This window comes from Aythya marila, assembly GCF_965140915.1.
Source record: "Aythya marila genome assembly, chromosome: 2".
NCBI lineage: Eukaryota > Metazoa > Chordata > Aves > Anseriformes > Anatidae > Aythya > Aythya marila.
In genome coordinates, this window is record NC_139043.1 from 108,885,697 (window position 1) to 108,957,785 (window position 72,089).

A 72,089-nucleotide genomic window follows, 5' to 3' on the forward strand; every position below is an offset into this window, starting at 1 on the left:
AAACAGAAACAAATCTGTACGCGCTCATCTGTACGGCTTCTTTGTTCAGTAAGAGGGGGGAAAAAAATAGTTCTCCTGCTGTATTCCTAAGGGAATCCCCCTAAGTTAAAGCACATTTTAATCTTTTGAGCCGGCAGCTTTATTAGTAAGCGTTTCCCAGTCTTCGGGGAAATCTAATTTCTCAAATAGATCAGAGCCTCTTCAAACGCAGCTTTCAGTTGCCATCCACCGGGGGACAAACGGGGAGGAGGAAGTTTGTCAGAAAAGACCTTCTCTGAGCCCAAGAGTGATTACCAGAGGTGTCTCCATCGACTGCCACCCACCTAAAGTCGATAGTACTCGAATGAGTACGCCGGTGCGGACTATATAAGAGAAGCGCATGGCCCTGGAGGGCGCATCCCCCCTCCCCGGGCTCAGCACCGACCGCCCCGCTCCGCGCCCGGCGGAGCCTCGGCGGGGACACGGGCTCTCGGGCAACGGCAGAGGACGTCTGTCCCCGGCCCGCGGCCGCTCGCCGGGGTTTGCCCGTGCTTGAAGGAAGGTAAGCTGCCGCCTCTTCGGAGGGGGCGTCCCGGCCCTTCTGGAGCCGGGGGTCCCCGCGCCCCTGCCCCTCGAGCGCCGGCTCTTCGCGCGGCTCTGCCGGGCGGCGGACGGACGGATGGATGGACGGACAGAGGGCCCCTGGCCGTCGGGGAGAGCCGTCTTCCCAGCGGCTCCGATTAACTCTTTCGCCCAAAGGGGATTTGCGAGCGAGGCCAAGTATAAAGCAGTTCGTGGAGAACCCAATTCTCCTGCCTCCCCCTTAATCCGAACCGTGGGCTATAATTAGGCTAGCTTACTTAGGGGCATTACGGAGCCTCAGCCTCTTGCAACTGGGTTTGCCCTTTGCGCCCTGCTTCGCGGCGGTTTCCGATGCGACTGGCCACAAACTCAGCTCCGTGCGGCTGTCCTTCCGTCCGTTCCCTCCCGGGAGCCGCCGTGCGGAGCCGAGCCGTGCCGGGCCGCCCCGCTTCGAGGGCGGAGGACGGAGGCAGCCCCCATCGCGGGACCCCCGGGGGGCAACGGCGGCCGAGCAAATCCATCGCAAAGCCCCGCAGCGCGCTCCGTGCGGGAGGGCTAATGCCCTTCCCCTAATCCTCCTCCATCACCGGGGAGCCGGCGGAGCGCGGCGGGGGCTGCCCGGGAGCTGCTGGGGCCGGCCCTGGGGGTCCCGTCGGGGCCCCGCATCCCGCCGCCATCCCGCGGGGCAGGCGTGCGGGAATCTGGGCGGCCGCGGCATGGGGGGCGGGCGGGGGGGCTGCGGGCCGGGCCCGGAGCTGACCGCCTTCGCTCTCTGCCTCCTCCCAGCGCCGCAGAGATGCGAGGGGCGAAGAAACGCCAGGCGCTGCCCGCCATCGTGCTCCTGCTGCTGGCCTCGGCCCCGCCGCCGCCGGGCGCCGAGGGCAGGGACGTGCCCGCCGCCGGAGCCGAGCGGGGGGCGCTCCTCGACCTGCTCCTGCAAGCCCTGGGCGACGACGGCCGCCCGCTGCCCCCCCGGCCCCCACGGCGGGACCGGGTCATCTCCCGGCGGTACAGTGGCGGCGCCCCGCCGCCCGACCCCCGACCCATCACCGCCGCCGCCGCCGCCCCCCGGCAGCCCCCTGCGGTACGAGGTAAGGAAGAGCCGCCGCGCTGCCAGCCCCGGCCCCCGAGGAGGTTTCTGCCTTTGGTGGGGTCGAGCACTGCAGAGGGCTGCCCGGCTCCGCGCCCGCGGGGGGAGCCCCTGTGCCACAAGGGAGGTTGAGGCTGGGGGTCCCGAGGGAGGAGAGGGTCGCTCGGGCTTCCCCGCCTTCAGCTGGGAGCCAGTCGCAGCCAGAGCTGACCTCCAGCCTCCTCTGAGCGTGGCTCCGCGGCAGCCCCGTTCCAGATTTAGCACCGCTGCTCTGATGCGAACAAAGGGGAAAAATGACTGATTTGTCTGACTGAGGCAGATGTCCCGACATACTCCTGTAAACTTCCTCTTCAACTCGACCGGTTCATCGCGTGATGCCGTTTTCTAGGCTCGCTTGGATGGGCGCGTAGGATGAGGTGTGTGCTGGGCACGGGGCTTGCTGCACCTCCCCGGAGGATGCTCCTGCAGGGCCGGGAGCCGTCCCTGCCACCGGCCCCGGACAGGTCTGGTCGTGACAAGTGGGGATGGTTCAGATCCAAGCACAGCTACGTGGTGGTGGGCACAGATTGCTTGGCCAGGAGGCCCGGCAGCAGGTCACTTCTGCCACGACTAGTTTTCATGCAAAGCCATCCAAAACATTTCCTGCTAGAGTGGCACTGCTTGAGGGATTCGCGGGCGTTAGGGTGGTGCAGCTCAGCAAGAGGGAGATTAAACAATGACTTTCTCTTGGGCTGTAGACCACTGACTTCTTTTTTTTTTTTTTTTTTTTTTTTTTTTTAACTTGGTGCCTGCCAGAGATCAGAGATCCTAGTGGAGAGAAACCAAGAGGAGGGAAACTAGGAAAGTTTGGTTTCTTAGGGATTCGCCTCTCTGGAGAGTGCCCCTGTTTATAATAGCTAGTAATAAGTGAAGTTGAGATGCAGGCACCCAGAAGTCACACTGGTAGGTTGCTCATCTCTGATCAGTGCTTTATTTTGAAGAAAATTAAACATCTAATTTCAGAAAGTCTTGAAATGGTGGGGTGACATGTTCAGAAGTTAGTAGGTGAGTAACTGAGTGGCACAGACACTTGCACACTGTAATCATTGTACAGTCTGAGGAAACTGGACCAAAAAAAGAAAAAGAGACAAATTAATTAAAAAATAATTCAGTTCTGGCCTTAGAAGCTTCTGCTGAGTGTGATCTACCCCAAGTTATTGGTTGTTCTTGGAAAGTTATTGGAAAGGGGTAGTAGTGTTCCTGTGAACTTCTAGATTTTCTTGCCTTTTCAGAACAGGTGGTTACAGGCAAACCAACCCAAACCAGATTGCCACAGAATTGTATCCTGCGTGAAAAAGGTGCTGCTGTTTCTCATTGTGACTGGCCATGGGTGATTGCTTACTTTTGCTTAATTCTTTATGTTCTGTGGGCAAACCCTCAATGTACACTTTTCAATGAAAAAAAAATCCAAATGGCCTTTTCAAGGCAGAATAAAAAATGCCTTATACAGGTCTTCTTTGCAAGATAACGAAAGAAAGAAAAGTACAAACTTGAGAGCAATTATTGCTAGAATAATGTGGCTTAGAGAAAAAAGCCTGTTGTGGACAAGAGTTATCTCTCTTTTGAGATGTTTATTCCTAATTTAGTAGTTACATCAAGCTCCCAAATATTTATGCAGTTTTGAAGATGCATTTTCTTGATCAATATTACATGTAATAAGGCTTTATTTTCTGTTAAACTTTAGTTTTGATAAATATATTGTACACTACAGAGGTGAAATTTCTGAATGTCCTTAAAGGGAGGATTTCTCCAGTAGTCATTGGCACAGGTGCAGTGTCCTGTGGGCAGCCACAAAGTTAGTTTTCTCCAGCCCAGACAGGGCAGATCTACAGCTTAAAAAATAGTCAAGTTTTGATATTAATTCCTTTTTTTTTTTTTTTTTTGAATAAAAAACAGTAAAGATACAAACTAGTATCTGTTGTGATATGTTTGTTTGGGGGCCAGAAAACTGTTAGGCTTTATATGCAAGTCATCAACTCTTTTCTTATAACTCCCGTCACCAGCACATTAACAGCAGCTTTGTACTCCAGCTGGTAGTACCTGAGCATCAGCTGAAAAGAACAGCTAATCTTCCCGTCAGTCAGAAAACGTGTTGCATTCAGCTACATACTGAGTCAAGCATTTAGAATCAGTTATATATTTGGATTGGCTGCTCTTATTGCAGAAAATCAAACCCAAGTGTCTGACTTAGAAGAGAATTGCTTCTTTTGCTCAATTGCTTCTTGCATTTGAAACGCAAAGCATCCAGAGCAGTACCTTATATAGAAGAAAGAATCCAAGGAAACCCCATTTTTGTGCATTTTCCTTTTTTTTTTCTTTTCCAAGGAAAACAAACAAACAAACAAACAACAACTCCTTAGTCTCAATGAGCTGAATAGCAGGAGGGTTGAAATACACTTTCCCTCCTGGTCTCTGAGAACTGGTTCCAGCTTTAATCTTTCAGCACGATGAGCTAATTCAGGTCACAGCCCTGCATCTCCCCACATGTTTTGTATTTGTTTTGGGGCTTAGTTAAATTTTTGCATAGTGAGGAGAGCTAGCCTGGTGTGCCAGCAGGTGAATTCTAGGAGGCAAGTGGCTGGAGCACAGGATGAGGGATGAGGAGTTGAGAGGGGATGGGTCTTCATCCTTACCGCTGTGGGGAATGTACTCCTCAGGCCATAATGGAAAGTCAAAGCATCATTGTGTGTACTAAATGAGGTGCTGCTCATTTGTAGATACAGAAAAGAGAGTGTAAGACAAAACTGGTTGGTCTGCGATGCCCAGTCTGAAAGTGGCTTGCAGCCAATTCACGGACAGGCCCTGGTGTTGAGCTGTGTCAGAGAAATACCTGAGGTGTGGGAGACAGAGGGATTTGGCCAACCTCTTTTCAGTGGTTTGCGGGGACAGGACAAGGGGTAATGGCCACAAGATAGAGCACAGGAAGTTCCACACGAACATGCGAAAGAACTTCTTCATGGTGAGGGTGACAGAGCACTGGAACAGGCTGCCCACCAGGGAGGTTGTGGAGTCTCCTTCTCTGGAGATATTCAAGGCCTGTCTGGACGCCTACCTGGGCAGCCTGCTCTAAGGAACCTGCTTTGGCAGGGGGGTTGGACCTGATGATCTTTCGAGGTCCCTTCCAACTCTTTCAATTCTGTGATTCTGTGAAATAACAGCTGTGCTGTACGTCTTCTGGGTTCATTGGGGGGCAATGGTACATGACCACGTGGGCAGCCACTGAAATGGGATGGACACTCAAACCTGCACTGGGCTGTTGTGCTCCTGCCTGGAAATGACTCTTTAGGTCTTTTTCCCCTTAGGTGTCAGGGATATAACATGTGTTGTGTATTTCTCACCCAGATGAAGAGTTGTGTCATGTGTCTTACAGGATTAAGAAAGGCACCCACATCTGCTGTAAAGACACTCATTTGCCCATCACTTCAGCTGACTTTACTTCTCTCTTTTATCTACCCATGTTCAAAAGCCTTCTCAGACAGATCTGTCCATTATTTATTTATTTATTTATTTTTCTTGGTGACTTGATTGGTGAGTGTGAGCACTTACTCTGAAGACTATATTCAGAAGAAATTTATATTCCAACTAATCAAAAAGCAGTCTTCATCTTCTGCTAGAATTTCTAGTAGAATGTCACTGAAAATACAATTTTTTTTCTTTGACTTATTATATCTAGTGGTATTAAATTTTCTGTCATAATATACTTTGCCTAATTTCTATGAAATCTGTGTTTAAGTTTTATTATTATTATTACTATTTATTTTTTTTAATTAAGTGCCTTGTGAAGTTTTCAAGTATAGTTATGAAAGCTCCTCACGGGCAGTCTTTTTCATAACTCTCCCACAGTTTCTGATGTGTAACCATGGTTGTCTTTTCATGAAGAACCCAAATATGTATTTTCACAAAGACAAGATTCAACATCAGGTTATTTTTGAATATCACGTTGGGGGAACTAGAATAGTTCGTCATTCTCCTGAGATTTTCTTTGTTACCTTTATCCAAACACTTTGCACAGGACCAAAATAGCTTCCATGCACTTAGATTGAAAGAAGTCTTGTGAAATAAAAAAGTTTGCATTAACTGTTCTTTCCATGCATATTCCCCAAGACAGTGGAGAAATGAGCTATCTAAGCTTACAAGTAGGGGGGCTGAAATTTGTCTTTGTACTGGGAGACCAGCAAGACATTTTAAAACATTTTGATAAGTTATATTTCAGGCATGAAGGAATGAAGATAAATATTGCTCTCGATTTACCAGTGTGTTCAAATTAGCCTCCTGAGCATACCTACTTCAGATTTAGAATAACATATCAGAGAAGAGAATTTGGCCCCCAAACTATTTAAAGTCTAAGGTTAAACTTAGGAGTTCAGTTTTATGCCAAATATCTTACACATCAGCAGAAAAAACTATACACTGTCCCATGACATGGTGCTAATTTAAGTGTTATTCAAAATGAGTTAGATTTGAAAGATAAGTTTGGGTTTATTTTCTTTTACTGTTGAATCAAAACCATGCAACTGTACATAAGGCATAAGAAAACTTTTGTTCTTTTTACTCACTTAAAAAAATCTTGTGAATGTCCAGTGATAGTTCCAGCTGGAAATCCCTAATTCTACAAGATCCGCTGTGCCTAATACTAAAGTACTTCAGTGAATGTAATTACAGGTCTGGAATAAAAAAGAATACCACTAAGGAATGTAAACCTCGTCCCAAGAAAATTAAAATGTATGGTACAGTGTAATACAGAATTCTTTGCAATATCTATGTCTTGTCTAACTATTATTCCTATTAGATTTTTTAAAGTATCAATATACTTTATCAATATGTTGGTAGGAATTTCTGGACATTTAGAAGGGATAAAGAAAATGAGAGTTAATAAGAATGCCATCCTCTAAAATCATGTTTACCAAAACAGACATTACCTCAGAAATTAGCAGAATACTAGGTGAAATTTTATTAAAAGATTAATAATTACATTAAAAATCAAAATATTTTTTGTTTGGTTATAGAAATTATTCCTGATTCTACATTTGAAGTTTCAAATTATTTTCACTGTGAAGTTGATGGGTAGGTTTAATATAATCAATATTCCAAATGCTTATGGTGCTCACTTTATTTTTATTGGGATAGGCATGATAGGTGTGTAAATTATAACTGCATATATAAAATACAGTACTTAGGAGAAAAGTTGTTCTCACAGAATTAACAAGCTGAATGAATCACTGGATCCATCATCTTCCTCTCAGAAGAACACCTGTATATACCCACTAACTTGGGCATTGAAAGTGGTGTAGATGCCATAATACACTATGTTGCCCAGGCTAATTGTTACTGAGACAAGGTCAGAGGAGATGTATCTCTTCACACCATGATGCAGAAATCATAACGGTCCCAATAAGCTCAGTGGAAATAACCACCATCTCAGTTGCTACCAAGATTAGGTGTCAATCCTACCCAAAAGAATGCAAGTAGGCAGGGTAGATTTTTGTTACATAATATTTTATTTGGATGAGAAGAGAGAATTACTGTTCATTAATTACATTGATAGTATTTTTATCTCAAAGTCATACTCAAATTTTCTATGATAAATTCTACTAGCAAGTTGATATTGTCCACTTTTTGGCTCATTACTTATTGTTTTGTGTAATAAATGTACAGTTCCACACCCCCAAGTTACAATTTTGATAAGCGCGTATTTGTAATATATGCCTTTCCCAGCATTTTTGCTATTTTTAATGGAATGATCGTTGACTTTACTGACTTTCATTCAGGTTAGCTGTTACTTATCACCATCGTTTCCTTCCAGTAAGTATTACATTTGTATTAGTTCTCCAAACTTTAAGATGTCAATGATTTTGGTGCATCTAGTTTGCATGCCAGCTTTCTTAGTTTCTTGTTTAAATTAAGCACCAAATGCTGCAGACCACCTATATATGCTTATATGCATATATACTTACATATGCAGACCACCTGCAGACCACCTCAACCTTCAGTTCCATTTAAGGACTGGTATCCATCTTGAAGGAGGTGGCTCCTTCATGGATATGACAACTTTATAACCTGTAGCTCTCCTGCTGCATTTCTTGCCTCAAATACTTAAGTTGTTAGGTGTATTGTACAACATGACTTCTAATAGTGATTCTGTGTGTTTGGCAAGCATGATTACCAGGCAATAGAACTAGGCTGCTGAACAGAAGATATCTGAAATCTAGGATGAGCCTCCAGCATCTTCTTTATCATGGTAGAGAGTTTTGAGCCCATGAATGAATTCTGATAGCTAATGAGTAAACAAGAACAAAACTACTTATTGTCAATTTGTAATTGCTATGTACACTGGGATTTAAAATACAATGAAGGCCATCAGAATAGTTTTCCAAATGAAGTGATTCTACTGGCTTTCCAAGGGGCTCTGCTCTTACTTCCATTATGCACAGTGCAAACCAAGGCTGCTCAATACCTTCAGAATCTATGTGACATTGCATGCTGCTCTGTCACCTGAAGGATGAAACCTTGTGGAATTGCAGTACACTGAGCAGAAAGTATTTCAGATGATAGTATTTTAGATAATAGTACACTGTAATGAAGGGCAAAATACGATTGCATATGGAAAAACTCTTTTTGTTGATCTGCCATTGGCAAAAACAACAATAACAAAAAACAACAACAACAAAAAAAAAAAACAGTGACTGCTTTATTCAATATGGAGAGATTTTCTGGTTTTCATTTTAGTCCATTTTAGTATTAAAAAAATCCGTTTTGTATTTAGCATGACAATATACACAATTAATAATATGTACCTTTCTAGCCCCAGAAAAATGAATATCAGAATTCTTACTGAATTATGCCAGGTTTATACCTGAAGTACACCAGGACTCCTCCAATATGCAGCAAAGTGAACAACAAATAAAACAGAGATTTCACTTCAAAGTAGATCCAAGTGCATAACTGTCTGCAATCCAGTAACTATGGCATGCATTTTGAATTAGTCTAGCTTGGCACTGTGCCTGTGAGCAAACTGAAGAGTTGAGATATTTCTTTTTTTTTCCTTCTTTTTTCTTTTTTTTCTTTTTTTTTTTTCTTTCTTTCTTTCTTGTAGACATGAAGTTCTGATTATCATAAAATAACATCAGGTCTCAGTGTTTTCTAGGTTGTTATTTCAGGTGTTAATCTGATAGGGAAAGAGTGGTAGTATGGAAATGTAAGGCTTTGTAGGATATTTATTGTTTAGCAAATAAGTATGGGCCTTGAAAATACACTGCTTCATGTCTAGAGATTATTTTAAGCTTTTAAAATATATATGTATACATGGAGAAAGATTTAAGAAAATGAGCAGTGTAAATATATATATGTCCAATGTATAGGCACACACCCTCACACATACACTTTCTGTGTAGGACAATAACCACTGGAAGGCTGCAGAAAGAAAAGGGAGGCTGACTTGATTTCCACTGCATAGTGCCACTGCCAGCCTTGGGATCATGAAGTCATTAATTGCTCTCTCCAAGTGGCCAGAAATTAGGTTTTGGGGAAAGTGGGAATATCCCTATATTAATTGTGCTACACCTGTTTTCTCAAGAATCAAAAATTTTGGTGGTATATTATGCATAAATAAGCAGTTACATAGAACAAGATTTATTATATTTTATTTTATTTTTAAATCAGAAAAAAAAAACATATTCTCTGGGGCAGTTGTTTTTTTATTGTTGAAACTTCAGCAGCTGCATACACTTGTCCCATGAGATCACAAGTGAAACTTAACTCTAGTGGGGAAAATATGTCAAAAATGGAATTTGAAAATGATAAGAAGAAGATATATAATGGAAAACATTTTGCTTGAAAGAGTCTTTGTTCTGCTAGCATCAATTCGTGGTTAGGCATTTCTATTCAGTTTAAGGATTCATTTTGTTACTTGTGACTTAGAGGTTACTACTTCAGTGGAAGACCTACAGGCTATTGTCGTTTGTGTTTTGGGCATTATTTAATGTCGGTCAAATGGAAAATGTTTGCTCCAGTGAGAGAATTGATTGAATATTGATTATATACTGAGGGTGCAATTTTTTATCTGTAGGGTATAAACAGAATTTAACACATGAAGGATCTAAGCATTTCATTGGTTAGTGGCCATGCTTATATTATTCTATGTTTTATTATGTTTACTGAGCAAAAAATTATTGATGTGCCACTAATGTTTTTGCAGAAATGGTGCCTAAAAATGTGTTTGTTTAACACCAGTGGAACAAAGAATATCTAAATATTTATTTATTTATATTTAAGTCTATTAGGTCTTTGTCAATTGAAATAAATTGGTTAGATTACATTTTAGTATGTTCTCTTACTATAGGTATCTTTGGGTTGAAAATAAACATTTAGTTTTGCATCATTAAAACAATTATTGTAATGTTCCTTGCAGATCTTATGCAACTTTAAGAGGAATATGGCACTAATTTAATCAAGACTTTGTTTAAATTATGTTCCCCTTTTGGCTTGAATCTGCAATATAAAGGAAAGAAATAAAAGCAAAACCCTACTAGAAAACATTAAACTCTTTTTTCCTTAACCCTTACTGTTTATGATGTCAAACTATATGTGTTACAGTAGAAGAAACATTTGAAATGAAGTGTTAGGAAATGTATCCTTATCAGTATATAGGGCAGTACTGGATATATGCCCTAGATTAATAAAACTCTTGAATCCCATTGAATTAAAATAGCTGAGGAGATAGCTGTGATTTTACTACTTTAACTGTGATAATTACTTCTTCCTCGTCTTTTATTGGTATAGCTTGCCTAACATGAGATGCTTCTCATTTGTTTTTGAAATTTTAATACCTGATAATATTTCTGTTTGTTTGTTTTTAAATCATAAACGGTAATGCTTACATACACATATATTTCCATGAACTTCATCATAATGTTATAACTGTACAAGGAAATAAACTTTATTCTTGTATGCTATGCTTGTAAAAGATCTCAGAAACATACCTTTAAGAATTATATTTTAATTTTGTCTTCATCCAACACTATTAAAGCTAGTTATTGACTTCTACCTTGGTGAAGGATCAATAGCAACAGCTTTGTCCGTGTGTGATGGAGCCAGTCCCTTGGAATACAAGCAACCCTTTCAGTAAATAAGTTCTTCCTAATATCCAACCTAAACCTCCCCTCATGCAACTTTAGCCCATTCCCCCTCATCCTGTCACCAGGCACGTGGGAGAACAGACCAATTCCCACCTCACTATAGCCTCCTTTAAGATACCTATAGAGAGTGGTAAGGTCACCCCTGAGCCTCCTGTTCTCCAGGCTGAACAACCCCAGCTCCCTCAGCCGCTCCTCATAAGACTTGTTCTCCAGACCCCTCACCAGCTTTGTTGCCCTTCTCTGGACTTGTTCAAACAAACTGAACACAGTACTTGAGCTGTGGCCTCACCAGAGTCAAGTACAGGGGGACAATCACTTCCCTAGTCCTGACATAGGAAAACTGGGATATTTGGCTAAGGAAATTTAGGAAAAATATTTTCAGAACTCATCTTTTACCTCATGGACAAAAGCTCATTACCAAAACATATCAATTTCTTCTGTTGTCCTTTGAAACATTCTGGTTTGGAATACAATCTGAAGCAGGCTAATAACAGTCATTTTATACCACAGGCCTAAAGTTTGGATGGACCAATTAGTCAGTACCTATTTAGCAAGACATATCTTACAATTTGTGCTTCCCCTTATTATGTGACCAAATCCCAAGTTTGCCTGTGAAGTTAATATACAAAGGTTTTCCCCCTTTATTTGGTAATGAGCTATTTTTCCAAATGCTAGGGCAATTGATGATCATCTGGAAAAGGGATTACTACAAAATAAATCATTTGTGTGGAAATGACCTGTGCAGGTGCAACAAATTCAATACCCAGATGTACTACTCATGAACTGGGTAATTCAACATTACCTGTGTGGTGGCATCACTCCATGTGTACATATGTGATTCAGCTGCACAGAACTAGAGATGATCTCTTATCTAAGCTTCAGTCAGGGCTTTCAGAATCCTTAGAACAGATCCAAACTGCATATTTATCCTGAAGTCTACCTATCCAGAACTGATCAGCCCCTTCAGAAAAGCCTTGCTTCTCCTTCTTTACTTCTGTCTAGAGCAGCAATTCTTTGCTTGTTAGAGTAAGGAGTAGAGCAAGGAATCTTATAATAGATAGGAGACTTCTTGAATGTTGAGCGTAACATGTTTGTGCTGACCCAGTTCCTTTTCTTTGCAGTTACTCTCACTGTCTCTGAGTACCAGAATTTTATAACAGTGAAAGCAGTATTAAGAACCAGAGAAGCATAAAACTATCTCAGTTTCAGGATGTGGAAAGTGTTCTCTCCCTCTCCCTCTCCCTCTCCCTCTCCCTCTCCCTCTCCCTCTCCCTCTCCCTCTCCCTCTCCCTCTCCCTCTCCCTCTCCCTCTCCCTCTCCCTCTCCCTCTCCCTCTCCCTCTCCCTCTCCCTCTCCCTTTCTTCTTTCTTCTTTCCCTTTCCCTTTCCCTTTCCCTTTCCCTTTCCCTTTCCCTTTCCCTTTCCCTTTCCCTTAAGTAAGGCCAAAGCTTTCTGCCCAGAAGATTTTGGCCAAGTGAAATGTATGGTTTACATGTGTATTACTCCTGATTTTGTTTCTTAAAGAGACCTTGAATATCAGTGTCTAAGTAGCTTACCATGCTTGATGCATTTATATCTCATACTCAAAATATTTTGATTTCAGTTATCATTTATAAGACATCTCCTCCTGTATGTGATAGAGTAAGATGACCTTAGCCTGGGTATAAGTCTAGCATATGTTCACAAGGAACACCTTTAAGATAGCAGTTTGGAATAAGTGAGAATCTATGGGTTATTAATCTACTTTGATAGTTCTGAATCTGTTTTAATTCAGAAAGAAATAGAAACATTTCTAAAATTAGCATAGGAATTGTAAAGTACAGTTAAACATTGCCATTTGCACAGCAATCAACCTGGAGCCTATTCATCTTTCAAAAAGACCAGGGCCTAATTCATCTTTGGCAAACTCAATTCCATTTCCTTTCACTCCAACAGAGTTTGCCTATGTTTGTCAGTGCTGAGTTTGGCTTGTATGCAGTTGAGCACATGTCATCAGCTTTCATTCAGATGATTTAACTAGTTCATATATTTCTTTTGATGTATTGCAGCTGTTCATGTATTTAATTCATGTAAATATTCTAGAATCTACATTTATTAGCAGCCACAATAGCTAAAACAGAATACTTGCATAGAGTGTTGCAGAATTGCAAAAAGTGAACTTCCTCTTCATATTTATCAATATCTAGTCTCTATATCTCATTCTAAGAGTAGTACTGCCTTCAGTCCAGTAGCTTTCCAAACATAGTTTGGAGTCTGTGGATTCAGCTGAAATATCTGCCTTAATAGTTAAGTGATTCCAAGTAGCTGGTAATTGAATAGAAGTTGTAATTTGTTATAGAAAAGATATGAATAGGAAAAATACAGCTTCAGTAAATTAATGCCTTGAATACTTTGACCAATCCTACCTATATGTCTCATTATTATTTTTTTTTTATGGTATTTTTATATTTTAATGAACAATTACTATTATAATACATCTTTCCTCTTGGAGATGGTGAAGTACATATTCACAATTTAGTATTCAAAATAGCCATGGATTCACGTTTGACATTTGAATTCCCTGAGGGATATCTTAATCTCTTTATTGGACTCTGTTAGGGAAAAACAAACAAACAAACAAACAAAACCCACCTGCATAAACTCAAACATCATGTCTGTAATTATTTTGAGACTATTATTTTGCTTTTCAAAATAGACATCTATTTCAGAGTTTTACATGTCTACATCTGACAGGAGATAAAAAATTGGGGGGGGGGGTGCTTTTGAATTATTTGTACTTATCTGTATATATGTGTTGCTAGTCAAGGGGCTTGCAATACAAACAATGGTTGCTATTTTTTTTACTTTTTTTTTTCAGATGTAAAAGTTGCCAGATTATATTAGGCTAGGTCTATATCTCTATACATTCCAGTTTTGTTTTCTAGGGTGACCACTAATTGTAATAGAAGAAAAGTAATAGTATACAGATTTGGTTTATTTCTTGATCCACATTATTTTCTGATAGAAATGGGGATTTACAGAGAAGAGAAAAAGCAAATCCTTGCTTCTTAATGTTCTTCTGCAAAACAAATATAAAGGTCTCCATGGGCAAGGATTAACTAATACAAATATGCTTTCTTAGCAGCTATTGAAGAATTACTAATAAACATCATTATAACTGAGTTCAAGATATTCAACCTTGTAAATATATCCTGTTATAATTTCATTATGGTTGTCTGAAGCCCTAGGAGAACCCAACATTTCAACCTCATTGTTCAAGTCTTAATGAATTATTGGAAAGGGGCTGATTAGAAAGCATTGGATCAGAAGGGACCACTGCATTCTGAATATTTCTCTCTTTGATGTTGTTTACCTCCCAGGTTGACTCATTTCCTTGGCCAGAAATCTTAGTACATGAAGCTGTGTGCCTACTCTACTGGGCCATTATATGCCAGTGCAAGTCCAGAAGCCAGATGTGATAGGTTTATGTAGATTTTATTTATTTATTTATTTATTTATTTATTTTGTGGATTTAATGTACGTTGTAAATATTCGTGTAAGCTTACACTTTAGAATATGATTCTGACCAGAAATGGGGCACAGCTTCAATGCAGCTAAAGAGAATACAACAAAAGAAATTGTGTACCCAAACAGAAACTTAGAGTCTCCTTAGGTTAGACACACTATATTTACTCCTGTCTGCTGTTGGGGTTTGAGGTCTGCTTGCTTCCTGCTTCCAGTTACTTCTGAATGAAATAACTCTTCATCTGTTCAAGGCAGAGTGCGCACTGTAATATCTGTTTGTGACACTCCAACCACTGCACACTGCTGGGTAAGAGCTTGGGCCTGTGCTATGCATCAGCATCGACTTGATCTTTATCTTCCAGAGAACTCCAGAGTTTAAGTGACAAAGCACAAGCACAGACAAAAGGAATTGGAATGTTGACAGTGAGTGCATCTCGAGACTGGAGTCAGAGCCTTGATGAATTCCTAGACATTGTAAGCATAGTGAAGGAGATGTAAGTTTCAGTACTTGGTTCCATCTTCACAGTGGCTCAGTGTTGTTCCACTGCTTTCCACATCACATATACAGGGCAGTCCCTCTGTAAAGATTAACATTCCCCATCAGATCAGTCACACAGTGGGATGTTACTTCAGGTAAATTCAAAAAAGAGCAGCAGTAAACTGCATCCTAATTTTTTAAATCTACTTTAAAACTATACTTGTTTGAAGATATTTCCATTGCGTATGTCTCCTAAAATAACGTAAAAGGAACACCCATTTAACCACAAGATTCCACACTCAGGCTGTGGTTGACAGTCACTCAATTTGATGAAGCTGTGTGTTTTTTTCAGTTGAATATTTCTTCAGGTTACCTCTCAGTACAGTCTCTGCCATCTTGGGGTAGGGAAGGGGTTTGAGCATTTGGCTTGCTTGGATTGAGGGTCTTTTCTTTAAAGATCACCTTACAACATGCTCGTATATAATATGCCTCCACAGTTAGGAGGAACCTATATTTTAAAGGTCCAGAGCTTTCTGGGTGTCTTGTTGATAACACACCTCAGACAAATCTTCAAGTTTATGTCTTCTGAAATACTGCAAAAGGAGCATCATACTATACTATGTTTTCACATTATATACAATAGCCTCTGTATTATTTTAAATTATGCAGATAGCTTTAATTTGAAGAGTATGCAGGCTAAAAGTATTTGAAGCATGGTAACCAACACTGTAGCCAGGCCTCTTATTCTTTCACATAAGACGGCTAAGGATCAGAGGGTGCAAAGGAGGAGGAAATAACATGAAAGCTGGTTTTGCCAGACAGGTAAAGACTTATTCATGCTGGGAGAATCTCCAGCTGGGAAAATCCATGGTTGTTACAGCCTTTGTGTCACCAGAATAGAAAAAAGGGTTAGCTCAGTGAAGAGAATCTGGCTCAAAGAACTTAAAATAAATATCAGATGTCAGAGCTGTGACTTAATTGTTTAGCTAAGTAGATCATGTGAATTACACACAGATTGAGGACCTGTTTTTGCTTCTATTGAAATCGAGGAGAACAGAATCAGGCCACGCTTTTCTTCCAGTATCTTTCAAACACCAAAACTGTTACTGGAGTGTATGACAGCTCCTAGAACCATTTTTGTACCAGTCAGAAATCCTAGAGAGCCGCTAGTACGCAATTTATGTTTTATTATTATGATCGTAGGCTAGGACTTTAAACAGAATGTATTTCCTTAGGTTCTTTTAGGTTTTATTTCAAAATTTGACATGCAGACAATGACTCCTAACACTCTAACTGTGGAAACTGGAACTCCAGATTCAGATGTCGGTTTTTGACAGTAGCCAGTTTCAAAGAGAAACATTGAGACATATATGTATTTTCCTCATTTTAATACATTCTCAGATTAAAGCTCTGACAATATCAAAACTAGACCTATGTACCAATTCAGAGATACTATCTTCAATTGTCCCATTGAGAAACTCTACTGATCTGAAAGCTCAACAACTTTATAGTGAAAATTTGGATTTTTCTTCTTCCTTAATGAACATATGTGTTTGTTACGTTTTATGAATAACAGGAAATAAGACTTTTTTTCTTCCATAGTTACGGTATTTTTATGCTTTCTTTGACATTTTTAAATTTTCTATTAAATAAAACTAAACAAACAAAAATACCCACCCTTGTTTGATCATGAAGGCTTCGCAGGATCAGAAGAAAAATGGTAGAAGCTGAAAACTTGAAAAGATCATTCGGAAAGAACTGAAATATTTTATGAGAAGGCTTCACACATGCAACTGATTTTGGGAGAAGGCAACGTGTGCAGTGATTACCTGGCTAAGAGCCTTCATGTAGTTCTACCAAAAGAAGGAAATATTGGTAGACAGGTGACTGAAAAGTGTCTGAAAAGATCTGCTATTTGCAGACTGACATGTATTTCTGTAAATTCCATGTGGATGATGAATGTGTGTTGTTACAGCATGTAACTGATGACATTATAAATTAAGTATAAAGAAATTACTTAGTATCATATTTTTGGACATACATATAAGATACTGGCAGAAATATTCTGATTTAGAACATTTTGTAGGTGCTGATTTCTGCATTCACACCACAGAGGGCATCAGAGGGTGGTGGTTGGGAGGGGCTGACAAGAACTTCTGTCCCCTGGCCAGCCACAATTAAGCATGTACAAGTTCATGATGATAATATCAATAAAAGAGCAGTCTTTTAACCAGCATCAGGGTGTGATTTCTTTTTCTGAAATTTTTTCTGAGGACATAATTAGCAACTACTTTCCTTTCACTAATGAGTTAAGCAAAGAAAAATCAAAGTGGGGGTTGGGGGAGAGGAAGAACATAGTATTACCAGCGTTGAAAACCCAGTTCACAACAGGCAAAACTATCCTGCCCATCCCCTGTTTGCCTATCCTAGCCCTTCAGATGTGATTAAATGCTGCTTCTGCAGCTCAAGTGAGTTAGCTTCCTCCAGTCTCAGGTTATGTCCTTCCCACAGCTCAGTGCCCAGGCTTGCAGGAGCCAACTCTAGGGATAATCCATTGCCCTTAAGAGGGTGTTGAACTGGAGGCTGGCAACCTCTTTTAGGCTGTAAATAGTCGTCGCTCTGCTGAGATAGGAAGGCCTCACTGGAATTACTGTTCGTGCCAATAGTTGTCTTCATAGCAACGATTGCTGCTAACTATTCCTGTCACTCCCTGCTCCCACTCACAGCTTGGCGGAGACCAGCCAAGGCAAGGAGGCCAAAGGGAGAGTGGAGAGGGAAGAAGACAAACAAGTTGCAACAGTTGGGCAAGAGTAGGGCATGGACACAGAAGACTGGAGACAGCAGCTGGTTGGATCTCTCCTGTGAATGTGAGCTAGTCTTTATCATCTTCCCATGACTGCAAGTTTTTCCAATGTTCAGACTGCTGGAGGAACTTACTGAAAAATAGTTTTCCACTGCAACTTCTGAAGAAGTAACTTAGATATGAGTGAGGACAGGAATCCTAAGCAGATGATCATCTCCTGTGACTTGTATACTGTGTAGGTGCTATAGTGACAGAAGATGAACACCAAATATTTCTATTCCTATTTCTCCTACTTTTGTTCTCTTATTTTTGGATGCGTGTTCTTGCTGCTGTCTTCTACTGTCACAGGTGCTTTCATTTTTATATGCTATGATAATGCTGGTCACAGGGAGTGAGAAACTGATAAAATAAGAGCAGTTGTGGTGTCTGAAAGATTGTCCTGTAGATTTAAGTCAGGAAATTGGATTATAAAAGAAAGTACATTTGTATCTTTCCCAAGTAATGTTACCATAAAAAGAAAAAGAGCAAACTCGGGTAAAATTTATATGTATTTACTTTGTTTGTTCCTCTTTTGATTTTGTGAAAGTTTCTGTTGAAGGACTGATTTCCCTTGAAGCATAAAAAAAAAAAAAGACACACACATTTGTCTCTGAGGACTTTGTATCACCTTCATCTCCTTTCACCTTTATGAATGAAGGCAGCTCTCACACAAATTGTGTTTGGGAGGGTCTACATTGGCAAGAGGACCATAATGATAGCTATAATAACACAGGAGTGTGGACAGGACACTGCTTTCATTATGGCCTCTAAGATCCAGCAGGAGTATACAATGATTATGGGACTAAAGGCCTCACTTCAAAAAGGAGACAATCTTTACTTTCATTTTCTTTCTATCTCAGGTGAATGGAGAAGAATCTGCAGCAGTGTAGAAAATATAAAATTTTGATTTTCCTTTGTAGAAGGGAGAATGAGTTTTGGTTTCTCATACAAATAAGCACACATGCCTTCTAAGACTGCAGAATACAGTAGAATTATGCTTTTTGTATTTTGGAAATAGCAACCTGAAAATACACACTTTTTTAAAGCCATCTATTTAATTATGTGCACCAAAATTATTATTATTTTTTTTTTTTCATGAAGCCGTTAGTTTTTTACAATCTGAAACATTGAAAAAGAAGCTGGAAAACAGACATTCTTTGTAGATTTACCCTGTCCTAGAAGTGTGGCAAAGAGCCACATTCTGAATTAATTCAGAAATTAACCCTGTTTACTGATTTGGAAATAAACAAATAATGAGGGAGTTAGCAATAAAACACTATAGGAAACATTTTTTTATTATTATTTTCAAGGTAAAAAAAGACATGTTTGTGTGGCTTATCATCATATATTTACAAGTTATATTTTACATAATATATATATTATGTAAATATATCATCATATATTTACATAGAAACTATTGCATAGTTTCTATGTAATACTTAGCATTTCATAAATGGAATTCTAAAGGGGAGGTAAGAGAAATTCCTCTTAGACACTGTGGGCTGTGACCTAATGGGGATAATAGCACACAGAACATATGTGAGGTAGTTACCTGTTGACTTCAAGATAGTGTTGCACACTTAGAATCATTGCTGGAACCTATTGGATTTATTAAATTCAGCCTTCTGTTATTTCAGGCAACACGTTCTAGAATTTTGTTCATAAACTTTTAAAAGAACTGGACATGTCCTAGCTAATGTAAGACTTCTCTTGCCTGTTTTATCAGTTAGCAGACATAAATATCCTTTTGCTTCCTGAAGAAAATTCCAAATTGCATTTGCCTTGTGTTTTGTTGCTGCTGTTGTTTTGTTGTTACTGTTGTTTTGGTTTTGTGTGTGTGTGCTACTGTTTATATTTTTAAAATGTAAAGAATCTTCCATGCTCTTTAAAACAGAGCTTACTACCCCATCATTCAAATAAAGTGTATACATCCAACTTTATGAAATCAAGTGCCTAAAGTTCGTCATCTCTTTTCTTGGTATCCACCTGTATGTCTCAATAATAACACATATTAAGAATATTTGAGTCTAAAACCTCTTCTATAGTTCCCTTGCAATTACACTAATGGGGCATTGATGCATGAGGGGGACTGTGCAGCTATGAGTTAGAGTGGAATTTGACCCTGGCCAACATAAAAAGCCAGTACTTCAAACTATTTCAAGACTACTTTTAGGAAAAAAAAAAAATAGAAAAAATAAATAAATTATTCCATTCCAAAGAAAAGATGAACTAGAAATTGGTTATTTCAAATCTGAAGTACCCAAACTATAATGGTATTCCAAACTGTGCATGGATGTCAATCTCTCGAACAAATGTTCTGAGGACATATAAACATATAGTTTTACAGAAACAAACAAAAAAGATGCATGCTGAATTAGGAGACATTTATTTATTTGCTCTTTATATGTTTTTCTTTTCTCACATTACTGTGCTTTGTAGAAATTGTTGTCTGTTTTTATCATCTGTTTTTAGGAATCCCTTTGTACAGTAACTTTGTGTATTTTTGAAAATGTTCAGTATTTGCAATATACCCTTGCAAATTGTCTATGAATATTAATCACCCTGGATTTAAGGGAATGACTGCTATACCAAGACTTACCAGTGTGAGCAAGAAATAGATAATGTAGACAAGTAGATTCTCTGGGATAAGAACAGGTGACTGGCACTGCATGTGGTGGGTTGAAAAAGGGAAGAAAGGAAAAAAAAAACATATAGAAATCATGACTAAATGACAGGCTGAGACTTCAGAAGCTGGTGCTTCTTTTTACCTTTAGCACATTTAAGAATTGCACTTGTTTTGTTTTGTTTTGTTTTGTTTTGTTTTTGTTTTAAATCTAGTGCTCTTGCCACTGGCTACTGACATGGCAGCTGGATCAATCACAGTGAATGCAAGCCCTGTTCAGTTTTCACTTTACAGTCATGCCATTGTACATCTAAACTGACTGATGCCTCAACCCACTTCATCATTCAAGTGCAATGAGTGTCACAGAATAAAAACTTTATTTAGTATATGTACCACCAGATATTTTATTCATAACTAGAGTGGGGAGAATTTGAAAATATACTTCAATACTCCAGTTACTCAGCATGTAAATGGAGTAGTTTTTGCCATCCTCACATCAGAAAAATATTACTGGAATGAATATCAGGGAAAGTGAACCTCCAGTCACTGGTTTAAGTATCCTTAGAAGCACAGGTTCAAACCTGGAAAAATAAATAAGTGTGGAAGCATTTATTTGACATGGGAGCAGAACTAGCATTTTAGGACTTGACTAATGAGGTACAGTCAAATATCACAGTGTGCATTCCAAATATTTGCTATAAATAAAGTCAATGTACTGAACAAAGGTTTTGTGGACGGCATATAAATCCAGAGAGATTACAATGCTGTTTATGTCTACCCTTGGAGAAGTAAAAGATAAATTGACCAAGTCATTCATTATGAATTGTTAATTGTGCTCTATTTGCAACCCTTAAGCTCTAGAGTAAACTTTGTATTGCAAGAACGGAAAGAGCTCCCTTTACATAGAGTAAGTGGGAAGCCTAGTAAACTCAGAGCAGAAAGGTATGTATGAGTACATTCAGCATATTCTACATTCAGTAGATGGCAGTGGTATGCAGTTGTAGATTAACTCAGGATTTTCTCTTGAACAGATGCTGTCATCTCTGCGAAACCAAGTAACGTTGTTTGGGGGTTTATTTGAGGCCTTTTTTTTTTTTTTTTTTTTTTTTCTTTCAGAAAATACTAAGATACCAGGTATTTATTATTATTTTTATTTTTTTTTTACCTGGTGGAGCAAACAGGGATAGAAAATGTTAAAAATCTTTTCTAATTTATTGTAATCTTCATTACACAACGCTTGGTAAGGCATCTGGTAAGTTTTGAATTTCAAACAATGGTATTACATAGGGAAAGGAATGCATCTGTCTGGAGCATTGACTCATTTTCCATCTATGCCCTGTGGAACTTAGTGTGTACACATCAAAGTCTCAAAATAAAAGTATTCAGTAAGTGGGAACTGTGTGTGTTACTTAACAGAAGTAGTAACACAGTGACGTCTTGGAACTGCACACAGAAATAGATATTTTCCCTTGTCTACAGGAATGAATTGCAAATCTATTGGGGGAAAGCAGTCTGTGTGTGTATGTGTGTGTGTAAACAAACAAATTGCTAAGACAATTAGAAATTATTACGAAGATTTATTTATGAAAAAATTGGGGGGAAAATGCAAAACAAAAGCAGAAATAGAGCTTATGTGATTGATAGAAACCGTGAATGAGGAGACTGAGAAGAATTAAATTGCTTTGTTTAAGTAGATATTTTCTCATAAAGCAGCTATTTCAAATACAAAAAAAAAAAAAAAAAAAAAAAAAAAGATGGAAAGATTTGCTCTCTGTTGAACAAAGCAATATTTTTCTTGCCTCCCAATGGGAAAGAGCAGTAGAAAATGCATTAGAAATATCAGTCTGTGAAGTGAGATGTAACGTAACCACAAATTTGTCCTAAGGATATGGAGCACTCCTGGAGAGACCCCAGAATCAATTAGTAGTCCCTAAGCAGGGACTACAAATGTCACCCATTTTCAATGAAGAGCTGTGTTCCTCTAATGTGTCAGACACCATGAATATCCACAGAAACTTTTAAATCTGTATTAATATGGCTATTGTTTGCAGAACAAAAAGTAATACCATTCTGCTTGCATTGGAATAGCAGCATATAAAACCAGCATTTACAACATAGCCAAAGCTACTGAATATCTCAGTTTTGCAAATTGAACTTTGTCCAGCCATGAAACCTGGAGTAAGGGATTTAAGCAGTGAGTTCACTGCCAAAGTGTAAGAATGAAAGTAGGAAACTGATGCTTTTTAATTGGTCAGGGAGCTGAAGAAAGCAGTATATGTTAATTAATTCAATTCTCCTTAACATTTGCTGCAGTTAGGAGCCATTCTTTCAAGCACCATGAAGCTGTCATGTGGCAAATGCCTTAGCCAGGGAATGGGACTGACAACCTGTGACAGCAGCCCACTGTCGTGGATCACTGTCTTCATCTAGGAGAAGTACCTGGATCAGATCTCTAGGTGCATGCTTCACACTCTATTTATTCACAGGACATTTTGCCATGTGATTCCCACGTGTGACACTGACTGTAGTCAAATGTCTATAGTTTACTCAACAACACAACATAATCTTATTAAAATGAATGTAAACTTTTTTTTTTTTTTAACTTTACACTGAGGATGTGCATTGCTTCTTACCATTTGTAGAAATCATTGCATAGTTAAGGCATACAGAGGAGAGATTATTTGGATCATTGAGGTTTTTGAATATCTTATGTGGTTTTTTTCTTTTTTTTTAATGATTTTTTGTAAAGATTTAATTTATTTTTAAGAGAAAATGCTACCATGCCGAGGATACGTTCATCCTGTCATTGCAATGTTTTTCCATTCATTCATCTTTTAGGTATATCTCTTTACTTGGGTATTTTCTTATTTTTTTCTATTTTCATCTCTATTATTTAAGTTCTTCTGACACCTTACTAGTTATTTTATGAATTTACATTTGAAAGATTTTACTAAGACTTTTTATCACTTTCTTCTCTCTCTCTCTCTCTCTTTTTTTTTTTTTTTTTTAACATGAATTAAATCCATATTGGCATTGCTGCAAGTATGCAAACTGTTACACCTTGTAGTACTGTCACAGTACACAAGACCTGCTATCTTTAGGCACTAACAGAAGTCTCTAGTGAAGAAAAGCTCCATTTAATTAAATGGGACTTGTCTATTTTAACTAAAGACAGTTTTGCTGACAATAATATTTCAGCCACTGCACATTTCCTGTGAACAAATACAGCCTGTGTTAAGCTGAACCTTTGGAGAGTCTTGTCCTTCAAAATGTCACTTTTAATTAAAGGTTTGCTAAAACATATTGTTTTGTAACCATTTTATTGATCTGAAATTATATTATGAAGAACAAAAAGAATTATATGCTATTTTCATGTCAAAACAACATTTTCAGAAGCTTGAGTTTATAATAAAAGTCAGATGCATCTCACTGCTGGCAGTTATTTTTTTGTTTGTTTTGATATTTTTTTCCTGTTGTTTTATAGACAAAAAAGAAAATACACAATAAAACATTTTTTAATTATAAATTCTATGGTTATAAAATTGCTTTAAACAAAATATAAATAATATAAATCATTGTAAGATATATTAAGATACATTATTGTTCCTATTGACCTTACATTGGACTATGTGTATTTGCCAAGTTTTTTGTGCATTTATAGTCTTTTAACTGTCTAGCTAACTGTCTTAGGTAACTCCTTGAAGTGCAGAACATAAGAACCAGAAAAGCCTGTTGTTCCATCATTTGACATGTAATTTTGAGGAATGCTGTAGAAAATAAAAGTGGCTATTCTGAGTTAACAATAGTTATTCTGAAAAATGGAAAATTATTGAAGCTGGCTAAAAATGCCAGGCTTTGAATACTTTAATTGAAGAATGATTTGAAGAGCACTTTAGCACCTGTTTTTAAATCTAACAAATAATGTAATTTCTATTTTTGTGTTCTGTTAGATACACTTATGTTTTCCTGAAGAATTTACCTGCCACAAAATTTTTTAAGAATGCTTTAGTGTTTATCCCCCCTCCCACCCCCTGTTTCTTTTTTTAAGAAATTGAAAAAATGTGCCTTTTATCATTTATTCTTTTATTGTTTATTATTTTTAGATGCATGGGTATTCTTACAAAAAGTGAAGATGATGATTCTTGATGAAGATTTCTTTTTCTTACGTAGAAGGGTTAAGGGACTAGGAAAATGAAGCAGAGCCTGAGCTTCCCTGAGTAAGCTAACATAGGCAAAGGCTGCCTGTTGGGGACACAAACAAGTTGAGATCTTGATTTTTTCTGCTAAGGTGATATCACCTCAAGACGTGGAGCTTTGATGCCCCAAGCTGACAAGCTGTCTTGTGGGGATTTGGCCTATTTCAGTGCTGCAAGCACATCTCTCTTTTTTTTTTTTTTTTATATATATATATTACAGGAGGACATGAATTCATCAGGTACCATCATAGTGCTGGAGACAGTAGAAACATAGGGTAAAAAATCAGCACCTGCTGTCACAGCTTTGCAATTTGAACTCACAAACACTGAGAGACACAGAAGTGGAAATCCACATCCAAGGTGATGCAGCTATGTCTCTATTGCAGGTTGAGCTCACGCCCTAGCCAATGGCTGTGGCTTATTTGTTTTTCTACCTCTCGATGAGCAAGTCCAAATTTGTGAAAAATTAAGCATTCATCTCAGCTACCAAACACTGAATAGAAACTCAAAAGTGTGCAGAATAATTTTCTACATCATTAGCTTTACAACAGTGGTTTAAATCAACTTTGGAAAGTTTACAACAAAATCATGGTTACAGCAGAGATCCGGAGCAGCTGTTGCTCACTGCCTCTTAACTCAGAGCTTGCTTACTCTCATGCAGGCTTTGTGAATAACTAACCACCATTCCAATCATTTAATCATGGTATAAAACTGTCACATCCTTTTTGCATTTTACCTGAAGTCCCAAGTCCTTCTACAAGGCATCACAACTCAGATTAAGAAAATTAACAGTAAGGATCATTTATGATTGAAACCGCGGTACAAACTTAGCCATTCTGTCTGTGGAGCTGGAAAACACTCTACATTTGTCACATCCCTCTATTTTCACCTTATATTTTTATATTCTGAGTATTTTAAGCAGCAGATCTAGTAGCAGATCTGTATTAGCACCATTAATAGCTGTCCATATTCACTGCTGTCTGTGGAAGCAGTGTAGGATGGGCAGTATTTTGGACCAGGTTAGAAATAAGCTACAAACACATACAGAGGTCCTCATGTCGGTAAAAAAGAAAACCTTGAATTCACTTTATTTATGATTATAATCTGAGATTATAAAGATGAACTCAGGGTCAATAGCACAAGTGCATTTTAACTCAGATATATTATCTCTGGAGAGCTGTGCAGGGTTTGTAAGATTGTGCACAAGAATGGCACAGTCTGAATGTTCTCCCAGCTGATAAAAAAATCTGTTACTCTCTTCCATAGGATATATACTGGCTGTACTTTACTAGTTTGTGTAGCATGGTCTTGAGGCAAGAATGGATTGAATAAATCATCTCCAGTCAATGCTTCCTGTTCATGTGTGTTTCATACTTACATTTCATTCTTTCATTTTCCTGTTTCTTTTGTATTTTTGCAGTGTTACTTCACAGTGTTTTGATTTTAGCAATACTTTGCCAATCTATCTTGTTATTGTATGCTATTACATGTTTCTGCTTTTCCTTTATGAAACTTATATATCAAAATAATTTAACGTGCTCTGTGAAGATATGAGCATACACTGCAAGAATGGCTATTAAGATATCTGTCTTAATAGGTGTCGGGTACCACATGCAGCATGATCTGAGCAACTAAGAGCAGGTTAGAAGCCAAAATAACCTAGCATAGTGGTTCTGTCTTGATCTTTCATCACCATATAAAAGCATCCTGTATGGACTTGAGATCCTGATTCTGGTTGCAGTGTGATCTGGTCAGGAGTCAGTGATAACCATTCCATTCTAAAAGGATGTTCTTTAGTTTGATTTAAATCCTAAGTCCTTTGAGACCTCAGCCTCATAGTTGTGCACAGATAGGAGGGCTTCACTACATTCAACATGGACAGTTCTGGAAATCTGTTGTTGAGGAAATTAATAGAAAATACCTATAGCAGAAATAGTTTGCCTGGTCTCATTAGCAGTGCCAGCATCCAGCTATGCTGCTGAAAGGCAGAAGAAAATTACTGTGCTTGTGTCAGGCAATTAATAGTTCATAGAGCTAATAGAGCTCCTTGTGCCATTATAGCAAGTGGACAGAAGTGTTCCAGTAACCTGTGCTCCCCGTGCCCTTTATACAAATGAACTGACATTGTCTTTGTGGAGAGCTAGGGACTCACTGACTGCATTACAAAATGTACTGTACTGGAAGAAAAAGAATGTTTCAAGAAAGCTGAAACATAGGCACGTGTTGAAAAGAAGACTGCTGCCTGGAGGGCTGGCAGCTGTGTCAGAAGAGGAGTGGGCATGCAGTCGGTGTCATTCAGCTGCTGCCCTGCACATGGCTGACCCATTCCTGTAGGGACAGGCGTAGACAGGCTGGGGTGAACCCTGAGCCCAATGGAGGTTGCTTGTGGGAAGCAGACCCTGCAGCATTCATTCTCAGCTACAGCTGCAGTTTATGCCTGAAATCCTGAGCTCCTTTCCTGAGTATCAAATCTTTTATCCTGTTTTGCCATCTGTGTATTTAAGGGTGGGGTTTTGGCTTTCTGTCATCCTTGACCAGCCTTCACCAGGCTTCGGTTATTTCTCTTTACTGGTCCACTTGAGGCATCTCATTCAAAACTCATCCAGATTGTTTCACTATTTTATCTTTTCTTATGCTTCATTCTGAATAATTTTAAAGTATTTGGTATCAGTAAATCAGTACTTGGCATACAGTACTTCAGTAAAATTCTAAGTTTAAGGGGTGATATTTCATTTGAAATTAGGAAACAAATGAAATAGACGTGAGTTAAAACTGAGATTTTCAAGTAAATTAGGTCCCCTGATCTTGCTAAGTTGCACTTTAGTGTGGCATTTTAGTTTAAAATCTAAAAACTTGGACATTTTAGTTTAAAATCCCAGACTAAAAATACACTCATGTGACCTCTGAGAAACTGCTTAAGGCCAGTGATAAGAATTTATTTTGGCAGAAGAACAACATCTTTCTATAGTATGTAAGGGAGCTTGCTCTCTTCTAAGCTAAATGTTAATTCAGACTGTGAATTAGGAAAAAAAAAAAAAAAGTAGGAGAATACAGATATTTAAAATGGCATAAGTGGTCAGGAGATATTTTTAGTGAATAAATATGTTTAGCTGCAGGTCCTAATGCTGAGACATTGCAATGCTCAAAGAATTACTGCTAAGAAAGGCATTTCTTTTAAATTTAACATAGCATATAGCTGTTATGTACAGTTTCAGTGGAAAAAATAAGTCTTGAGGGAGATGCACTAGTTTTAAGAATTTTTACTTGTATCAAAAGCTTTTGCTGTAAGCCAGAGGCAACATCCTATTGCAAATAAATAAATAAATAAATCCTAGTGAGTAGAGTTTTTGTGTTAGCTCAGATTTCTCTTCTGCCTATTTCTTGTGGCTGTTCTGAGACAGGTACTTTCTCTTGTACTTTTTGGAAAAAGCACCATATTTGAAAATGGTGTGTTTTAAAATTCACAACTGTTTTCCCAGGAGTGGAATACTATTTTTTGACTAATAATGACTATAGAAATACTCTTGGTCTATCTACTTCTCTCTTCATGTACCCATAATTTCAATACCCAACATACTGTATTTGGTTCAGTATTTTACATAATTTGTTCAGGTACTCAAACAGTTGTCATTACATGAAAACATATTTATAATATTTACGGTCTTTCTTAAAGTACAGCTCAATTAACTTATAAGATGTGCAAACGACAGAAAATATGATAACGTATGCTTTTATGAGGACCATTTGACATTTCTTCAAGAAGAAATTTGGCAATTTCTTCTTGGATTAAAAGAAGATTATTCCAGGAAGAAGATTATTATTATATGTGAATATACCTGGAATAATTTGAATAGTTATTGTGTTATTACAGTAGACTTCTCATATTTTGCTTTAATTTATTTTTTTTTTTTGTAATTCCTATACTACATAGATACATTTTTTTTTCTTTTTCTCTTTAGAAATTTTCCCAAGAGATTCCAGTCTAAAAGACAAGTTCATAAAACATTTTACAGGTAAGGCAAGTTGTTTGCACTTTATTTTACCCACAGATGTATATTCTAAGATGCCACAAAAAAAAAAAAAAAGTCATGCTGTTAACTTTTTTGAGGTTATGCACTAAGTTTAACATTTTTGAAGTTATATTTCCATCATTTAGGGCTAGAATGTTTTAAAGAACTCTAATCACATTTTTAATCTTAAATGTATATGTATTTCTCCATAAACTTTGTCAGTCCTTCCATATCAATTTTTAAATCTGCCAATTTTAACTACTCATTAGACTACATATATCTTTCAGAATCAGATCCATGTGACTGTAAATTTTCACTCTATCAGCAAAACACTTTGTTCTATCTCATGATATATATGTGGGCTTGCTTTTTTTAACACAGCAAACAAAGCAAGAAAGGATTTAAACCAAGAAAGGGTGTTAAATCAGTGTAAATGAATCAGAAAAATCATTTGATATTTTAGATATGGAAACTTAATATGATTGCAGTCAAATACTTGTACTTGAAAACAGATGTAGTTATATCATACACTTGTTTATTGTATTTTGTTTTGTAACTACTGGGAAAATTATTGTACTGGCTGTAAGCAAAATGAGCTGTCAGCAAAAATATCAACGTGCTTGTGCTGATTCTTTACTTTTTTATTGCAAATGTTCTGAAATTCAGAAAAATGAAGGTCTGAAAGTATGACACTGCAAATGTCTTGGTGATTTTAAGTATTATTGGGATTAGTGAAACTAAAACCTAGAGAAATACATAGCAACAAAATAGAATTTGAGATAATTATGTCTTACCTCTTTGGAAATTTTGTACAGTCATTGGCAAGAAAGGAAAGGATTTGTTGTGTCCTTTGTATGTCAGGGGAGTCCTCAAACCTTTAGAATAAGCACGACAGTAAGGGTCTTTCTGCCAACAGCTAACTCCAGTCTAACAACACCTACAGGAGAAATGCTACACCCAGCTGCCTCTTCACTCCCACAGTAAACAAGAATAATTATGAACCTTATATTCATGTGAAAAAGTAATGTCAATTCATGTGAAAAAGTAATGCAAGGTACAACTGTGTTATTCCATGTACCACAGGAATACTAGAAATTAACTTTCTGGGGAGGACAGACAAGAAAGAGTTGCTTATATTAATAATTTAACTGTTTCCTTTTCATATTTAAATCTGGAAACTTCTCAGCCATCATAACAAGATCAACATAAGAATCTGAGTAGGATAGCTGATGAATACACAGCAAGTTTCATTACTCAGAAACAGTAGTGAAAAACAGCCACGAGTTTTACATAAGTTATTTTGAGAATACTAAATCACAGAAAGGAAAAAGATCAAAAAGTATTTAAAAGCTTGTTTCTGGAGACATTTATTAAATTAATAGTTTTTTCCTGCATGGGTAGTTGCTATCAAAATTGCTGAAATTATTTGTTTAAGAATAGCTGGAATGAATAAGGAAAGCAGGTTCATTCCAAAATTCTTGGAAGTTTATTTCTTTATTGGCTCAGAATTACTTCCTACATTTTTTTTTTCCTTTTTAATTATGCTCTTAAGATCTTCAGTGATGGGGTTTTCTGCCTGATTTTTCTTTTCCATAGCTTTATTAGATCCTGTAATACACAGTCTTTTTCCTAAAATACAACCTAAATGTATTTTTCTTGATTCTGTTCAAATCATGATCCTTTTTCTATGAACCTTATTTAAGTAAACTATTCCAATATAGTCCTTGCTAGTGCAAGAATTTGGACATCCTGAGTTAATGGAGTTGGGGAAAAGAGGAGAGGGAAGGGAAATCAACACTACCTTCACAGTCCATTATCTGTAGAGTTTCAGGATTAAGAGATTTTTTCTACGCTTGTACTTTGCCAAGATTAGTAGACTTTTTAAAACCAAATAAGATCTGTATGTAACAATTCTTGACTGTAGAAACAATCATAAATAATATTTTGAGTCATAAAGCTATCTATCAATTCAGCTTGAAAAACCAGCTGACACAGATTGCTTTATAAGGCACAAATAAAATTAACAGCCTATTTTTGATGGCAAGAAGGAAAGTTCGAAAATCATATATTATCTGAAGGGACATAAAATTTATTTAGTGACAAAGCTGATGTTATCTCCATATATCTTGGATAATTTTAAATTGCATACTTTCTTGAGAGCCTAATTACATACTCAGATAAAAAATAGCAGCAATCTTCCAGTTCAAAGTTGCAAAGGCTGCTTTGTCAGTTTATTCAAAAGCTTACTTGTGGCTGAAAAATCTCATGAAATCTACATATTACTGTAAAATATACCCAATGTTCAAGTCAGTTCACTGTCATAGGGAGAAATCTTCTTGCAAGCCTGTGGTAGTTGACCTCCACTATCAGGGAGCCAGGGAGTATTGTCTCCCTGTATATTTTGAGGCTGCTAAACCACCTTTCAAGTGGTGAGATAAATAACTGTTGCCCAGAAATATATAGTATTTTTCTTTGACTAGAAAGTTAGTCAAAGCAGTGTTGCATGTCAGCCATGGTTTGGGGACCAGTAGCTGTATATTCTTATGAAATACTGTTATGGGTCGATGACACTGAATTTCCAGAAAAAAGGGAGACTGGAAGAGCAGACACATAGCATACAACACCTTGGGCACACAGGGATTTGCCTCATCCAAACGTTTAAAACACATGCTGCCCTCTGCAGGTGTGCACCCTTTCTTGCTAGGACTGCTTCAACGAGAGATAGGGTTGTTAGATACTTTTTGGCTCTATTTTTCTCCTCAACTCCCACATCATATTCATACAGAGCTTCTAAATGATGTGCAAATTAGAAGCATTAGTAGATCAAACTACTTCATCTTTGCAGGGCTTAGAAACTCATATTTCCTTAAAATATTGCTTTTATCTATCTTCAGAAATAATATCTGCATTCCTTCTACATTATTCCTACATTATAATACTGACTACTGAACTAACGTTGTAGTTGCAACATTCTATTTTTCACCACAAACTGTACCATTAACTTGGAATTAATAGAATTTCAAGGGTAAGGCAGTCTATCACTTCAATTTTTCTGTTACTTGGATCATAAGCATTATAGTGTAGTAATAAGATTGTTTTCTGTTATTTTAGTAGTATTGTTATAGTTGTGTTGCATCATAGTTGTTTAAGGTGTAGCATAAAGTTAAGCATAATTTTATCAAAACACCTTGATGTTAATTCTATATGATGACATGATTCATTGAAGCTGCGAAATCATGACATTGAAAGGTTGTGGTTAACTCCTGCTTACTCTCAAATAGGGCCAGTCACATTTTCATCAGAGTGTAGCAAGCACTTTCATCGGCTGTATCACAACACAAGGGACTGCTCAACGCCAGCTTGTAAGTTGTAACTAAAGTCAGTTAAAATCCAGCTGTGATACTTGTTTAGAAGCAACTTGCTTTTCCTGCTCAGTGTTTGGTGTGCTGATTCTTCTGTATCGTTTTCTCTTCACTGTAGCAATATTCTACAGAATACATTGAAGGTCTTCTAATGCACACATTAATTTCTGTTAATTAATGCAGTTACAGTCAACTGCTTAAAACAGAGATCCTTCTAAGTGAGACTAACATAAATGAAATGAAAACTCTGGGACAAAAATAAAAGAATAAAAAAAATCAGGCATGCCTATACAGACGTGGGGTATGAAGCCATTCTTTCCCACTCTCCTTAGCTCTACTCATGCAATAAGATGAAATCTGAAAAACTCCCTACCTTCTGTTAACCATCAATTGCATGTTTATATGTTGTTTTTGACTATACACCTGCTTCTGATGGCAATTATCCAAATATGCCCACTGTTAAAGAACAAAAAAGCAGTTTGTTCATCATTTCTGTTATTGACCTATGCATTTCTTATCAAGTAGTATTCCACTATGAGATCAACAGAAGTTTTGCTGTAACACAGACTAAACGCAAATGTGTCAGAAAGATTTACTGAAAAAGAAAACTATTCTATTGTGTTATTAACTGAATAAAACAAAGAAAAATTGAACAAATAAACAAACAAACCAAAAAAGTCCATTACAATTAAGTTAACATTCTCTATTCTAGAATAAACTATGTCATTTCATTAGCAAATGTGGATCTCAGTGATGTGTAAGCACATACTATGGAATGGCACACTTTGGAAATTTTTCAGGACTTAACATAAAAAAATGACACAGTCATAACATTTCTATTCTAATTAAACAACTTTTCTCTAAACAAGATTGCAGTTTGAACTGTGAGGAACTAATTTTTAAGTTTAACTATCAGCATAGATACTAAAAATGTGATTAAAGCCAAAGCAGGTTTTATTTATCCTTTTCTTCAATCAGACCCAAAGCAGACAATGACTTTCATTCAACCTTAAACGTTCTGTAGATCTAAAAGAGTTGAACACTCACCTGTCTGCAATTTATCCAGCATTCAAGATAGTTATCAAGGCTGATCACAGCCAGAATCTTTTCCAGTCTCTTTAGAGGAGTTTGCTGTTTTGTTTCAGGGAAACCGTAGCTACCATAGGACTTCTGAGGATGGGTTACTTCCTGTCCTACTGGCACAGTTAAGTTCTTTATAAACATTCCCTGAAGCACTGATCCCAGGTTAGCATTCAGTCCCTTGTTGTTTGACACAATTTCTGTTAAGTTTTACCAAGAAACTTATCAAACAAGACAAGAAGATTGTACTTAGTATTCCTTGTTACTAAATGCTTCGGTCTTTCCATCAGAAAGCCATTTGAACAGAGGACACTAGAGAAAGAGCAAGTAGGTCACTAGTAACTCTAATCTGATAGCTGAGATTTATTTAGACATGGAAAATATGGATTCCTATTAATGTTAACAGTAAGTGGAACAATAAAAAAGTTTGAAAGGGCCTGACCTCAGTACCTCATAGTCTGTGTATAGGAATACATGTAACATCCCAAGTAATGAGTTAAGTTCCTTCAGGTAAAGTTGGGAATTGAACCTGGTCTTCTACCTCTTAGGAGGGAACTATGTAGTAGAAAATGAACTGCTTACATCTCTCACATTTCCTCTAGGGCCTCAGCTAGGATAAGGTATAATTTTGCATTTTGTGCTCATAATTTCATGAATTTCCATCAGGGAATGTTTTCATTGTGTAGACAGCCTGAAATTCTAGTACAAGTTCTACATTTAATTTGGTGCAGTTTTTGAGGGTATCTGGCAGATGAGATTCATTATTGCTGTTGGTAATTTTGTTTTACAGATTATAAAAGGTGTGCAAGGTTGCTAACAAGATTAGCAATGAGCCCTTTGTGTACACAGTCCTAGGATGTTTGTTATGTAAGTATCATTTTTTTCCCACTCGTGTTTTTTATTTATTTAATGGTCTAATGATTTACTCCACATTTGTACCTTGTTATCAGGTGTGTATATAGAAATGTTGTATTAACAGTGCATCAACGTGCAGTTCTGGGATTGCTCTAAGAACTGCCTACTACCTCATGGTAATACACAGAAGCACAGATGTCTCTGATACATGCCCCAGTCATAGGTGGCACTACAGAGCAAAATTGTGCTCTGGATCACATCTTGCTACCAAAATTTTGAGAAGACTAACTGGTGAAGATGAAAAGTGTGTAAGGACTTACATTTGTTACAAGCTTTCAGTGAGAGAGCTTTGCTGTTAATGCATGGAAGAAACAGAAAGCCTTGGTCTCAGGTCTGAAGTCATAACAGACATGCTATCACTTTATTCATCTTCAGGATCACTTGTCATTCCCAAATTGTCTCCTGAAAATTTGCCTAAAGTTAATACCATAGATGGCAATAGGAGTAAACTGAATATAAAGATGTGACAAAGCTGAAGTCTTTCAGTAACAAGCTGTGGAAGGTAGCAGTTCACTAGCATATTAAATATGCTAATTAAACATCAGTGTCACTGACAAAAGGAACATCTCCAAGTGAGCTGTTTTTCCTAGCAGCTTGAATATCACCAAATATTGTTTACAGTTCTCACACTAATTTGAAAAAACACACTAGTTATTATGGGTCAAGAAAATATATAAAATCAGTGAAAAATAATTTATTTAAATTTTTTCAAAGATGGTTTCCTCTTACCACCTCCTTCTGACAAGTGCTGCCTGGAGTTTGGGGGAGTAGTGTATGTCACTTCTTCCTGCATCAAGACTTCAATTCATACTAATCAAGAATAAGAAAGGAAGAGTAGGATATGAGTCAGTGTTAGCTGATTTGATTCCCAAGTGGAGGTGGGTTTCATTCTGGTGGATGTGTGAAAATGCTTAGAAAAATATGGCAATATTTCAGTGCTGAGAATAAATGACATAATTCCTTTTGCCTCTTCATTTCTTTTCTTTTCAGTCTGTTTGGCCTCTTGCCTTCTGGGTCTTGCAGATGGTCTTGAATGTATCAGGGACACTAAACGTGAGACTGACTAAGGGATGTTGTTACTTTACCAGGATCTTCTTTTTGTAACTGAAGGCAGGAATCCTTTCCTGAATGCCTTTTCTTTTTTTTCCTTTGTTTTTTCTTTTTTTCTTTTTTTTTCCTTTTTCTTTTTTTTTTCTTTTTCCTTTTTCTTTTCCTTTTTCTTTTCCTTTTTCTTTTTCTTTTTCTTTTTCTTTTTCTTTTTCTTTTTCTTTTTCTTTTTCTTTTTCTTTTTCTTTTTCTTTTTCTTTTTCTTTCTTTTTCTTTTTCTTTTCCTTTTCCTTTTCCTTTTCCTTTTCCTTTTCCTTTTCCTTTTCCTTTTCCTTTTCCTTTCTTTTCCTTTTTTTTTCCTTTTTTTTCCTTTTTTTTCCTTTTCCTTTTCCTTTTCCTTTTCCTTTTCCTTTTCCTTTTCCTTTTCCTTTTCCTTTTCCTTTTCCTTTTCCTTTTCCTTTTCCTTTTCCTTTTCCTTTTCCTTTTCCTTTTCCTTTTCCTTTTCCTTTCCTTTTCCTTTCTTTTTCTTTTTCTTTTTCTTTTTCTTTTTCTTTTTCTTTTTCTTTTTCTTTTTCTTTTTCTTTTTCTTTTTCTTTTTCTTTTTCTTTTTCTTTTTCTTTTTCTTTTTCTTTTTCTTTTTTTTCTACTTCCATATCCTCAGTACAGAAGCCTCTATCATATCCTATTTCCAGCTTTATAAAAGGATCAGAAGTTGCTCCTGATTTGCAAATCTAGCTGTTCTAAGTGGCCTGCCAAAAATACACTCAGAGGTGATGTGTGAGGAAGGAAATATAAGCCATGTGCACTGTGTTCACATAAAATTGTTCCTAGGCTGACTTACTCCCTACAATGTTAAATATAGGGAGAACATTATAAGAAAAACTAGAGCTATGATCTGAGTGTTTCCCAACTGCCTCTGTGCTCCCTTGCTCTGTTCTTCCACCAGGTAGATAGAGTAGTGCGTGGCAGTGGGAGCTGAAGGGGAGCTGCTGCAGGCTGCGTTTCAGGACCATGGAGAAGGCCACAGTAGGGCTGCAGCTTTTTTTTTTTTTTTTACTATTATTATTATTATTATTACTACTATTTTTCATTCAGATGATTTCAAATGGATGTGAAGCATTTAATGGAATCCAAAATCTAGAAATGCACATGACTACATGTATGGGAAACTGGTGAGATGTGTAGTGTGGACTGCTATGAGTTAAACATCTCAGCATCAGATCTGATGATTTGCCACTGCAAAATTCCTTGGTATTCACAGGAGGGAAAGACCCACTGACATTCTGGAGTTAAGATTTGTGCAACCCAAAGGAAAATGATTTACAAACAGAATTATACCGAATTATTAAGCAGCCTTCCTCTGTGTTTTGAAATTAGTTATAAAATGTCATGTCCTTTTCTCTTGCAGACTTTCTACTAAGGAGAGAATTCTGATTTGCCAAGAAAGTGCCTTGAAATCTTCCAAGACAGAGAAGACATCTTTTACCTTTTTGATTTACAACATTTTGTTACTAGATGCATTTTATTTTCATATATTTGTTGGACATTCCATATTTGTGTGAAACATTTTATTTTAATTTGTAAATTTGTTGCCTATAGTTCAGACAAGACAATTATTTAAATACATTGTATATAAAGAATACTAATAATATACTGATTAAATGTTATAACCACATGCAGGGAGTTGGTAAAAAAAATGGTGTTTCTCTTGTTCCATTGTATTTACATCATTTTGCTCAGGCTCTTACTTTCATTATTTGCACTAACTTGAAATGCTGAAGTCTATGTAACTGAAATCTGAATAAGCTGTGGGGAAGTTTTACTTGCCATGGAAGATATTTTATATTATGAAGCTTTGTTAATATATACATATATATTATTGCTCATCAGAAAAAAAAAATGCTCAGAAATGCACCTTGCTTTCAGGAACATTTGTATGACTATTTGGGATTATCATCAGTTACATTTGTACTGGCACTTATGGAAAGAGTTGCAAATAATGTAAATATAAAGACTGGAAAACTGCAATGCAGTTTTGGTGGAATAAAGAACATAAAAAGAAACCATTTTCAAGGGTGGGTATTTAAATTTATTAAGGGATTACTTATTTAATACACATCTTTAATTTACTTGGTGAAGTCAAAATAATTTTCCGCTGAGAACTACAAACTCGTGGGTTTACCTTTTTTGCATTTTTTTTTTAAGTAAATTTTATTCAGGCATTTATTCTTCAGCTAAATGGGGTGCCAACAAAAACACATCGTGCACCCACTGTGAACAACAGAAACCTTCTGTGAGTGTGAAAAGAGCATAATAGCCCTATAGAAGAGAAAATACTGAGGGAAAATAGTATCATAAAATAGTATCATAAACTGAAGGGCATAATGAAAGTATTTGGCTGGTAACACATCAAGCAAATATTTGGGAAGATTCCAAAGCACAATTACTTTCTTATTTAAACTTAAATTGTGGTGTTAACAGTTGCTACCCATTTGTCTCAGTTCTATTATTCCGAGCATTTTTGATTGATTGTCAAAGAATCTGGTATGAAGTAAGAAGCGAGAATTTTATGGTCAGGCATACAGTAATTGACAACACATGTTCACTGTGCCCGGATCACAATTCTTGTGATTAATTGACCATTGAAAAGCACTGCCCCAGATTGGTTATGCTATCCTTTCCCTCAGTGTAGGCTTGGTGATCCTGATAAATTCTATGGCCACTTATGAGGAAAGACTAAGTGAGCTGGGCCTGTTTAGCCTAGAGAAGAAGAGATGGAGAGGGGACCTTATCAACCTTTATAAATACCTTTGGGGACAACGTAAAGAGGATGAGGCCAAACTCTTCTCAGTGGTGTCCAGTGACAGGACAAGGGGTAATGAGTATAAATTGAAGTACAGGAAGTTTCATTGCTGTATATGTAAGAACTTTATGGTTCAGGTGACAGAGTGCTGGAAGAAGCTGCTCAGAGATGTTGTGGAGTCTCCTTCTTTGGAGATATTCAAAACCCACCTGGATGTGATCCTGTGTAATGTGCTTTAGGTGAGCAGGGGGCTTGGGCTAGATGATCTCTGGAGGTAACTCCCAACCTCAACCATTCTGTGATTCTGTGATTACTTCTCCCTCTACAGAATAGCAGGGAAATGTTGCTCTGAGATTCCTTGTCAAATAGTGTACAGCTGCCTTATTCTTACATTCAAAGGGGTTTAGTTTCTTCTTTCTAAATTGCAGTCTTTTAGCATCAAAGCTGGGCTGGGTCCTATCACGCACCAGTCAGACCAGCTCATACCTTCTCCAGGTACTGTTACATTCTGCCTGGGCAATAATATATTAAACTATTTGTTTCTAAACAGCTCGTTACTCACAGCTGTTTACTTTATTACTCCCTCTGTAGTCCTGGCTAGAATGTTGAAGTCCTGTGCTGTTTGTATTTATTCTTTATATGATTATTTCTAAACCTTTTTGCCATTGTATTTTTTTGATGAGAGCAAAGATTTCAAGCTACATTCTAATCTATGTTGAAGGCAGTATTCATACTGAAAATAGAGAAATGTATCTGTAATCCAGTGTCAGAATGGTGAGATAGGTAACCATGTTTCTCTGTGAGTTACGTATTTCATAGAAGTTTGGCCATATTTCACTGGCCAAAACAAGTCTGTGGGTGGCTCAGAAACACTGCAGCTAGAAGAGAAAGGATGAGGTGAGAGAAGCCCAGAGTAGAGATTAGAGGTTCTGAGAAAATCTTCATTTTTAAGTCTTGATTTTGCATTTTCCATTCTGATTTGTTTTCATCTCAGTTTCTCAAGTTAGAAAAAAAAAAAAAAAAAAAAAAGTCTCTCATAACTTCTTTCACTCCTCAAGGGACTGAAGATAATGAAAGGAGAAACAGAAAAAAAATGCCCTTTTCTGAAAAGGAGTGAGAATTTCTGAAAAGGGAAATAAGAATTCCAATGAGAAAACCTCATCTGGTTTGTTTAATGTAGTTCTGGGTCTCCAGTCTAATATGCTAAATCAAGAGCTTCATCTTACTTTGTGAGAATAAAGACATCTTCTTCCTATTGAGTGCTCAGCTCCCTACCTTTGGGAAGTTATAAACAGATGTTATAAAGACACTAAGCAGAGATTAAAACACAGAGTTAAAATGTTGGCAAAGGGGAAAAATAATATGTGAAATAAATTAGAGAAGACAAACCCGCCATTCTAATTTGGAAGAAGTCATAAAGCTTAGTGTTTTTTTTGTTTGTTTGTTTTTGTTTGTTTGTTTTTTTTTTTTGTTTTTTGTTGTTAGCAAGATATTCTTTGAGGCAGCTGTGGCATGGATTCCTTCTTTCTTTTCGGCCCTAGAGGCTTTTAGATGCTCAATATGCTCTGAATGGCTGGAATTAAAACCAGATTTTCTGTACCCTCCCTCTATTATTACATCTGTCACCATTCATCACCATAGCGCCTAGATCCAAAGTTAGTAGTATAGAAATTACAAAATAGTGTAACACAGTCACTGTACTATTTAACCTGAAACATGTGATGTTCTTCTTTTGTTTTAAAACTTGTCAATAGGCCTAGATTGTAGGGACCAAATCTGGAAGGTGATTATTTGAAAATAAATAAATAAATAAAATAAAAAACTGCAGGCCATAGAAGCTGAGAGGCGATGGTATGCTTTAAAGTAAGGTTTGTAGACAATGTGACAGTATAAAAAATTGTAAGCATCAGAAACAGAATTTTCAGCGTAGAAAAAGACATTAGTTTTAAGGAAGAAATAACCACAGAAAGCCTGGAAAATGAAGAGAGGCAGAAATATAGAAAACAAAAATTTGCTAACTCACTTTTTGGACACAGACTGGAAGGTACCCTTTATGAAGTCTTGTAAAAGTGATGGTGGAGTAACTGGGATATAAAAAAAACAAACCAGCATGAATACACATTCAGTTCATATCATAAAGATTTTATAAATGGCTATAGATATTTTCAGGCACAGGAAACCTCCCTTATGTAGAGACCTAAATTATTTCAATCTGGACAAAGAAGTCAGCACCCTTTGGATCCCACATGATCCTATTAATAACCTGTGGGATCCCTAACTCACTTGGGTCCAAACGTTCCATTGGTCAACAAAAATGAAGACATTTCTCCCACATATGTCACAACAACCTAGCACAGGGAGGTTTAGAGTGAGAGACTGAATTACATCTGATTGGTGTGGAAGGCTAAGATGAGTGGCTGTGATTCTGGGGAAGCAAGAATCCAGCCCAACCACCCTTTTCATCCTATGGCCAGGTGCTACCTGCACTGGAGATGAGTTGGGAAAATAAATAAAAGAGAGGTACAAATAAGAGGAATAAGGATAGTTAGCACAACTACTACTGCACTGGAGTATGGGATTGAACTCCCTACACAATTTGTTACTGGCCTACGTATCATTTCGTCTCTCCTCCATTAACTGTCTTAACAGCTGAGTTTAACCCCAGTCTTGGACACTTACCCGCTCATTGCCTCTGTGAATATACAAGCCTTATCACCTACTCACAGGCAGGTGTTCATAAAATCAAATGTAAGTTATCATTATTCAAAAGCTGCCATGCCAATATTTATGAGGACATAAAAGAGATGAATCCAGTGGCAAAACAGGATAAAAAAAATTTGCAAAGCTCTGATGTAGTTTCACTGTTAGAAAATGATACTAAAATTTTGACAGATTATGCCATTTGATAGCATGACATTTACTCTTTGACCCAGGGATATTGTTTTTAACAGTTCATATCATACCAGTATCAATTTACCATCCATGTAGGCTGATTTTACCATGTCTGAGTGCAATCAGTTTAGCTTTGATTTTCGTTTGTCCTTATAATACCCATAATTATATGGAAGTGCTACAATTCTGCCCTTTGCTATTGTATTTGATCCATTGACCTACTTGCAGTATCAGAAAATTTCTGTGCAGTGCCCTTTTATTAAAGATGTTTCTGCTAAGGACATTTGCTGAAAATACTCATTGAAACTACTCTCCACTTTTACACAGAATATGTTGGCTTTTGTACTTTTTATATGAAGCAACAAATTCAAGAAATGATTACTGTATCAGTTGCTAAAAGCTAAATTGGTATTTTATATTAGAAATGTTCCCTGATGACCATACACTTTTACTTACAAAGCACATTTTTTCAATAGTCTTCTGGTCTCTGCTATATATATATATATTAAGAGATTATAATTTATGTAATTATTATTCCTTTCCTAGTTAACATTCTCATTGGCTATTTGACTACTGCAGAGCAATGACCTGATGTTTTCACTGAAATACATAGATTACAGATCTCACTCTTTGGTAGTAAGTGTCAGCTCAAAGCCTATCATTGTATATGTGCATAAATAAACAATATGACTTTTCTCTTGTGCATTGCGTTATGGTTGTGCACACCAAATTTAATTTTCTTGTTGTGCCCTGTCACTCAGTATCATAAGGTCTCTTGATAAGCTTTTACAGGCCCGCTTCCATTTTTTAAAACCAAGTGACTTTTTAATCAGCATCAAAAACATTTAAGACTGTTCAGTTTTTTGATCCTTTCATTGTAGAAGGTCATTTTATGCACTTGGTCTTAAGAGAGGGCTAACAGAGAGAGCAAACCACAGACTTTTATTTCTTCTCCCTTTTGAAGCCTACTTCTTTCATTAAATATGCCTCTGCCTTATGGTATTTTTCCTGATCCTGCTGGAAGGTATGAAGATCCATATAACTCATGCATTTTCTTCATGGCATCTTGAATAGGCATAAAGTTCCCTCAGAGATTGCTCAGATGAAGAGATATGAACATAAACATTAATTTCTTCCAAGCATGCTTTTGACTACATCAAACAAGCTGATGTGTGTTTTTGTGGGTTTTTTTGTTTGTTTGTTTGTTTGTTTGTTTTGTTTGTTTGTTTTTGTTGTTGTTTTGTTGATGTTGTTGTTGTTTATTTGTTTGTTTGTTTGTTTTTGGTTGTTTTGTTTGTTTGTTTTCATATCACCTTTCATATCACTTTACATGAGAGTAGCCTCTTCTGTCAATTCATTGCATCCTGTATTGTGAAGACACTAATCCATTCAGCAGAAGTGTGTATTTATTGATTATGATTTCCTGGGCACCTCTGGTGCTTTCTTTTTGCACCTGTCTCATCTTTCCTTATTTAAATTATCAACTGATATTTTCATAATTAAGATCCTGTATTCCTATGAATTTAAATATTTGAAGATGAAAGCTCTGTCCCTGAAGGCTCATAAACATGCTGATACCTATATCCAGTGGAAATTTCTGCTGTGACAGTTCCTAGCAGCAAAGTTTAATTTGATTTGAATGTCTATTTATTTATTTGTTTAACTGGAGGATTTAAAAATTAAAGAAGCAAAAAGCTTGAAGCAGACAAATGTGGGGGTAAAACTTTCACTTCACCTCATAAATCTGTGCTGACTGCCATTTGGAGATCTGTCAGTTGTGCACAGTCACTACAACCCTAAAGCTGCAAAAATCACTTGGAAGTTAACCCTCTCTCAGAGCTTCTATATGTCTGATATACAGTGACAGATAAAGCTATCTCTGTCTAGGTACAACAGCATTACTTCACAGTTAAGACTATTTCCAATCACAGTAAAACAAAAGCTGTTCCCATTCCTATATTTTGTCATTTCCACCTAAACTATCCTTTAGTAGCAAAATTGGCAATATCTGTTTTATAACACTGTAATCAGGAGAAAGAAAGGAAAAAAAAAAAAAAAAAAAGAGAGAGAAGAAAAAAAAAAGACATCTTGTTTCATTTTATTTATTTATTTATTTATTTTAATGTTTGTTGTTTGCTTTTCCCAAAATATCTGTTTTGATTGCTGAATACCTTGTTTCCAAATACCGAGAGGAAATACTTTCAGAAGTGAATAAAAGAACTTTTAAAGAGAATTTTACTCCTCTTCAAAGTAAAATGCTGAGCAAATAAAGTTACGTGAACTGACTCAGTCTTGAGGGTAGTGTATACTTAAGAATATTTTTAAATCAAAGTGTATTTATCCTTCTTTTCATCTGCTACATATATAAACTTTTACCAACCTTATATATGTGTACCTTAAATCTGATAGTGTTGTTCTATTAAGTTCTACTAAGTATAGCACATTGTCCTCTAACTTTTACCTTTATCTTTTTAGTCAACATACTGATATAATTATTTTCTCTTACTTTGTAAGTTGCTTCTAAGGTTTTATTAGATACTATTTTTCAACTATCAGCTATTACTGCTTTGTCTTTAATGATCTCCTTATCTTTCATTGGACACAATAAACTTATGTTATAGTGCTGTCCTCAAAGTGCTTTAAGCAGATTTTTAGTCTTTCCTCATGTTACTGGATGACGCAATTCAATGTGCTATATGAAAATGCTGTTTAATGTTTTTGTATCTCTAAACCTCTGTGAACTTGATATATTTAGCACCTTGCATAGGAATGATGATTTGTCCTACTTCCAAACAAATTAACTCACAGTGAAAGGCAGGGAGAACCTTATTTCAGCTTTCCTATATTTATAATAAAGATGGAGAGCAACATTTTGTTTGGGCATACAATGACAGAACAAGGAGAGATGGTTTTAAACTAAAAGAGGGGAGATTTAGATTAGAAGTTAGGAGGAAATTCTTCACTCAGAGAGTGGTGAGACACTGGAACAGGTTGCCAAGAGAAATTGTGGATGCCCCAACCCTGGAGGTGTTCAAGGCCAGGCTGGACAAGGCCCTTGGTAATCTGGTCTAGTGGGTGTCATCCCTTCCCATAACATGATGCTTAAAACTAGGTGAGCTTTATAGTTCCTTCCAACCCAAGAAGTTCTATGATTCTATGATTCTTTCAATTCAATGTAACTGGGATGAAAAAGGAGTCATTTCTACTAAAATGGATGTATCTTCTCTGGAGTGCTTTGGTCAGCTCTCCTAATTATTCTTTTCTTGCATTCATAATAGTTACTTGGTAACACTGAGAATTTTTTATTGAGTTGAACTGATTTTTTTTTCCTTAGAAAAATGCATAACAGCAGCTAAATCTGTTCTATAAAAATGAGGAAGCTCTTCAGTAAACACCATCTTAAATAGTTTTAACACTCCAAAGTTCTGTTTTTCTTTCTTAGCTAGGGTTCCATATAGAAGTTTCTCTTTCTTCTATACAGAAGTTATTCATCATCTGAACACCTTTTCTTCTATTGACACAAGAATTAAATTTTAGTATCAATATATTAAAATGTGCACTGAAAAATAAAAAAAAAAAAAGGAAGAAATGATTCCATATACCTTAATTCTATGGTCCTTCAGGGCTTATTTAAATTGTATTCTTATTAGCATGAGGCAAAACAATGTATTTCAGGCCTGTCTTCTAGTTGATTACACTAGAACTGAACTAGAATGTCTCTAGACTCAAGATATCCTGGAGACCTCACAGTATGGTGAAGACTAATGTTCTGTGAAAGAGAAGTAAGCTGTGTTGTCATGTGTTAAAATACTATTAGAAAGAAGAGGGAAAAATTCCAGACTGGTTTGTGCTTAAAAGGAGAGAATGATGCTTACTACTCCCCACATTATATTATTTGCCTTTAAATTTGTAGACAGAAATTAAATGCAAATGCCAATGGAAGAGCTACTTCAAATAAGTCAGGGATATGGAAAGAAACATATATTCTTGAAAGAACAAGTGATCATGGAAAAAACAGAAATTCCAGGAGATTACTCAAACATAAAATTTCAATGGAAGAAATCCTAGAGCACTGGGGAGAGAACCAACAAATATAGGACAAATTATATTAGGCCAAAAACAGGTCTAAAATAATATGAAAGAGTGCCAAAAATGTATCAGTGAAGTATGCAGATACAAAATTTAGAGCAAACGAATCTCTATCTTATTTAAAAAGGGAAATAAACAAGACTAAAAGTTTTTCCAGATATTCAAGGCAAGATCACATGTAAGCTGTCAGGTTACTGCTGTCTCAGGTGTAAGCTTGGTAACATGTATCCTATTTTAGTGAGTAAAACAGTCTTCTTGGTTTGCTTTAATTTTAATATGTAGACCATAAAATAGTGAACTATGTTATTTTTTAATGTTGATAATATATGTGATGCATGGGGAAGGAAGAGAAGAAAAAGTATGTGATGTTTTTGGTAGTCTCTTGGGTGGAATAGGGAGTACATATTCCAAGGGAAAAAAAAAAAAACAAAAAAAAAAACACTAGACTTTCACAATATGTGAAACTGCTTCAATAAATCTGGCTTACACAAGTATTTAAGTTTATTAAGACTTCAGCATCTGAAAGCTACTTAGAATTATTGCTACAGCTGGATTATAACATTCTCTCACTGGTCCAGTATTCTATCCTCCATGGAAATCTCATCACTTATGTCTACTTCATCATGATGATTGATGACTTTGAGCTAGGGAAGACACATGTACCATAATATTCTTGTCATGTGGATTTTCTATTTTTAAAACAACATAAGGTCTAATAATTGTTTGCAACATGATATTTGCAAAATATCTCAAGAAGGATGAGAAATAGTCAAAACTTCCAGTAGAAGAAGCTGCATGTTCTCTTCATCTATCATTCCTAAATAGAATTCCTGTATCTTCTTAACTACAGAAAATCCAACAGTAACAAAACGAGTTGGATGTAATGTTGAGATTTAACTCACTCTCTCCATGGTTTAGCTCTCTCACTGATAAAAGCAAGTTTAGTTTATTTTTATCTTCTGGCATCTATTCACAGGAAAGAAGGGACCTGAAGTATGGAGAGAAAAAGTGATAAGACTTGAAAACGCACAACCAAATCACAAACATCATAGCTTTTACCCATTGTATTCCAATCTCTTCAAATATCCAGGAAAATATATTCTGGTATTACCCTGCACTGTGTTTCTGTGTTTGTAGCCTTTGCTAAAAACCATATGCTCTTTAACCATCTCACCATCTACCAGTGCAAACTCAAGTATTTCAACAAGGAGGGAAGTTCAGTATGTTTTGTACCTGAAGGGAGGGTGCAACAGAGCCAGGATCTTTACAGTGGTGCTCAGTGACAGGATAAAAGGCAATGGGCAAAAAAGCAATTGGCACAGGAAGATCCATACTGTGCAGGTGACAGAGATCTTCAAGAACTGCCTGTACACAGTCCTGGGCAATCTGCTCTGAGTGGTCCTGCTAGAGCAGGGGGTTGAACCAAATAGCCTCCAGGGGTCCTTTCCAAACTCAGTCATTCTGAGATTCTGTAATAAATTGCCAGTCTGTACAAATAGATTAGAAGTTGTGGGAGAACATGTTTATCCACTTCATTGTCTCAGTCTGTAAGATCCTATCTGGCAAGGACTATGTTAGGGGCACAGCATGAAGAATTTTCACTATTTTTCCCCAGTTCTAAACATTATCTACATAAGTTACATGTGATTGATAGATTGGGTGAATCCAATCACCTGTTCTTGAAGGTGGCAGTATGGGGTCTTTTCTCATTTTAACAAACTTTATCAGTGCAATGATCACACTTTTCTTTTTTTTTTTTTTTTTGTCTTCCATGTTCTATATATTCTATGTTTTCTATGTGTACCTTCCAAAGGCACATTTAATCAAGTTACAAGCAGCTAACAAGCTGATTCTAAAGGAATTGTCAGCAATGCCTTGTTACTAATTAGGAGTGTTGTTGACAAGGGTCTACACAGAAATTAATGTTTTTAAAGCATATTAAATAATTTTGCTTTATATTTGGAAGTTTGAAGTTGTTGCTGGTAAAAGTCTTGTTAAGTAATCACTGAAATCTGGTCATTATATGGATTATCAGATGACCAGAATGATTTATATCACAGATGTGTTTTAATGCTGCTTTAATATTAGCAAAAGCAGGGCTACACATCTAGGAGTATAGAATAGAGACCATATATACAGAACGAAGGATTGTATCCCAGAAATTCTGAGGAGTTCAAGGTTCTTATTAGATGTGCTTAAAAACATTTTACAGGCAAAAGTGGTGCTGCTTTTGTAACATGTTGCATTGCACTGTGCCTTCTCTGCACTGCTCTGTAGCTGCGTCTTAACTATGCCTTATCTGTACAGCCCCAAGTTAAGAATGTTTTTTTCATAAGTGAAGAAAGTGCAGGGAAAGAATACCAATGTCTGGAAGTTGGAAAATATATGCTAGAATGAGACAACTAAAAGGCTCAGCCTGCCTAGTTGATTTTTAAAGGCTACAGAGTAATGAATAGATTTCCATGTTTAATTACTTTCCCAACAGAAAGACACAAAGGGACTTCATAAATCTGTAGGGAGAGGTAAAACGCAGACCAAAAGCTGGAAGCTGGTTTTATGCAGATTCAAATCTGGAATGGCTCTAAATCACTAATAATCTCTTCATAAAGTTAATTGTATCAAAAGTGCAGGTGGAGTCTCTAGAAACATCAAGAAATAATTAAGGATGGAGATTTTTCTAGAAAAATATACTATAATTAGCCTATATTATTAGGCTACACAGATAAAGATGTATTGGCCTCCAAAATATAAAAAATTGGATAATCTAACAATCCTTTCTGTCCTTAAGTACTATGCCTTTTTTTTCCTGCCCATTTCTTACTAAATAGGACTTTAGCAGGAGACTGGCAACAGCTATACTCTATAATTAGGTACAGTTTTGTAAAACATGATAGACTGATTTTTCTTTTCAGCAAGAAAATGCAGTTATATATATACCGTACTTGTACTATACAAATAACCTTGATGTATGTGAAATTTCAGGTGCAAAGGCATTTCTATCTGAAGGAACTGCATTATACCAGGTTAAAGAATAAAAATTATTTTGATTTACACTTTTCCTCTCCTACTCCCTAAGTTTTACATTTCCTTAAAATTAATATTTCTTGACAACTTTGTTCTAGGCACAGGACAGACATGAACAAAACAAATACCTCTGTTATATAGCTGAGTTAATAAGTAATGACACAATATATAATTTTGATTTTCCCTCTTAGTGGTTGATTATGTGATAGGAGATCAGATAGAGGAAACAACTGTTCTATGTAACTTAAGTTTTCCTGAAGTTGAAATAACACAGTGACTTTTATTTAGTTTAAAAATATTTAAAACACTTTCATGCTTTCCCATCATTATTTAATGATATATTTGATGTGCATTTTGTGGCTGACTATAAGTAGCTATGTGACGCCTGTACAATTGCTAAGGAAAAAGAAATGGAAAAGACAATGTCTCTCCAGAGTAATTCAAACTACCAGATATCCAGGAATTCTTGCTGTACTATGACATTTCATTATACGAGGCCATCCTAAACCAGGCTATGATTAAAAACTGTAAACTGAACAGAATCCTAGAATCATTACAGTTGGAAAAGAGCTTCAGGATCATCTGGTCCAACCATTACACTATCACCAATGTCACCCACTAAACCATGTCCCTAAGCATCACGTCCAACCTTTGCTTGAACACCCCAGGGATAGTGACTCCACCACTTCCCTGGGCAACCTGTTCCAATTCCTGACTACTCTTTCTAGGAAATGTCTCCTGATTTCCAATGTAAACCTCCACTGGTGCAACTTGAGGCCATTCCCTCTTGTCCTAGCACTAGTTACCTGTGAGAAGATGCTGATCCCCAGCTCCCCACCACTTCCTTTCAGGTACCTGTAGAGAGCAATAAGGTCTCCCCTGAGCCTTCTCTTCTCCAGACTGAATAACCTCAGTTCCCTCAGCCACTCCTCACAGGACTTGTGTTCCAGGCCCTTCACCAGTTTTGTAGCCCTTCTCTGAACATGTTCCAGGACCTCGATGTCTGTCTTGTACTGAGGGGTCCAAAACTGAACACAGTCCTTGAGGTGCAGCCTCACCAGAGCAGAGTAGAGGGGGACAATCTCCATGGTCCTGCTGGCTACACTGATACACTACACTACATCCTGATACAAGCCAGGATGCCATTGGCCTTCTTGGCCACCTGGGCACATTGCCAGCTCATACAAAATAGTAAAGGTCTTCTGGTATTTTAGATTTTTTTTTTTTTAATTATTGTTATTATTTTTATTTTCTCTACTTGCCTTCCCCTAATATTACATACCTAAAAAAGAAACATATGACAGTCTTTGGCCTAACCGGTCACTACAAGAAAGGATTGCTGACATTGAAATATTGCAAATGAATAGTGATGTGGTATTTTATGTGCTGAAGTATTTCACCATCACACAGGCAAATGTTTCTGATGTCTCATACAAAAATAGAGAAATAAGGAAGTCCTGCTAGGAATGTTTACTTTGGCAGTAATGGCATAGGCTATGCATCTTCTTCCATGTTGAATTTCTACATAAAGGTCTGCTAATGTCTAGAACAGTTCCCACAGTCTTGGCTTGTGATGAAAGTGACCCTCTCTCTGTGTCCTGCATGGCCTGTTTCCCATTTGGCCAGATCTCAGTCTGTGAATGCCAGATATCTGCTCCATATATCCTTTGTATATCTGAGTCATGACAAGGATCAGCTGATATAAGACATGAGGAAAGACATAAAGAAAGGCCATCCATGTTCACAAGAGCCTTGTGACTGCAGGGGGCAGTTTTGCACTAATTCACATCAGTGGTGTGTGTCTTCAAAGAATGTGAGGTTACGGTTATATGCAGAAGAAGATCACATTAGCATTACGTTTATTCCATCTGGCATTCAGCAACACTTGTCCACCATGTTTGATGTGACAGACCTATTCTGCAATAATAATACATTTATCTTTACCATTTGATCTTAAGAATAATTGTACAGATAATCATTTAGGAAAACAGATTTTGTAGCATAGATGTGATTTGGAAATGAGTTACTTCAGTTACACAGATAACCTTGGTGTTCTGGGTCATCAGTGTAGATTGCTAAGCTTTATGAAGCTTATTGACATCTCATAAAACTGCAAGAAAAGGTAGGTAGTCTGAACATAATAGTGTGGATTTCAGCATAACATTAAACAATCCTGTATTTAATATAAGAGCAATTACGTGCACCTTTTTTAGTAATTCATACAGAACTTGTGCTTTTCTGTTGCACTTGTGCCTTTTTTGTGTTTGGTCAACTATCTGAACACACTATGCAGTGATACTTTTATGAAAGGATCACCATTGTCTTTTGCTAACAACAGTTCATATCATTGTAAATTGTTTACTCAGAACAAACAAATGAAATGTTAGTGAGCTGCCTGAAAGAATATATAGTACATAAATTGGAGTCCTGTGTTTTCTTAGCTATTCCAACATATTTTTAAAGGAAGGATTTTCTCATTCTGGTGTAACAAGAGCAATATTAAATGTTGTAGCTGCTATTGCCAAATAAAATTCCCTCATCAGGTACCACTTGTCCATCAAAGTAGTATCTGAACTACTTTCCTGTTGTATCTTAGCAGAGATGGAAAGATTAGAGCCTATTTTAAAAATGATAGGAAAATGAAAGGAAAAATAAAACTAGTACAGGAGACAAATCAACATAGAGACTTTGTCACCAGATATCTTTAACTATATGTAGGACAGCTGAGTTCTAAATCTTTGTAGGATAATTACTGTCCTGTACCAAAAAGATACCAGAATAGTGTACAAATATCTTATCTGTCAGTGTACCTAGAAATCATTGGCAATGTAGTCCACACAGCGGTTGCTCAAAAGGAAGCCAATTCTTTTGTAACTGATTTTCTGAAAAAAAAAAAAAAAAATATATATATATATATATATATATATATATATATTCTAGTGAAAAACAAATGGTAGCCTTTGTTTCTTGTTTCTGTTACTCTATATCCTTCATTTTACATATTTGATAGTTCTCTATACAATCTTTGAAATCACAACTTCAGTTACAAATTACTTTTTTCTACACTCAGGTCTAAGAAATTGAAAGCTTATGCAATTTAATTGCTTACTCTTATTCTGGTAAGCGTTACTTGTTGAATAATTCATGGTGATTTTTAAGACAGTAAAATTACTGTTTCTGATGTCCCAAGGTGGTTTAGGTTAAAATTACAGTAGTGACACTTGTCCATCTTGAGAAAGCTGTAAATTCTGACTGCTTTTGTGCTTATGTCACCAGCTGCTTTGCTCAGATTCAGCTAGGAAGACTGGAAAAATAATTTGGGCAGTGCCTCTTATGTTTATATATCTACTGCCAAAGCAATTCTTCAAATTCTATACACCAAGATATTCATAAATATTCTCTAGTAGAAGCATTTCTGGATAGTGTTGAGTTTACTCTTGAGATTTGGTCATGTGGTTAATGCTGAAGGTATCCTATCTAAATTAAGAATAAAGTTGTCTGATTTCCCTACACATTAAAAGGAGAGAGATGGAGGCATTCAGTGACTCCACATAAAACTAAACTCTACAATCTAACTCTAACTGAAAAATCTTTTCTACATTAATAGGTAAATTGTCTATAGTGAAAGCACTGTTCTCCCAAACTGATGAAATTAGAAATATAAATGCTGGTGGTAGGTTAAAAAAGATGAGAAATTGCTGGTATCATGAGGAAGATAAGAAAAGAGGAGAAAGAACGATATTTTGTGGGCTGCTGGGAAAGTGCTTCTCCCATGTGAAGGGAGTAGGGGACAATATCAGATGTTGTAAAATAGGGATTAGTGGAGCAAAATACTTCCATTGGTAAGGAGAGTGTTATGTTAATATTTCCATGTGATGCCGGGAATGTATTTGTAAGACACAGACAATTTTATTTTATTTTATTTTATTTTATTTTATTTTATTTTATTTTATTTTATTTTATTTTATTTTATTTTATTTTATTTTATTTTATTTTATTTTATTTTTTCCAATGAATTGAAGAGCAGTTTTCAACAGATGAGGAAGGGAATGATGTGTTCAAAGACTGCATTGGTAGTGTGATCAGAGATGGGGCAAGGAGAAACTCTTTGGGATAGAACTGAGGCTAGATGATGCACAAGTAAAGAGGACAATGCCCGTGGACTTTGTTGAACTCACCTGCAAGTCCAGCCTGTAAGACAGAAAATAGTCTTGCAATCCGTTGTACAGAGGCATTTTTGTGTATTTTGTGTATTTTTGGGTGAACAATTCAGAAAAGGAATCACTATCTGTTCTCAGGCAAAACTTTTTACTGATAAGTGAACATTTATCTACATTATAATTAGCACTAACAGTATCAATGTGTACTAGTTCAGTTGGTAAAATAGAAATAAATGATAGTGTATGGCTGCTCTGGCTAAGCGGGTAAGAGAAGCACACAGAATTTGATGTATCCAGCATCCAAGGGATGTTATGTGGTGTTTCTGGGGCTATGTGGTGCTACATCTTTTAGTCAGTTTAGTTCCGAATCTCTAAGTCTGGGTAAATCTGCCCAAGCCAGAAGATTAATCTTCCCTTAAAGATAGAGTAGATTTAAAATAATATATATATATATATATATATATTTCCCCAAACTTTAGCAACAGAAGAGATTAATGCCATTCTTATATCTGTCTGAAATTTAGTATTGATTTATGTCATGCTACTCATAAGTCTCCATCTATTTCTTCATGCATTTTTTAACGTAGTGGTGTTTGTTTGTTTAAATAAAATGAGTTATTATTTTTCTTTCTGTACTAAACAACCAACTTTACTATTTCCCAAAGGCAAGCACTTTATTTTATTTTATTTTATTTTATTTTATTTTATTTTATTTTATTTTATTTTATTTTATTTTATTTTATTTCATTTCATTTCATTTCATTTCATTTCATTTTTTAAAATGAGGCCACTGCAGTAAACCTTGGACAAGTTTGGTCTTTCTTAAATCACGGTGATCTGCTGTACTCAGTTTATATAACAGTTTCTGGGTTCTCTGCAGACCAGCAGACCATCACTACATCACTATAACCTTTTCCAATCTGCACCTTCAGCAGAGAAATTTAAATCAGGTCCCTGGGTTTGATTACACGCTGTTAAGGCTGCAGGAAAGTGACTAGGTTTCTGCCTAGGCCCTGGCTAGAGGTAAAGCCAGCTGAACAGGGTGAAGGAAACCTCTAATGGCCATTAGAGGCAAGGTGACAAGATGAGGAAACTGCTGTCAGTACCATGAGGAAGGGCTGGGTTTCACAGGTAGTGAGGGGCCAGCTGAACCTATGGAGCGTGGAATGGAAAGGCTTGTGATCTTCTGGCAGTAGCAACAGGCAAGGCCCCAGTAGCCGGGGCCCAGCTCCAGGAACTGGGCACCTCCCTGGGGACAGGATGAGGCCAAGCCAGGATGTAGGCCCCTGGGTCGGTGTGAGTCCCAGATCAGGATTGCCATGGTCAATTACAGACCTGGCTTTGGGATATCAGGAGCTGTGGCTGCTGGAGGCCGAAGGCAGAGTCTCAGCCAAGATCTCCCAGGGACTGGGACTGTCTCCTTTGTATGCTGCTCACACATAAATGCAGTTAATGTTCTTTGTGTGAACAAACATTCTTGCTCAAGGTGCTCATTCATTCCTGATTTTATGAATCAAGTTAAATGGAGAAGACACAACTAAATCTACTAGCAGCACATTTACACATCCTTTTACTACAGCTTTTGAGTGCTTGCCAGTTTTTAATTTATTCATCCTCACAATTAAATTTTGGAGGTAGGAATCACAGAATCACAGAACCAATACAAGTCAATTGTATTATACTTCTAAAAAGGACATGGAGAGATAACGAGGACTTAGGTACCTATACTTCATCCTTAGATACTTAAAGCCATGTTTTAGCTGCTGCCAACCCTGGAAATAACTATTTTTCTCAGGTATATAAAATATCACCTTACAGTATTTTCATAGTCAACAAGAACCTATATTATCTGTTCCATGAAATAAACCATGTGGTTTAGTTATTTATTTATAATGAGTCATCTAAGCCTAGAAAAGGCCAAAATCCTAATATAATAAATGTAGCAAGTAATGATACTACTGCTCCCTTCTGCATACCTCAAATGTGGATCTGATGTGGAAACAGATCTGAATCTACCCCTCCCATCTTCATAGACACACATTTTTGTCTCTAAGCTCTGCAATAGCTTGTGTACGAAATTATTGTTAATGGAAGGATTCTGACTATTGGTTATTCTTGTAATTTCCTTTCTGTATCCCAAGGAACTATTTTAGTTTACTATGTACTGAATTAACTTCAGAAAGAGAGAATACTTCCCTAAAGTGAAGGATCCCTGTGAGCAATAATTACAGATTCAAATCTAGTAAGAAAAAGTGAAACTTCTATATAGATATTTGAAGGGGTGTGTGTGTATAAAATAAAACATTTCAACTACTAGTGTTTATTAAAATTACTTCCTTTTCTTACTGCCATGTCTCTTGTACTGTCTTGTCTCTTGTCTTGGAAGGAATGAGTTGGTGGCAGAATCTGATTCCAGGAAAGGGCTTGTGTTTTTGTGTCACAGGTTCAGCGTGGTGCCCAAGTCTCCTTTCTCAGCTATGTTAAGTGTGTGTGTGTATGTTTGGGTATTGTTTTGTTTGTTTGCTTGTTGTTTTTGTTTGTTTTTATTTGTTTGTTTCATGAAATCCAGTTCAGCAGTCCTTACCTTTACCACTGTTTTGTAGGAAGCTGATAGGGAGTTTTCCTACTTCTTAACATGTAGTTCAAATGCTGTTTTAGAACACAGATTCTCTTCATTTACTGTATAGGACATGTGAGTAGACTAGCTTATTAAATTATCTGCCTAAATTTGTGAAGTAAATCACTTGTGCATCTAAATGACTTGAGAGGCATCAGGAAATTTGCTATAGACAGCAATGACTGATAGAAGTTGAATATTTACCCAGATAATAAACATAAAAAAATTAAAAAAGTTTAGAAACTTCTACTCTAAAAATGATTTTTAAAATATGTATATTACATAGTTCAGGGATAAAAATAGCATATTTATTTAAATTTTGCACTTATGACTTTCTGTGATGAATTTCAGTGGGTCAATAAGATGGCAAAGCATGATGCTTCACAGGAAACAGAGACTGAACTCTGCTCAAATAGAGATACATGTATGAAACACTTGAACTCTAACACCCAATATGAAGCCTATTTGAAGCTCCTATTTTCAGCAGAACTGGATGCTGCTGTATGTGTGGGTGGTCATGGAGCCATGTAATTGTTCTTCTCATATAACTGAACCATATCACATGGTAAGGAAAGAGAGGGAAAAAAGAGGGAAGCCATCATGCAAGTAGCTGTTCTTGGTAAACATTGCCCTTGACAAAATCTCACTGCTTCAGCTGGCTGTTTTAGCCACATGCTACTGTTTGTTTCATGAGGAAAACCTATTTTAATTTTGACTTTTGTCATCTCTTTTCCTTGGGTGTAATTTCTATCTCTAGCCTGAACTAAAAATTCCTACCTAAAAAAAAAGTTGGTTTGCCACTCCGGGTACTTGACCTTTATTTGAGCTTTGTTCCTGCCAGGTCCGGGAAGCCCAGATCAGCCAAGCCCTAATTAGCTATTGAGAACAGAAGCCTTATTGAAAAAGCATTTAGCTCCGTGAAAAAACAGTTACGATATATTGAAGATCTCTGAATCTCATAATAATGAGATTCATAAATAATGAGAATTAATAAATATGACTGGTGTGTTTTTTGTTTTGTTTTGTTTTGTTTTCCCTTCTCCTTAAATTGAGTAACCCCATATTTTGAGATGCTATCTCTTCGGGAAACGTTCCAGGCAAATTATCTATTTCATGGAGGCAGGAAAGCACACAGAGGGAGAGTTCAATTGGCAGCACGCCTTCTCCTTGAAGGAACTGTATGGCAGCTTGGCCTGGCACAAATCTCAAAAAAGAAGGAAATGGTCAGACTTACATGTCATTGTACACAAACACTAGTATTGATAATGTGCTTTGTCAGTAGGTAGATAACTGTGGTTCAAATAATTCCTTACTAAACAAGAGCTGCTTGACTGCATTATTAGAGAGCAACAGAGTGAAATAGAGTGAAATTTCTTAGTTTGGAGACTAAAAGGGATCTTTTTTTTTTTTTTCTTTTTTTTTTTCTTTTTCTTTTTGTGTGTGTCTCAATTTAAAGTTTACATGTAAGTACTGAAAGGACATTTAAGTACTATTTTGTTTTCTTTTCTTTTTAATTTTGAGAATAAACAGTTTTGAATCTGGTCCCTTAGATTTCAGAATGAAATTGAAATATAAAAAAAAAAAAATGTGTAAGGACGCAATTATATTTATTTGTTTGTTTTTACAGAGGAAAACAATATAGACTTTGATGCAAAATACAGTCTATGTGTATCTCAAGACTGATTTGAACCACAAGTCACTGGTTGTTTTCTCTTCCAGTTCAGTCATGGAAAGCAGGCTTTGAATTAGTACAGTTATAATTACTTTGGCAAGGATATAAATCTGCCTAAATGCTGTAGTTTAATACTGTGGCTTTACTTACTTCTCAGAGGATTAATTATACTACAAACATTTGCTTATAAAATATGTTAATAAGATGAAAATAGGGTGACAGCAATATTTTAAAATATAATAAAAATATGTTTTTTAATTTTCTTCTGTGGAAAACAGGTTACTTTTTTAAAGGTATTTAAAAGGCATAAAATATAATTCAAAACAAATACAATGAACCTGGATAAACAGTTACGCAGCAAAGGTACTTGTCTATCATTCATTTTCCAACCCTTCTATGGATATTTATTGGTGACTAAACCTATGAGTGTTTTTCTACATTTGCTGTCTTTAATATAGAGTCACCAGTTAATAAACAGAACTCTAAACAGGATCTTCTGAATAGGCCTTTTGTATGTAACTGATTTTGATTATGGAAATTTCTAAAACAATTTCTATATACTATGATGAACAGTAGAAAAATATAATGCCAGCAGCTTTGGTAGTGGTCTTTGCAGAATATGCTGTGTTGGCCACCAAAAGCAAGCTTAGGAACTGGGAAATGACAACCTTACTAGGTGAAATGAGTATTGCTGAAAAAGTAGAGATAAATACACTCACTTTATTCTTCCTTTTCTGTTTTAATGTAGCTTTTATTTTGCACATACACAGAGATGATAAGCAAGAGCATATGCTGAAAGAAACATACTTGTTTCACTGTGAATAGGGAGGATTTGATGTTGCATATTTTTCTATAGGGAGTGAATATTTGGATGATTTAGCTAAGGTCAGCCTATCTTCTGGCCTTTATTTCAGTCTTTTTTTAGCTTTCCAGCTTCTCTTCTTGTTCTATAACTTTTCTAATTTAGGACTTTTACTCATTTCTTTCTCATTTCTTATGCAGATGAATGTGTCTGCATATGTATCTGCACAAGAAATTTTACTATGTCAGAGACCAACTTTCTAGGAAGAGCCAAGTACCAAATCTGGCCCTAGAAATTTTGAGAAGAAGGTATAAAGAAGCCAAGAGCATCTTCTCTGTTTGGCACTCTTCAGCCCCTTATTTTTCTTGCTTTTCCTCTCTCTTCAGAAGCTGACTTGGAGCTACAGGAAAAAGTGAAGGGATTTAAGAACAATATACTTAAACCACAGCTTCCTCCTAAATTTTTTAGGATTTGTATTAGCATCTTTCATTTCAAATTAGGAAATGAGGAGAAACGTAAAAACTAACAGAAAATAATGAGCTAAGTTAATTCAAATTTTGATTATTTTTTTTTGTAGAAAAAATTCCCAGTAAATACAGTGTAAAACTAACTGTTTGAATACAGATATGTTAATTGAACAAATATTTAGAGAAATATAGAGAACATTCCTGTTATCAAAAAATGGGGACCATGACCAAAAACCAAGGTTCTGAGTTAGATACTATTCTCAGAGGCTCTCATTATCAAAAAAATTCTTCAGAGCTTATCTCTGTTTGCTCTACCTAGTCTGTGCAATGGACATGAGTTGAGTATGAGTCTGTCATCACAATGTTATTCATAACAGGGGGGCATTGATATAAGATGTAGTATACAAATGTTTGTATATGTATTTATAAGGGGTTCAATGACCTGTCATTTAAATGTCTTTATTTTCTGCAAGATATTCAAAGGTTAAATACTACAGCAGCTGACAAGTGGGTGACATGCAATGTCAAAAAATAATCAAAAATAACACAGGGATCAGTGAGCCTAGAACTTGAAAGGATAAATATTATTAGTATATTTATGATTTAAAGACAGATGGTGCAGATACGAGGTGAGAGAGACTGGAAAAACACAGTTGGCAAGAAATGTCTCTATTTTGGTTAATAAGACATTCAGAATGGCAAGTGCTATTGCAGAGCTCTGTTTAATTACACAAGAAATATAGAAGTTAGATAAGGTTTAGTTTTTGCACACACGGGCCCTCAGCTCTCTCCACTGGGGTCTGGAGGTAGATGCTTTCTCTTCCTTGGTGCAGTTGCTTGTCCAGTCTCTCTTCCTAATCTGCATCAGAATTTGAAACTAAAGAGTGATCCACTTGCATTCATTTCCTTAAAGGTAAGCTGGTGGGACCACAGGACTTCTTCTGGATTTCCTGGTCACGGCATGTTTCCTCTCCAAACTGCATGCCCATGAAGGCATTTCTGGCAGTAATGGCAGGAAAAGGAAACTGCTGCTGACTGCTCTGGAGTGTTATTTCAGTCCTTGGATCACTTCATTTGGTTTCTGTTGTGTCTTAAGGCTGGTGCATTGCCTAGAATTCTTGTTATTCCTTTTGTTCTAGACTCATAGCTGTCATTTCTACAGTGCTGGGTGGTAGTACAAATACTTAAAATATCTCTATATTTGGATCTTTAAAAATATGTCCTTTTAACCTCAAGATAGTACGGGGATCTAAGTAATGGGAGAGGTTCAGCTTTGCGTGGTTCAGTAGGAATTTGGTCTTTAAGATTAAAGATAAAGTTCCGTTCTGAATCTAAGTAGTAGATTATTTTTGATTATATTTCACTGATCTTCAAAATCATTGTCATATTTATTTTCTTAGACTGCTGAGCAACTCTATCATTTCAACATCCAGTAGTCAAAACCCTTGGACTAGGTATGTGAGAGCTTTTAGCCAGCCTGATAAAATGTTGAAACTGTATTTATATCCACAAATATTTATATTGTATTAAGTTTATTTGACTGGAATAAAACCAACTGTAGTCCAGAAACTTGATCACTAATATGAGAGACATATGAAAGCAGAGTAACAGTGGGAAAATGCTGTTAGGAAGTACCTGATAATGTACATTATGATTGGATATATCATATGGAGGACCCCAGTTGGTTAGGAGGCTGGCAGCAGATAAAGTTATAGAATAATGTGTTTGTATTATTTGTGGCACACATATAATTAAGGATTATTAAAATTAAAGAAGGATTAACACTTTAATTGAGATTGTGACAGAGATTCAAACACAAACAGTGGCAAAGCTGAAGTTAAGCTAGTTACAATGTACACTAAATTTTCCTGATGAAGCTGTCTTTTTATGCATATTATCAGGGGCAGCAAAATATTCATATACTTCCACATATGATGAATAAATAATTTATTCATTTATTCATCAGAATTTTTTTTTCAGATTATATTTTTACCAAAGCTACATTAGCAAGTCAAAAGCAACCAGCAAGATCTAAGTAGCTTTTTTTTTTTTTTGCTTTTTTTTTTCTCTCCCATCAATGTAATGAGTATTTGGACCAATCTCTTAGTTTTTGAGGTATAATGGTTTCTATTGGTGATGTATTTAAGTACGATCTCCATTAGAGACAATTAGGGAGTCAACTTAAACATAGGAATCTCATGCCATTCTAGATACCTTTTGTTATTGTCCCTGATCCTGAAATTAGAAACATGTTCCCTATCCGTCCTCTTTCATATTTCCTAGCCCAATGTATATCAGATACCCATGGGAGTCTAAAATGGTACTACTCTTATTGTTAAAACATTTGCTTCTTATTGGTACTAAGTTTGGATTAAAATCTGATTCACTTACATAGATTTAGTTTAGTGGAATGACTTGTATTTAGCTTTACATATCCAAGATCAGTTTTGGACCACTATATCTATTGCAGATTACCAAAGTCTATTGAAATTATATTGTATAGCTAAAACGAATTACATTTATTTTTCTGTTATTCAAAATTATTTTATAAGCAAATTGCATTTCATATTTGAGCAGCTTACTAGTACAGTAAAAATGTTTTATGATTTTATTGTTTTTGCATGTATATAGAAGTCAAATCTCAGAGCTCTACATGTATTTCTATGGCTAAATTATCCTGTATAGTATTAAATAATCCATATTCATAAGCAACAAAATGAAAATATTTTTATGAAAAATTAACAAAATTCTTTGCACAAAATCTTTGGCTGTTATGAATAGACTGTTTACATTTCTCCATATAATTCAATATTTAATTTGCATTTTTAATGATTTTATCCTAAAGGAATGAACAAATTGTTATACAGGGCAGTATTTTCTGTTGAAAACCTGTGCTGTTTCAGGTAGTGTGCACAAATATGATGCTTATATACATATCATAGAATCACAGAATGGTTTAGGTTGGAAGGGACCTTAAAGATCATCTAATTCCAATCCTGCCATGCGTAGAGACACTAGATACCACTAGACCATGTTGCTCAAATCCCCATCCAACCTGGTCTTGAACACTTCCAGGGATGGGGCATCCACAACTTTTCAATATGACTATTCATAAGACATACCAATTAAAAAAAAAAAAAAAAGATGAAAAAGATGAAAAAAATGAAAAAAAAGATAAAGATCAGTGAACTCCATTGAATAATCCATATCATAGTGAATAGGAAATAGTGAATTTGCAAATAGATCACATGTTAACTCACACCTGAGTGGTGTTTGTGCATGTATAGAGATTTTTAAATGTTTATTTAGAATGATCATTCTGTCCCATCTGGTTTGCCTGCCTCTTCGTACATGAAATAAAAAGTGTCTGGATTCTTTGCAATGGCATCCCTAGAGGTTACTCAAAACGGCAAAACAATGTCAACAATAGTTAATAAATTAATGATAGTGCAATAGTAATTAGTCTTAATATTTTCCTCAAACACATCACTAAGAATGTCATGTGCACAGCTTGAATTAATTATGTTGTCTACTCAGATCTATGAGATGTTTTGATGCTCAACCAGGCTTTAGTCATGCTACACTCTCGCTACTAAATATACGTCTGCAATTTATTTCATTGTTGTCTGATTAATATAATATACCAAGTGAGAATGCTTGATCACATTCATGATATATATCCGGGCTGCATCTCCATATAGGCAAACAGCATTCCAGCAGTAATGTAAGGCATATATGAAATGCACATGATCTATTATGTAATTCCACTATCCTGCAAATATCAACAGACATTGCGTTTTTTGTTTTTTGTTTTTTTTTTTTTCATTAATCCACCTAAATTATAAACAAATGATCTAATATTTAATATGGTCACTGGCAGATTTGAATCTGAAACTTGCAATTAAAATTCCAAAATACACAGAAGAATCGTCCCAGACAAAACAAACAGGCATGCAATTCTTGTCAGTAGTTTGACTAGGAAAGTGGGTTTCATGTAATATATTTTTTTTAATCAAAAGAGAATATCCCCAGCCCCCCTCCTCCCCCCCCCCCCCCAAGAAACAATCAAAAACCAAACAAAACCAAACAAAACCAAACAAAACCAAACAAACCCAAACAAAACCAAACTAACCAACCAAACAAGACTGTATTCAGAATTATTCAGACCATGTATTGGAAATGTCAGCCTGTCTTGTCTGGGTAACGCAAGAACATTTCTACCACATGTAGTCTCTGAAGTATATGCAGCAGTTGTGCACAAATTCAGTGGAAATAAAACAGTTTTTGTTTTGTCTAACAATTTGACATTTTCTGTAAATTTGCATCATTAATAACCTAATTAGACTGAGTAGAATACACTAGTTTATACACTTTGTAAACAGAATATTTAACCTAAGTACTATCCAAGGTTACAATTCATTAATGTCTTTTAGCTAAGAATATTCATCTGCTTCACAAGACTATGAACTAAAGGTAAAAAGGAGGTAAAGATTCTCTCGTCTTGACCTGGAACCCTAAATCTTTTCCATGCCTGGAGAAGACTCAATTTCTGTAAGTGTTAAAAGTTTTCTGCAGACAATTCCCATGGTTGCCTGTCTCTCTATTGCTTGACATGTATGGCACTGTTGAAATCTTGACAGAAAAGGGAAACTCCATAAACCTAATTAGCTGTGGGACTTGCAAATAGAATTATGTCTGAAGGAAACACATAGGCAAGTGATCTTGTGCTGCCTGTAGTGCAACTGGCCATGTTTACCAGCTGCCGTCCAGAAGCCATCTAGTCATTAACACAGCTCCGCTGAAGCAAGATGTTTAGTTTGGGCACAAGGCCATACTAAAATGCATCTATAGCTTCCAGACCACAGCTGGCTTGTGTCTGTGAGCTCAGAGAGCTGGCAGAAGAACTCTCAGATGTCTTAGGCAAATGTGTGGGGTAGATTTATGTGTGTTTCTCTGGACCCTGCAGAGGAGACAGGCATCCTGTTAGATAAGCATATAATGCTTAACCCCAACTAAAACACAGTAGGGGAAAAAAATACAACCTCTTAGGTCAGTTCTGATCACTCCAAGGCCTAGTCTGAAATCCCTCAATTCCTTGGGTGATTCATATTCCTCACTCCAATTTAGAGGGCAAAGTTGTATGTGAACAGGGTCTCTTGGCTCTTTTGCTTGAATTCAATTATGGGTTCAACTTATGGGTGGGCTAATTGCAGAGAAAACCAAGCTCATTCAATTATGTAAAATTTAGAGTTGCTGGTGTAGTGTTTCAAGTGTTTCACACGAAGTGGGACAGCTTTACTTAGAGATAATTAATAGGTACTGATTTGGAATAGCTGTAGCTTTTAATAATCTGCAGCTTTCTTCATATAATGTGCAAGAGTTGCAGACAGGAATTTAATGGAAGGTGGTAGAAATTTATCTGTAATCTGTCTATGTTAGTATACAGAATACCTAACCTTCCTTTAATTTTAATGAAACAAAATACTGTGTAAAATTTTAGGAGCAATATTAAGAAGAAGAAACATTCAGCCGTTATTTATTTGCCTGCCATAGGTTTGTATAGCTGAGTAGTAAATCTGTTTCTTTTCGTTATGCCAACTCTAGTTAAGTATCCAGGGTTAAATCCTGCAATAGATGTTTTAACCTATATTCAGCATTTGGCCCTAAGGCTCTCATGCAAATTTTCAGTATTTTAAGAACTGAAAGCTCAATGTGGCTTTTATTAAACAATTTAATAGCAAATACCTACAGGAATGTTTGCCTTAGAACACTTCAATAGAGAAAGCTCTCTAGCAGCCACTGTGACAGGCCCAATTCTACAAAGTCTTTAAACTGGTAACCATGCCATTCCTGTTGGCTTTCATAACATAAGGACAGCACAACCAACTCCTTTGTGAAATTGTCCTTAAATATAAAGTACCTGACACTTCTGACATGCAAACTGTTCTATGGAGCTTAATACCCTGCAGCACCACTTAAACCTTGAGAGCTGTTATTCTTCTAATGTCTTTCCCACCATCAGGAAACTGTCCTAAACATGACAGTGTGGCTAATTCCATAAATTTAAAATGCAGCTTTTGAAACACAGTAGTTTGGGCCAAAATATAATAGTGAATGGTGAATGTACATGGAGGAAAAAATATATTTACTTTTGTTTTATTTTTAAAAAAATGAAAGAAAAAAAAAAAAAAGAAAAGAAAGAAAAAAGAACCATAGCTTCACACAAAAATGATGTTGGGTGCTGTTTGATCACAGACTCCAGGTACTGTTGCAAAGTGACGTAAAGGTATTTCAGACAAAAGGGTATGTGCATCTGGTTGCACATTTACACCTAAGAGAAAGGGAAGTGTTAGTAAAACAAAAATTGCTTAGCTTCACATTATGCAGCTTTACTAAAACATATTTCACTGGCATGAATCCAAGCAGTCCTTTTCTTCTACGACATGCATTTTTAAATTTTTAGACATGGGGCAGTCATCTATTTATGCTAAGCAGACATGACACTGAAAGACCACCATCCTCTGTTTATAAAATGTATTGTTAATTAAGCGTCTGTTAAAGCAGGAAATGTGCAGGAAGAAATTGAAGAGTTCTGGTTAGAAGAAAGTGATTTTTTCCTTTCTGTCATAGTGTGTGGTGGTTGTCTGCTCTTGATCAAGTAGATAAGGCCAGCAGGTTCCAATAAAACAGACATTAAAAAAAATATATATTAATTCCTGGAATCCTAAAAGACTAGATTCTAAAGTTTTTACTTCAAGACATGCAAAAGCTTGGATAAAGTCTGCCTGTCAGGTTTAAGTGGTGGTGGTGGAGGAAAAATAGAATCTGGCTCAAGCTTTGTATCTACAGCCCTGAGTAATGAGATTGGCAAAAGGGGTAGTCCAGCCACTAAAGAAAAAGAGTCCATGTTTCTTTATGTAAATTTGAGCTATATCTTCTTGATGCAGGGTCTGAATAGACACCATGTGTCAGTGCTGCAGTTTATAGCTGACTTTTGTAAAAGTCTGTAGTTCAGGGGAAATGGACATTCATAACACTGCATACAGGTGAAACTGCCCCGGAATCCCAAAACAGTGCAATTGGATTGTAAATCTACAAAGTAAAACTTTAACTGAATATTCAGGGTTAGAAGAATAATTTATGATACAAATAAAGTTAATAACTGAGTTTTTATTCATGGAAAAAAAAAAAAAAAAAGAAAAAAAAAACAGAATATGTACTATATTGTAGGAAAAATAATATTTTACTACTTACTTATATGAAGTGTGAAGTTACATGCATATTTGGACAATTTTTTTATGAGCATACAATTTGGCTGCACAATTCTACAGGAAAGATAGGATTACTAAACTCTAGGAGGATAAGCACACTGTTTTTTCATACTGAAAGAAATTTCTGTCAAATGGTAAAGTGTAGCCTGGCTACAAAATTTGTATATAGAGAAATGTATAATTGCAGATCCCTAGAGATAGATTGGTTTAATTGGCAAATTGGTTTAATTCACTCATAATACTTTTTATTTTCTGTTTCCTCAGGGAAACAAATTTGATAAGAGATATAACTGTCCATGGGGACAGGTGAACTTGGGACAAACAGCATATCCATAAATGAAATAAGCCAGTCATTGGTGGGTTCAATAACTCAAATAATAATTCAAACAAAATGCTTGCTGGACTCATATTTAGAATTTCAGTTTCAGCTGAAAACTGTTATGCAACAGGGATTTAGTTAATATGTAATTTTTCCATAGTTTGGAGTTTAATAATGTGATTGTTCTTCAAGGTGCGAAATTTATTGATGTTTTCAGAATAGCTGAAGTTGGAAGGGACTTCTGTGTGTCATCTAGTCCAACCCATGATTCTTCACTAAGTGGTTATGGAAACAGCAGGCAAGCAGGAAGCAATGGTTTGTTATACAAATGCAACAGAAATATTAGTTCTGTTTGAGAGTAGAAAATTAACAAATCACTTGAAGTATCAATTTGCAATAATCCTATTTCTTAAAAGTGGATAAGTGGTAAGCAAAGTTTGAATGATAAAAAAGCACAGCTCTCTACAAGAGGAAAATCCATCTTCTAATAGAAGGAAAAGGAAATAAGTAGCTTTAAGAGATTTTTGTGTCACAAGAAAAGTGGTAAATTGTGAGAGAGGAAAGGCTAGTAGTCCAGATTAGCCAAGATCATGAGGCCCATCAGATAGCTGTGAATTGATAAACATAGTCTAGAACTGTGTTTTCTTTTATTGGGCTTTTACAGGAAACAAATTTCTCTTACAGGAAATAACATCATTAGAACCAAACTCTTTTATATTGTATCCAGATGAATATTTAAAACATCTCAGTAACCTGACAACATGTAGTGTTATTCCCAGGGCAGTAGAGCAAGGTCAGCTCAAATTAATGAGAAAAATAAGCTTAAATTAACTTGGAAAAATTTGCCTGAAGAGATTACAGAGCGATCACACAATGCCTTCCAGCAGTACATTGTATGTTGTAAAGGAGGGTTGGGACTTGGGGAAGAAGAGAGAAGCACCAAGCTTCTGTTGCTTTATCCAAGCAACACAATTGGACCTCTGAGAGGATGAGTCTACAATATGCTGGCTGTGTCTGTGTGTGGCACATCCAGCAACAGCTGTTACAGGTGCAACTACTGCCAGATGACACTATGGTCTAAGGAAATTAGATGAATCGGGTAGGGGAATTACTGCAGGAGGGAAGCAAAACTGAGCAGCAGGAGAGAAGCTGTTTCTATACCCTGTTCCAGGAATAAATATTGTTGTTAATGAGCTCATTCCTATGTCACTATTCCGGGGAATTAAGTGCTAATCCACCAGCAATTGACCTTCAACTGCACAATATTTTTGTATATTTTTATTTTGAGAATTGTAATACATTCTCGGAGAGAGACAACTATGCCCGGTCTGAGTGCCATTATCTGCCCCTCCCCATTGCCTGCTTCTATGTGTTGACCAGAGAGATTTTTACAAATTTGAGTGTGTAATTGATAGGCCAGTCAGGTAAAGATGGCCTAAATGGACCACTCCAAACCCTCACAGCCAGTGGCTCATTTACATGGGAAAATGTAGATTAGCAGTGAATTTGTGTGTATTTTTTTTTTTTTTTCAGGTGCTATGGGGGCTCACACAATGATAGACTCTGAAGAACATTCCATGCCTGGAGTGTTGTAAATAACACCTCAGTTTGCACCCTTTATAATTTATCCTGTAACTCCCTCCTGTGATTTTAAGAAAAGTCTGCAGATGAAATCCTGACCCTTGTGAAATGCATGATCATTTGCCCATTGGCTGTGGTGAGGTCAGGTTTTCATCTCTGTAGTCTGAAAAATTAGTTGCAATAAAGGAAAAAAAAATATTAAAATTATTCTCATTGATTTTAAATCTAGATGTGAGTTTAATTATAACATTATTTTACAAATCTGTTTGTACAAGCATTCAATTATATATCTTTAATGTTACCACTCCCCTCTCTACTATAAAATAATTCAAAATTTAACTTCTTTTTTTTTTTTTTTTTTTTTTTTTTTTTGTGGGGTGGGGTGTGTGATAAGATTATATCTTGCAACAAAGTGTATTGAGAAAAGTTAGCAATATGAGAAAGAACACCTCCACTATATTAGATGTGGAATCAGTTTAGGAACTGAAATCTAGTTAATAATTAGCCAAGATAACTATTTCTTATGGTAGCAAAGGACTTTAACATAAGTAGTTTTCCTTAAATGAAAAGTTTCTTTTCTCAGTTCAAATATGAATGCAGTAAGCAATTTCCTTTACTGCCCCCAAAAAAATCTGGAAAGGAACTTATCTTTTATTTGATCAGTGGGGAGAAAATCTATACCTAAGAGAATGTACATTACAAGTTGTTCTTCAGGTTATCTGTTCTTCAGATAGCAAGAGAGTAGAATTTGCAATTCAGCTACATTCATCAAGATTTTTTTTTCTTTTCTGGATGTTATTGTTAAATACGTTGATTAATAACTAGGAGCATAACATGCTGCTAGTTTGTTTTCACGTATTCTTTACATTCTGTCAGCTATATCTTAAATAATTCAGATTCCCAAATGCTAACATTCTCATATATTAACTCCAAATCCCCAGATAGAATAACATTTTCTCTCTCTCTTTCTCTCTCTCTCTCTCTTTTTTTTTTTTTCCTCTTTGAATAAAATCATGTTGTTCTTAATTTAGTTTATTAAGGACTGTAGTTTGAATGATTCAAGAAGCAAACTCCAGTGACTGGTGGAAAATTATGTATTTGATGAGAGGTTGTCATGTGAAGTTTACTGTTTGACTGAAAAAGAAGCCATGAGGAATACCATGATGTTCACTTGGCAGGCCTGTTTTCAAAAGATTTCCTTTGTATCTTAACTGAATGAAATCTAACTTCCAATAACATGATTATTTTATTCAAAAGAGAAATAGAACTTAACCACTACTTGAAAGTGGGAGAAATCAAAATTCTGCCTCATCACACCTACTAAAACCAGTAAGTACTGATTTTCCAAGCAAAGTAATCATTAGAATGCAAAATTATAAATAAGCAGCTAGGGAAGCTCCTGGATTATTTGTTTATGCTAAATCTGAATCCTTTGAGACGTTTATATACAGAAGCTAAACCGACAATATTAAGCTTGTGCATGGATTTCAACACTAGTAGGCCTTAGAAGAGAACCAGTATTAAGGAACTTTATCAGCTTTACTGGGAACTCTTTGGTAAATCATGGAGATGTTTTAGCACTTCTGACTAAAATCTGATGGGAAAGCAGCATCTGGTGTGAGCCGGCCTACAGCATAGAACCATCTGTAAGTAATTCTAAGGTAGAATCAGTAAAGCTCATAAAGATGGAAACTGCAGGGACAAATGAATTTGTTTTTTGTGCTAAAATTTACAACAGTCAAAACTTTGGACCTGCTGTAGTGAATGGCAAGAATCGGGATAACAAGAGTAACTAAAGGGGAATAGTTTAGAACTAAGTATAAGCAGATCTTTATTCTCAGTTTTCAGGCTGCAAATGTTTTTGCCAAGAACACTGCAAATTCAGCATAACATACATCTGAAGAAACAGGTTTTTTTTTCAGCAGAGATTAGTCACCTTGTGGCTTTAATTGTTCTCAATTTTATAAGTATCATACTTTGATTTATTACAGCAACATTATGGTTGTTTTACAGCATATTTTTCTATTTACTGTTTGACATTTAAACCTTATACACCAGAAACCAAAGATATTATAAAACCTTTAATCACATTTCTGAGTTTTATTAATATTGCAAACATGGGTGATGATTTATCAAGGACTGGGGAAAGAAGACCCCAATATTTGTATTCAAATAGCAGCTTTAGAAGTTCTGTAGGTAGAGGGTTTCTGAAAAAAGCAATGTGGTGGAGAGAGTGTTTCTGAGTGGTGTGGACACATTCAAGATAAAATGGAAGTTACACTTTCATTTGGAAATTATTTATTCTCTCTGAATGTCACTTCAGTCAAATTCATCTCTGTGATTATCTTCAATACCTTGAAATAAATGCTCACAAGTCAGTTTTTCTTAGGTATGTGTGCCTGTGCTCCTACAGACCATTGAAACATGGTAAGTTCTAGAGCAAGCCCAACGCACACCTCAATGTGATTGCAAATCAGTTGTATAAATCCAATCCCTCCCCCATGTCAGTTCCATTACAAAAGTAGGATACACCAACACAGTTTTAGTCAAACTTTTCAGCAGAACTTTAGCAGAACGCAGAACTTCCCCAGACATAACCATAGCCATTTTTCCTTGATGTCCACATATCCAGCAGATCCCTCAAAGCAGATTATTAGCGTCTCTAGCAAAACGTTATTGAAATTGGTGGGACTGACAGACATATTTCCAAGATAATAATACTGCATATTATAGGTTATATTTCACAGCTGACTTATCAGCTCTAGTAAATTTGAGGATTGCTACATTTTTGCCTGTCAGATGAGCCATACTGACTAACACAGCATTAGTTAGCCCATCCTTCACCAAAAAGCGTAGGTAAAATGTGCCAATCTGAGTGCAAAGTGACTCCATGCAACTTCCAACCTAGTGATTTTTCTCTTCTTTTCCCATGGGCTACATATGTGTGCATAATTTAACATGCATTGGATAATGCACAGAAACATTCTTTGCCTTGGACTTGAAGCTGCTGTTGTCAAATTAAATATCTAGTGAGAATGTAAAAGCATAAATTTTAGAGTAGTTTATTTGTTTGCTTGCAAGACAACAGTTTTCTAGTGCTAATTAATAATAAAACAGGTCCCTGATGTATTCGTTTACAGACTATATCTCATGTTAATCTCATGTTTTTTAGCCAGTGAAAATGAGATATGTTCATATATACTAGTATTCAGGAATATACCTTGCAATACAATTCTTCTTTCATATATAATTATTTCAAACAAAAAGACAAGACTTTTTTAGCATTTTGTTAAAATATGATCATTCTCTATTAGGAATGCTTTGAAGTCAAGTGTTTATGCTTAGTTAGATTTACAAATGTCTAACAAAAATACATTACTTCCCAAGATGTATGTTATGCTTCAACAAAATGATTAGTTATGAAATTGTGCATTAATAAAAACAGTTGGTTCTCTTTGTAGCTCAACTCCCTTTGCCCTCATTCTATACACAATAATGTCAAATAGATCTCTGCAGTACTCTTGAAAGACTATAACTATGCTATAACCATAATATGTGAATTTATATTATGCATGAAAGGTCATAGCCTATGAGGAAGTCAGTTTCTTTTCATGCGTGTTGTCCTTAAGAGTTAGCACTTACGGAAGTGGGGCAAAAGGAAAAAAAAATAGACACTGCAAGGAGTGTGATCTAAAACCTTTATCCCATAAAAAGTATGTGTATAATAGGACATTTGGTGAATAATGAAAAACATACATAAAAGATTCTCATAGATCAAGGAAAATGCAAATTCCAACACCAAATAGTGGCCTGGATCTCATAACCCCCCCAGAAAAATAAAAAATGTGTCATACCTATAAGAGATCGCCCATGTAAGACAGGAGAATTTATCTCTTTCTTTAGTAGAGTAAGAGGTGGAAACACTTAACTTTTCATCTCTTGTTCAAAATATGTTATCATTAGAACATCATGGAACCTGGAGAGAAATAACAGACCCGGGTAGGACAGTAATTTAAATATTCTGGCATGTTGCATATGGTATGATTTTAAGAGAAGTATTACTCCTTCTGATTTGATACGTCAGCTAAAAATTCTGTACCATGGACATTTCCAGTTTGGAAGTTATAACTGAATATGCTGTTTTTTGATAGTGTTGTCTGTTTAGTAGCAATTAGTTTACAACTATTCTTAGTTTCCCCAAGCTCTGAATGAATAAAAAACAAAAATAAAAAAATGCAGAATTTCTGTCTACAGTCACAGGAATTCAGTTCAGGCAATTTTTCAGGGTCAGCTCCCCAGAGATTGTTCTTACTGCCTGTTACTTCCTAAAAGTATGCTTTACCCTTTGTTATTTACAAACTTTTGCAAAACAGCACAGAAGAAACCCTAGATTAATATGGCTCTTTCATTTACCTTTACTTTGGCAGTGACATGAGTCTGTGTTTGGAATGGGGTGTAGTGCTATTTCAAAAATTATTTGAAGTTTTGTTTATAATGATTTTTAATTACAGGGCAGAAGTTACATTCTTATACAACTACAAGTACTCCTTATCCTACTGAATCTTAAAATAACTTCCTTCCAAGATACAGTTTAAAGACCTACAGGTTTTACAGATCTCATTGACTTACGTGCATGCTTTAATGTCATCCAGAAATGTCAACCAATGTGATTTTGTTGCAGAGAGGTTTTGTAGCAGCACAGCTGCTTCTTCACAAGCCGGGAAGAAACTTTGCCAGAGGACATCCAGAGATGTGATTTTTTTGAACAATGTTCAGCCTAGAGAAAATCTGTGCAGAAGCCTGGAGAAGCCTTCCTGGCAGAAGATATCCAGGTCAAAACATTCATGTAGGCACTAAAGTGTCAGGGCAGTTGCAACTCCTTGAAAGATTATTCAAGTCTCAATTGAACTATCTGAGTGATCAAGCCTATATGTTTCCAGTTGTCTTGTAAGAAGAAGCCATACTGAGGTTCTAAGACTGCAGTAGGACTTGAAACCTTGTTTATAGTGTCTTGGAGAAGACTGGGAGAGAATATCTATTACCCTTACCTGATGATGATTTGGAGTTTAACAGAGAAGAGCAGGTTGTTTGCTTTGGGCAGCTCTGCAAAATAGGAACTTACTGTGGTCTGTGGACTTGCCATAGTCTAGAAACCAACTAGAATGCAGGATGCAAGTTGCCCCTTCCTTCTGATAGCTTCCTCAATAGAGTGGTGATAGATGGCTGTCACTACTCAGCCTGCTTCCAGCTTTAATACACATCTATTTTTATTATTTTATTTTATTTTATTTTATTTTATTTTATTTTATTTTATTTATATTCTCCCTGCTTTCTCTGCTTTTGTTCCTTACACGAAGGTTTCTTTCAATGGCTTGTGAATGTGAAGTTGACAACCTCATCAAACTTCCCCTGCATGGCAAACAGCAGATCTGAGAGGCTGTTAACCTCATTCCACTGACACATACATGCTTTTCTAAATTCCTTGCAAACATCAGCTATAAAAGGAAATGTG

The 72,089-nt window shown here is 36.4% G+C and overlaps 1 protein-coding gene across 1 annotated transcript; it reads left to right on the forward strand.

Annotated features, from left to right (window-relative positions):
- Window positions 1–1,357: 1,357 nt before the first annotated feature.
- Window positions 1,358–33,773, forward strand: ALKAL1 (ALK and LTK ligand 1; the record flags this gene model as incomplete). Its single annotated transcript, XM_082752686.1, has 4 exons — window positions 1,358–1,645; window positions 28,398–28,479; window positions 31,758–31,838; window positions 33,709–33,773. 4 exons carry the CDS (start codon window positions 1,358–1,360, stop codon window positions 33,771–33,773), a joined length of 516 nt encoding a protein of 171 aa, XP_082608812.1.
- Window positions 33,774–72,089: the final 38,316 nt, after the last annotated feature.